Source organism: Diabrotica virgifera, chromosome 3, assembly GCF_917563875.1.
Source record: "Diabrotica virgifera virgifera chromosome 3, PGI_DIABVI_V3a".
In the NCBI taxonomy this organism is placed as follows: domain Eukaryota; kingdom Metazoa; phylum Arthropoda; class Insecta; order Coleoptera; family Chrysomelidae; genus Diabrotica; species Diabrotica virgifera.
Genome location: NC_065445.1, coordinates 105,069,237 through 105,141,325, shown reverse-complemented (window position 1 = coordinate 105,141,325; position 72,089 = coordinate 105,069,237).

Genomic DNA, 72,089 nt, shown 5'->3' with positions numbered 1-72,089 from the left:
AAAGAAGAAGAAGAAGAAGATATAAATAATAATTCACTCTCTCCAAGTTGAACCACAAAATTTATTAAAAACATTATAAAATTAAAATACTTTGGACGCGTCTCCGTCCAATACGAGCCATCATCAGCAATTACAGGAACAAAGAGGAAGGAGAAGAATCAGTTGGCTCGGTCCAGTTAAAATACAATATGAATACAATATGAAAATTAACAATTTTTTATTATATTTGTGTTTTATTGTACTACCATTGTACTACTTAACATTTTGTGGTTTTGGAATTTAGTCTATTGAAATGTTACATTTAGGGTTGCATTTCTTAGAGGAGTCAATTTTATTTTTTTAATGTGCAGGAGGTTTCAGTAGAAGCTTAAGTTCAAGTTTTTGGGGTCACGACCCTTGTCCCCCGGCCGCCATCTTGGAAAAAGGGGTGCAAAGGGCTTTCGCGCTGTATCTCCTAAACTAGCAACCATACTAGTCCAGTAAGGATATGCGAAAAAACGTCTATTTTTGGATGTGAGAGGTGGCATTCGGATTTTTGCAGATAAAGTTAGGTGACACCTTCAGTAATAATAATTGACTTATGCTCCTTCTCAAATATGCCCGGAACATTAATAAAAAAATTAAAATATTTAAAAATTTCGAAAAACATCGATTTTTTTCTGCTTTCTTTGCTTATAACTTTAAAACGATTCGTTTTGGACCAAAGTCGTACAGAAATAAAATAAAGATAATTGAATTTTGTATGATATACGACTGGTCAAAAATGTCTTAAGGTATTACCTTTTCTGCAATATAGCAATAAATACAGAATAAGGGGGCAAAATAAGTCTGTTGTTATTCAATATTTTTTAACCACTTTGGTGGCACTTAGAACCTTAGTAATTCGCTTAGGAAATTCTTTGTAACATACTTAAATCATGTACCAAATTTCATTAAAATCGAACTAATAAATTTTGCATAATAAATTTGCAATCTAAATGTTTTTAAAAAAGTTCAAATTTTTTAAAATCTTTCTGAACAAAAAGGAAACCATTTAGAACTTGGCTAATTTTTTTACATATAAAGAGGTGCTCTACCTATCTAATACACTTTACAGAATTAAAATCGGATTATTTAACGGACCTCAGCAATGTTTTAAATTTATAAACAATTTTTTGGCTTATAAACAAATAGCTTTGTTTAATAATAAAAAAATTAATTTTTAGCAATGCAAATAATCAAAACCGGTATAATTTGACTTAAACTTTCAAATGCTGTCAGCAGAATTGCTATTTTATTTTTTAATCAAACGTTATTCGCGTTCAAAAATTGCAATTTCTCGATTTTTTGAAAGTTCCACCGCGTTTATCTCGAAAACTATGCATCCTACGAAAAAACTTGTAAGAACATTTTTTGCTTCGAATTACCCAAGAAATACAAAAAAATGTTTTATTTTGCGAAAAATCGATGTTATGTAATTCCTCAAGTTCTTTGTTTATAACAATCTTATCGACATCCGGATTAACTGTTACCCAAAAAATTCGTGTTCTACGGGTCAAAATACATAAAAAAACTTGGGTAAGTCCATCTAAATAAAGGAGCCCGTAGCACCCCCTCCTGGCCACAGCACTAATTTATTTATAAGCCAAAACATTGTTTATAACTTTAAAACATTGCTGAGGCTGCTTAAATAATCAGATTTCAATTCTGTAAAGTGCATTAGATAGCTGGAGTACTTCTTTATATGTAAAAAAATTGATAAATCTTTGTATGTCTTAGTTTTTGTTGTGCAAGATTTTAAAAAATTTTAATTTTTTAAAAAAAGTTTAGATTGCAAAATTATTATGCAAAATCTAATAAGTCAATTTTAATGAAATTTGGTGTACGATTTTAGCACATTACAAACATTTTCTAAGCGAATTAGGAAGGTTCCAAGTGTAACCTAAGTGATGGAAAATTATTGAATAAGGACAGGCTTGTTTTGCCCCCTTATTTTATATTGATTGCTATTTTGAAGCAAGGGTGATAAATTAAGACATTTTTAACCAATCGCATCTGATAGAAAATTTAATTATCTTTGTTTTATTCCTATACGACTTTGTTCTAAAGTGAATATTTTTTAAGTTATAAGCAAAAAAAGTAGAAAAAAAAACGAATTTTTTGAAATTTTTAAATATTTTAATTTTTTTATTAATGTTCCGGGCATATTTGAGATGGAACATAAATCAATTATTATTAAAGAAGTTATCGCCTAACTTTATCCGCAAAAATCTGAATGCCACCTCTCACATCCACCTAAAAACAGATCCTTACTGGTCTATACAGAAAATTTAATTACACATAAAATGTAGCAAATTCAATTTTCTACAATTTTATATCTATTACTTTTTATCGTCAACTGGACCAACAAAAAAGTTATAGGTAAACAAAAATAAGACAAAATTTTGTAAGAAGTTTTCTTTTGGAGGTTATAACTTTTTTTCCGTTCATTTCACAATAAAATAACATCATAGCGATTTTGTAGAGGATTTTTCAATGAACAATTTCCACTATACAGTTGTTTAATTTTACTTATTTATTTAGGTTTTACAGCGCTCCAAACTTAACCAGATTCTCGAATTCTCGTAGGAATACAATAAAAACAAAAGCTTAAGCTTACTTTTCTATCTATATATTTATTTATTATGATTTTGACATTACTACGCTATTATTGCTATTTTTGGCCCTTTTTCCGCCACCTATGAGGTAGAGTCTGGAGGCGCGTTTCTTTTTGTGGTATCCCCAATAGGCCTAATCCACGGACAATTTCTAGACAAAATAATATTATTTATTATTATATGTTGAAAAAGATCTATCATAGTTATTATTTTTTCATTTTTTTCGATGGTTCAGGCTGCGAGTCAAGATCTTAATCAGTATCCGAGGTGAGTTTTTGTGGTATAATGAGAGTTAGAGTTGGCGTCATTGTCGGTCATTTATCTTCCAATTCATTTTCTTCAATATTTAATGTTGATATGTCCACGATGTTGCTGCAACTTTCACCACCACAATGGAGGCACACTGCTGAACATTTGAGGTCTGCTTTTTGGCAACTACATGCAGAGCATATTTTACTTTAAATCAGGCCCGAGGCACTACACAATTTTCGGGCCCCTAAATATAATTTAATAATAATAATAACTTTTTTAAAATGTATTAATTATTTAATAGAAATATAGTTGCACAAGAAAATAAAATTTTTATTAACAATAAATAAAATTTATATTTAAACAATTAAACATTGTTTAAACTTATCAGGCGCAAACTTTCGGCTTCAATGCTATCTAAATTCGTTTTTTTTCGAAGCCTGAGAAAACTAGTAGGTACGTATTTTTGAAAAATTTAAACGCAGAATGAAAGATTACGTCCGTTCGATATTGTTTATTTTAATAAGTTACAGGGGTGAAAAAAAAGAGAAAATTGAGTGATTTTTAATTTTAAATATGTATCTTATTCAAAAGAAACTTTTTATTTATTTTAAGGGACATTAGGCCCTCGGTAATAATGTAATCTTTCATTCTGCGTCTAAATTTCTTTAAAATATTTATTAGTTTTTTGAGAATTCGAAAAAATGAATGCATTTAAAGAGTATTGAAGCCGAAAGTTTGCGCCTATCCACTTAATTATAACTCTTATGGTTATCTTTTATCATTGCGTATTCGTAAAATGAAAGAATTTTGAAAATTTGTTTTGTTATTGTAATAAACATGTTTTGTTTGGTGATATTTCCGGGCCCCATTCAAATACGGGCCCGATGCAGGTGCCTCACGGGCCTAGTGGTAAAATAGGACCTGACCACATGCACTTCCAGTTTCCATTGCATCTGCAAAAGATGAATTTAATAAGATCGGGGGTACTGCAGGTTTGGAAGTTTGGATTGGCATTCAAAATTTTCCATGCTTTTTCCAGCTCCCAATCATCTGGATCACAATGTTTACCGAGCCATGACTGAATCTGGTGATACACTCGGAGTTTGTGGAACGAGCTGCATCTTGTGTTGGAGGAAGATTGTTTCATATAGTCAATGGACCTCTAAATATGAAAAAACGGCGGAGTGCTACCATTTAAAGGTGTGCATTTTTGAGAAAGGGGTGAATTAGTCCCTGGGAGCAGGGTGCATTAGGGTTAGTTCTATGCACTTTTGGTACAAACACGTCTACAGAAAAATTGTTCCAGGTTAAATTTACTATCGAAATATCACCTTTTAAAGTAAAAAATATTTTTTTTTACAAAAATATATTAAAAAAAGTAAAAAAAACTCGAATGAAAGCAATTTTGTTTTTTTTGTCCCATAACTTTTTTTCACGGGGATATAGGTATAGTCATTTTTTTTTACAGAAAGAAAAACTTGTATGCTTCATCTTTAAAATGACGTTTGGTAGAAGTTTTTTGAATTTATAATTTCCGAAATATGATTTTTCAAAATTCGCCACTAACAGCATTTTGGGTCATTTTCCCTATTATTTCGCAAACATTGTTCTGTAACTTTGTTCTACGCAGTTTTAGGTAAATGCAATGGTACATTTAGTAGGAAGAGAAGTAAATTGCCTTTAAATTGGTCTATTATAGAAGGTCGCATGACTAGTTTTAAGCAAGATATGGTTTTTCAAAATTTTTACTTTTAACGATTTTTGATATGTTTTACGATTATTTTTAAATTTCTCATTATAACTTTTTGTTCTTCTAAATTTTTTCTTTTTTCTGAAAAAATTGTAGGACTAATTTTATGAAAAAAATTGTAAAATTATAAAATACTCTGCATAGCCTAAAACCTAAGAGCAATCATCAGATATCAAATTTTATCAATAGTATACGAGGTATGTTAAAAAATATGAATTTCGCTCAAGAGTAAAAGTTCATTTATATTTTACAATATGGAAAAGTGTTATTAAGAAATGTCAATCTGAATTAAAAATGATGTTCTAATATGCAATTATATTCTTCCAATTGAAAAAAAATTCAAAATTTTTCTCAAATCACGGATACTCTTGGATATCCTACGGATATCTTGTTTAAAAATAGTCCTAGATTTTTTACCATTTTAAAGTAAAGAAAATAAACTTTTTTTTATTCCACAGTGTATATACCTAAATCTACAAGACTAAAAGTTATAATGAGAAATTTAAAAATAATCGTAAAAAAATCAAAAATCGTTAAAACTTTGAAAAACCATAACTTGTTTAAAAATAGTCGTACAACCCTATACAATAGATCATTTTAATGGTAATTGACTTTTATTCCTGCTAAATGTACCATTGCATATACCTAGAAATGCGAAGAAAAAAGTTACAGAATCATGTTTGCGAAATAATGGGGAAAATGGCCCAAAAATGCTGTTCGCGGCGAATTTTGAAAAATCATATTTCGAAAACTATACATCATAGAGACGTCTACCAAACGTCATTGTAAAGAGGAAAGATGGAAGTTTTTTTCAGTGAAGCAATACCTATACCTATATCCCCGTGAAAAAAAGTTTTAGAACAAAAAACAAAATTGCTTTCTTTCGTGTTTTTTTTTAATATATATTTGTTAAAAATAATATTTTTGACTTTAAAAGGTGATATTTCGATAGTAAAGTAATCTGGAATAATTTTTCTGTAGGCGGGTTTGTACCAAAAGGGCTTAGAACTCACCCTAATGCACCCTGTGCCTAGGGACTAATTCATTCCTTTCTCAAAAACGCACCCCTTTAAATGGTAACACTCCGCGGTTTTTTCATATTTAGAGGTCCATTGACCATATGAAACAATAAAACCCCGTTAACGTTATAGTTCCTTTCTAAAGTGCATAATCGATAGCCTGTGGTGGTCATTTTAAACAACTACTTTAGTTTAATAAGCTTTGTCAGTAATTTGTCAGCACTTTTTTTATTTTTAAGATACTTCTTTAGATTCTTTATTATTTATTTATTAATATACCACTAAAATTAGTTAAGTGCAGAATCCATCTAAAAAAAATAATGTACAGGGTGTTGTTTTTGGGCCGGGGAGCATTTTTCCAATATTTTTTAATCCGGGCCTGGATTTTTATAATTATAAATAAATTAATTGATTGGACACCTTAAGGAATATTCGCGGGCCAAATATAAAATAAATATACAGTATGGTTAAAAAGTTGTAAGTCATATTTCAATTTTTTTTTACTTCGAGCTCTCGCCATTCACATAATTTCAGAATTCAAATTCAAAATTTTACCAGAAAAAACATTTTCCCGAAAATTCAAAGTATTGTGACACTATTTATAACAGTCTGCTCACAGATTGGCCTATCCTGACTGAACATTCTAGTCGTTGCTGGAGAACGCGCGAAACAGCCATTCCTTTTCCACGGCGTTCGGGGCGAGCGCTGCCGAAGTATATATAGAACCGAGATTCGAGCACAGGCCAGTCATTCATTGATCGAAGCGCGTCGCGTAATTTAATGTATTCGAATCGTATGTATTGAAATGTATTTATTAGTTATCGGAATTATTATGTTTAGTTATAGACCGGACAGTATCGTCGTCCCCGCTAGCGCAATTATTCCGATTCGATTTTTTTGCACAAACTTACTCAAAAAGAGGTCCTTATAACATATCCACAGGGTGCCGGGCGGTGCCGCGGTCGAAACATTTTTTAAAGATTTTTTTTAAACAAATTCACAAAAATAATTTTTGTTTCCAAAATTTTTTTTTAGATAATTTGGGTCATTCTGAGCAAAAAAGGTCTCTTGTCATTTTTCTCTAAAATTGACTTTTGTCGAGTTATACGCGATTAAAAATTTGAAAAATGCGAAATTGGCCATTTTTAAGGCTCCATAACTCGATCAAAAATGATTATTATGAAATTCAAAAAGTGACAAAATCAAGGTTCAAATACCTTCTTCAGCGTCCTAAAGAGATTTTTGTCATTAATTTATTACAAAGCTGCTATTTTTAGATATTAACAATTAGCGCTATAGTCCAACTGTATCGTCGCCCCCGTTAACGGAACTATTTCGATTAGATTTTTTTGCACAAACTTATTCAAAAAGAGGTCTTTATAACATATCCACAGGGTGCCGGGTGGTGCCGTGGTCGAAAAATTTAAAAAAAAAATGTTTTTAAATAAATTCACAAAAATAATTTTTTATTTTTAACAATTTTTTTTAGATAATTTGGGTCATTCTGAGCAAAAAAGGTCTCTTGTCATTTTTCTCTAAAATTGACTGTTGTCGAGTTATACGCGATTAAAAATTTGAAAAATGCGAAAATGGCCATTTTCAAGGCTTCTTAACTCCATTAAAAATGATTATTAGGAAATTCAAAAAGTGACAAAATCAAGATTCAAATACCTTCTTCAACGTCCTGAAGAGATTTTTGTCACTATTTGATTACAAAGCTGTTATTTTTAGTTATTAACAATTAGCGGGATAGTCCAACTGTATCGTCGCCCCCGTTAGCGAAACTATTTCGATTCGATTTTTTTGCACAAACTTACTCAAAAAGAGGTCCTTATAACATATCCACAGGGTGCCGGGCGGTGCCGTGGTTGAAAAATTGTTTAAACATTTTTTTTAAACAAATTCACAAAAATAATTTTTTCATTTCCCACAATTTTTTTTAGATAATTTGGATCATTGTGAGTAAAAAAGGTCTTTGGTCATTTTTCTCTAAACTTGACTGTTGTCGAGTTATACGCGATTAACAATTTGAAAAATGCGAAAATGGCCATTTTCGCATTTTTCAAATTTTAAATCGCGTATAACTCGACAACAATCAATTTGAGACGAAAACTACAAGAGACCTTTTTTGCTTAGAATTATCTAAAAAAAATTGTGGGAAATAAAAAAATTATTTTTGTGAATTTGTTTAAAAAAAATGTTTAAAAAATTTTTCGACCACGGCACCGCCCGGCACCCTGAGGATATGTTATAAGGACCTCTTTTTGAGTAAGTTTGTGCAAAAAAATCTAATCGAAATAGTTCCGTTAATGGGGGCGACGATACAGTTGGACTATAGCGCTAATTGTTAATAACTAAAAATAACAGCTTTGTAATAAATTAATGACAAAAATCTCTTCAGGACGCTGAAGAAGGTATTTGAATCTTGATTTTGTCATTTGGCCATTTTCGCATCAAAATGGCCATTTTCGCATTTTTCAAATTTTTAATCGGGTATAACTCGACAACAGTAAATTTTAGAGAAAAATGACAAGAGACCTTTTTAGCTCAGAATGACCCAAATTATCTAAAAAAAATTTGTGGAAATAAAAAATTACTTTTGTGAATTTGTTTAAAAAAAAGGTATAAAAAATTTTTCGACCACGGCACCGCCCGGCACCCTGTGGATATGTTATAAGGACCTCTTTTTGAGTAAGTTTGTGCAAAAAAATCGAATCGGAATAATTGCGCTGGAGGGGGCGACGATACTGCCCGGTCTATTAATTAAATCATAAATTTGAGTTTGTAAATAAATTAGATGTGTTAGTTGGTGTTATTTGTAATTATTAAATAAATAAGCGATGTAAATAAAATAATATAAGTAAGTCTTCCTTTATTTAAATTAAAATTAGTGCCTAAAAATATAAATAAATAAAATAGTAGAGTCAACCGCGTAAAAAGACAGTTTTATAACAAATGGGTCAGAAGTGGATAAAAAATAAATAAGTAATATAAGCTCGGTTTAATACAGTGTGGAATCTTTAATAATAACTAAATATAAATCGTAATAAATAAAGTGTGTGATCATGCCTTCCTTGTGTAAGCTAACAATTGCAGACCTGAGACTTGAATTGGAAGAAAGGGACCTGAGTTCTACTGGGAAAAAGGCTGATCTAGTTGAACGTCTGAAGAACGCACTAAAAGAAGAGGGTCATGATCCAGAAATCTACGTGTTTGAGGACAAGCATGCTGCTTTAATTTCGTCAGTAATTTCTAAAGAGATTTCTTAAGTTTCTGGTGAGATCTCCCAAGTTTCTGGCGAGATTTCGAAAGTCTCAACAGAGATTACATCGTTAGAGACCAAAGTTTCTAGTGAAATCTCCCAAGTTTCTATAGACATTACATAATTAGAGAAAAAGGTTTCTGGTGAAATCTCCCAAGTTTCCTCGGATGTTTTGAAAGTTTCCGGAGACATTACATCGTTAGAGAAAAAGGTTTCTAGTGACATTTCCAAAGTTTCGGGTGATATTTCATCCCTTGAAAGCAAGATGACTAACGAGATCTCTGCTAGCATCTCTAAAGTCACCTCCGATTTTGATGACAAGATATCATCCCTAAAATCTACTTTTGAAGAAAAGATCAAGGAAATAGAAAAGAAAATGGAGGTAACGGAAAAAGTAGACAAAGGGATGGAACCCATCTTAACAGACATTACAGATGATGAAACCAAATACAAACTGGAGCCACGGTCGATAGTTGAAGGGAGTGTAGGTCATGCCCGTGTTAAGGTGCCAAATTTCGACGGAAAGTCATCATGGAACAACTACATGAAACAGTTCGAATCGGCGGCCAGAGCGAACGGATGGTCCGAAAAAGAAAAAGCTGTAAACCTCACTATTGCTCTTCGAGGCGACGCTTTGGATGTCCTCCAGACCATAGCCGTAGAGGAGACAGATGACTTCGAGCAGCTTAAAAAGAGACTGTATATGCGATATGGGCACGAACATTTAGAGCATGTCTATCAGTCGCAGTTTAAAAATCGAAGACAAAAGAAAGATGAAGCTCTTCAAGAATACGAGGTCGATATTGCCAGGTTAGTACGGTATGCATATCCAACAGCTCCCGAAGACATGATGGAAAAGTTGGCTGTTCAAACATTCATTGATGGCCTTCGTTATCATGAAATGCAAAGAACACTGCGATTAGCTCGTCACAAGACGCTGGTTGATGTCTTGTCTGCCGCCCTCGAATACGAATCAGCTACCCAGGCCTCGGGCGGGTACAGTAAAGTTAGGACTGTGAAAGAGGAAGAGGATGAAGACAAACTGGACCAGATTGTCAATATGATAAAGGGCATTTCATACAAGAAAACAAATACCATAAGGTGCTGGAATTGTGGTGAAATGGGGCACGTACGGAGTTCATGTAAGTACCCTAGATACAATAACAGTCAAGAGACTCACCAGCAGGAAAACTAGAACGGGTCGGCCTTAGGGGGGCAGCTTCGACCCGCAACTTTTCCAAAGACCCTCTCATACTAACAGCTTCTTTGAAATGTCGTGAAGATAGTGTATATATAGATGGAGAAATAAATGGTAAAAAGTATACATTGTTGGTGGATACCGGAGCGACCAGGAACATTATACGACCGTCAGTTTTAAACAGCCGTAAGAAACTCGTACCAACGAGGTTGCGACTACGGACTGCCACAGGTGAAAATGCCAACACCCACGGAGAAATCCAGATACAATTAGGAATTGGAGCAGAAAAATTCGTCCATACTGTCATAGTTGCAGACATCGAAGAAGATGTTATATTAGGAATGGACGTAATGAATTTGCATGGATTTCAATTGGATTTTAAGAACAGGGTAATCAAAGTTGGCAACGAGGAGGTATTCCTTCATCCACATGATGACAGCACTATGCTAGCAGCTATTAGAGAAGATACGGTTGTGCCTGCGAGGAGTGAAACGATCATCGTAGCGCGGCTACAGGGAATTGTAGAAGAAGGAACACCTGTTATGATGGAGCCATGGAACCACGACGAGGAGGTTGGCCGAGGAATCATAATTGAAAGGAATTGGTTACTTCTGCTAAAGAAATTCCCGTGAGATTGATTAATGTCAATGACTACCCGGTGACCATCAAGAAGGAGACAAAAGTAGGAACTTGTATACCCGTGACGTCCATAATCCGGCAGACGACAACATCAGATAATTCCAAACACAAATTCGACCAAATGGTTGCAGTTGCAGGCCAATCTCTAAATCAAATGGAAAAAAGGAAATTAAGGGAATTTCTTAGGCAATATCGTGACATATTCGTACCGAAAGGAGGAAAGACAGGAAGAACGACAGTTGTCAAACATAAAATTGACACTGGTACCGCTAGGCCAATTCGGCAAACAGCTCGACGATTACCACAGGCGAAGAGAGAGGAAGCTGAAGGGATTGTTCAAGAAATGAAGAAAGACGGGGTGATAGAAACTTCTACGAGCCCATGGGTCTCTCCAGTGGTCCTGGTCAAGAAGAAAGATGGAACTACGAGGTTTTTGTGTGGGCTACCGTTTGTTGAACAATGTTACTAAGAAAGATAGTTATCCTCTGCCTCGGATCGACGACACGTTGGACACATTGGCTGGAAGTAAATTGTTTTCTACGTTGGACTTGAAGTCTGGATATTGGCAGGTAGAAATGGATCCAGTGGACAAGGAGAAGACGGCCTTCACGATAGGATCTGGATTATGGGAATTCAACGTTATGCCGTTTGGAAAATGTGTTGAGAGGGTTATCTTGGAGAACTTGCCTGGTGTATCTAGACGACATAATCGTTTTGGGAAAGACGTTTGAAGACCACCTGAAGAATTTAGAAGACGTTTTTAATCGACTTAAAGCTGCCCAGTTAATGTTAAACCCCAAGAAACCCCTATTTTAAAGTAAAGTCAATTATCTAGGCCATATAGTCAGCAAAGAAGGAGTGGCCGTGGACAAAGGAAAAATCGATTCCATTAAGGAATGGCCTGAACCAACTGATAAACATCAAGTGAGAAGTTTTCTGGGACTATGTACTTACTACCGGAGATTCATTAAGAAGTTTGCAGATATCGTTAAGCCATTAACGCGACTTACAGAGGAAGCAAGGGATTATTGCTGGGATGGAGACTGCCAAACGGCCTTTGAAACTTTGAAGAGGCATTTAATTACAGCGCCAATATTAGGGTATCCACTGCCAGAAAGAGAGTTCATCTTAGATACGGATGCAAGTAATGTGGGAATTGGAGGAGTGCTGACGCAGATCCAAGGAAGACATGAACGAGTCCTTGGATATTTTAGTAAAGTGCTTTCAAAACCTGAACGAAATTATTGCGTCACGAGAAGAGAACTTCTAGCAGTAGTAAAATCAGTGGAACACTTCTATCAATACCTCTACGGAAGGAAGTTTCTAATCCGAACCGACCATGCCGCCCTTAAATGGTTAATGCAGTTTAAGAATCCAGAGGGTCAGATAGCCAGATGGATTGAACGACTTCAAGAATATGATTTCAAGATCGAGCATCGGGCCGGAGTTAGCCACAGGAACGCTGATTCTCTATCTAGAAGACCGTGTCCAGCAGAATGTTCCCATTGCAACAAAACAGAGTCAAAGGAAGCAGCAGTACTAAGAACAACAGTGGTCAACGACGAGTGGACGCCTACCAAGATCAAGGAAGAACAAGAAAAAGATCCAGTTTTACAGAAGATTCGAAAATGGAAAGAAGAAAATCGTCGACCATCTTGGCAAGAAATATCAAGCCTAGGCTCAGTAGTTAATACGTATTGGGCCCAGTGGGACTCATTTATCTTGGAAGACAGCTTGCTTAAACGAGTAATAGAAAATGATGATGGTTCAGTGAGGAGAACACAGTTGGTGATTCCAAAGAGCAGAGTAGCCGAAGTACTTCGTCAGTTACACGACAGTCCATCAGGAGGGCATTTTGGTGTAAAGAAGACCCTTCAGAGAATTCGGGAACGATTTTATTGGATGAATAGTTCCGACGATGTGAAGGACTGGTGTAAGAAATGTACTACCTGTGCTACAAGTAACGGACCCTACCGGAAAAGAAAGGCTCCTATGAGACAGTACAATGTTGGAAGTCCGTTTGAAAGAATAGCTTTGGATATTGCCGGGCCATTTCCAGAAAGTGACAATGGATGCAAATACATGTTGGTGGTAATGGATTACTTCACGAAGTGGGTGGAGATCTACGCAATTCCAGACCAGAAGGCCGCCACTATTGCAGATGTGTTAATCAAAGACTGCATCAGCCGATTTGGAGTACCTCTGGAGATCCATAGTGACCAAGGAAGGAACTTTGAGAGCGATCTATTTCAAGGAATCTGTGATAAACTAGGCATGAAGAAGACAAAAACCACGGCCTATCACCCGCAATCGGATGGAATGGTGGAGCGTATGAATAGGACAGTCGGCAAGTATTTGACAAAGATGGTGTCCAATCATCAACGAGACTGGGACCAGTACCTTCCGTTCTTCGCAATGGCCTATAGATCTGCTGTTAATGAATCAACTGGCCAAACACCAGCAAAAGTCCTATTTGGACGTGAGATGCGTCTACCCTGTGATCTAGAGTTTGGATGTCGACCTGGAGAAGATGTTGCTGGTGAGGATTACGTGAATGAATTACGAAGAAGAATGGACGATATACATGAGTTGGTCCGGTCTAACCTTCAGATCGCTAGCGACCGCATGAAGAAACGATACGATACCCAAGCCGAGAAGGGATGTTTTAAGGAGAACGACAAAGTCTGGCTTTATAATCCAAAGAAGCGAACAGGTTGTTCTCCCAAGTTGCAGCAGTTCTGGGAGGGTCCGTACCTCATTGTCAAGAAAATCAATGACGTTATCTACCGAATAAGCAAGATTCCTAGGGGAAAGCCGATGATAGTCCACCATAACCGGTTGGCGCCGTACGAGGGAGACCACGACGTAGATGAAGAAGTGGAAGTCAACCAAATTCGAGGAATACCTGACCTTACCTTTGAAGAGTTCATGGGTGCCTACGGAGGTACCGGTAAAGCAAGACATGGTGTTACCACTGAAGAAAAGCGAGATCTTCTCGCACTTCCCGATGACTATTCGCTGGCCCATACCATCCCGGCCAGTATCAAAGACGCACGAGGGTTGGCATCCGCCTTCCGAAGGAAGTTTGGTCGAGTTGCAGAACTTCAATGCCAACTGCCAGCTCCTGGCAAAGCATTGAATCTCCAAGATGCATCACGTTACCTATTCTATCTGGTAACAAAAGACACTGTCCATGGCCAACCTACCTACCAAGATGTATGGGATGCATTGTTTCAATTGAGAGAGCACGTGTTGGAGTCCTACGTGCAAAAGTTAGCCATGCCAAAGTTAGAATGCCGCCAATTAGACTGGAGAGTTATCCGAAATATGGTAGAAGAAATTTTTAAAGACACCGAGGTCCAGGTGTTAGTCTGTTGCAATCCGCATAGTTACTGGTGTGGAGCGAAGACCGTCCCCTGCCACTTTTATACAACTGGGAGTTGTAAAAGAGGGTCCAGTTGCAGATACCAGCATCCAGTTTCAGTCCCGACAAGGTTCCAGGAGGAACCATATTTTAAGGAGGGGGCAATGTGACACTATTTATAACAGTCTGCTCACAGATTGGCCTATCCTGACTGAACATTCTAGTCGTTGCTGGAGAACGCGCGAAACAGCCATTCCTTTTCCACGGCGTTCGGGGCGAGCGCTGCCGAAGTATATATAGAACCGAGATTCGAGCACAGGCCAGTCATTCATTGATCGAAGGGCGTCGCGTAATTTAATGTATTCGAATCGTATGTATTGAAATGTATTTATTAGTTATCGGAATTATTATGTTTAGTTAATTAAATCATAAATTTGAGTTTGTAAATAAATTAGATGTGTTAGTTAGTGTTATTTGTAATTATTAAATAAATAAACGATGTAAATAAAATAATATAAGTAAGTCTTCCTTTATTTAAATTAAAATTAGTGCCTAAAAATATAAATAAATAAAATAGTAGAGTCAACCGCGTAAAAAGACAGTTTTATAATAGTATACCACTAAATTTAGTTTTATCCTCTTTTTAAGTGCAGAATCTATTTTTTAAACATTTTATGTACAGGGTGTTGTTGTTGAGGTAGGAGTATTTTTCCAATATGTTTTATTCCGAAACTGGACTTTTTATAATAATAAATTAATCAGGGGCGGCTGGTCAGAAGAGGCAAGGGAGGCTTAGCCTCCCCATAAATTTTTTACACATGCTACACTGTTTTGTTTACTGTGCTATTTTGCTTCGCGTTAGAGATATCGGAAAAAGTTATTTGAACAAGTTATTCCAAATAATATTCTAACCCCACATACCAAATTTTAACACAAAATTTGCACTTTTAGTTTTTTCATTATTTGTAGTCAGGATCCTAAAATCGCAGAGGAGGCTGCTGGCCGGAAAATCTCACTTGCTAATGCTCAGCAGCGTTTTAAACCTTGATTACACGTAACGAGTATTATAGCGAGACAGTGTTCTCGGCCGAGTGCTCGTTGATATAAACATACTAACGAGTACTTGGCCGAACACTCGACCCAGTCATATGGCGAGACAGTCACTCGGATCTTGGTCTATTTACTAGGCCGAGTCTTCGACCTCCCACCCTTCAATCGTATACTCGCCAATCCACTCGGTATGTATAAACAACACTCGCTGTGTAACTGTGCATATTACCTACCACTTCATCAGAGGAGACGACTTGTGTTAATCAATGTGATTTGTGATTGTTGTGTCCAACAAATGGAACTCAGATAGGACAAAAAAGTTTAGTTCAATTGTATAGATGTCACACCCGTGCTTATGAAATTTGAAATCTTTGGAGTATAAAAATAAACAAAAACGTGATGCAGCATATATCGATTGTAGAAGAAATAAATATTGTTGGTTTTAAAATTCAAGAAGTCAAATAAAAAAAATTAAATTCGACATTTAAGAAATTAGACATTAGACAAGAAATAAAACAATCAATGAATCGAAGAAATCAGGAGCAGCGAGATTTGGTCTAATCCATTGTCTATAGTCCAAAGACACTTATCTCCTTCTCATAATATATCCGTCAATTCTTCTATAAGCAGTGGTATAAGTCGTTTGATATATTTTTAATGGTAGCTTTATCATCCATAAGTACACTACTACTTGTTATTGTGAATTGAAAATGAACTGTCTCGCCTCCAAATTAAAAAATTGCCAAATACGTATAAAGCATCTCTCGCCCTCACCACTGTCTCGGCCTAGTAACAGTTTGTTGTCTCGCCACTGTACTCGTTACGTGTAATCAAGCCATAAGGATGGTTACCGGTCTCCTTAGAGCTGCATTATTGCTTAACGCACACGCTGCCCGGAGATTGGGCAAGGGCGGCTAATCGGCCAGCAGCCTCCTCTGCGATTTTAGGATCCTGACTACAAATAATGAAAAAACTAAAAGTGCGAATTTTGTGAAGAAATTTGGTATGTGGGATTAGAATAATATTCGGAACAACTTATTTAAATAACTTTTTGCGATATCTGTAATGCACAGCAAAATATCGGTAATTTTGCTGTGTTTTTGGATTCGCAGTAGGCCGCTTTTAGAATTAAAAAAATTCAGTTGAGTATCTTAAAAAATGTGAACCTTCAACCTGTATGGACTGAAAACTTCAAATCTGTATTTATTTTGATATCCATATCTACTTACAGAGATAGAATTTGTTAACAAATAAGCGACACAAACTTTGGTAATACACTTTTACAATTAGACTAACTATTTTTAAAATGATATGATATTATGAAATAATTGTGAATTATGATGATATTATAAAATGTAAATAAAAAATGGTCAAAAAAATGGGGCCTTAAATTAGATTTTTTTGGCGGATTTTTTTTGCTAGTGGAAATTTGTCTAGATATTTTACAGTTAGGTATAGCCTCCCCTATTGTAAAAATCACGAGCCGCCACTGAAATTAATTAATTGACTGAGAACGTATGGTATTTTTGGTACCGCCCAAGTGACCCCTTTCTACAGTTAAAATATTTTACTTTGCCAATGACACACCCTGTACCTATTAAGTAAATATTTTTAGTTCGTTTTGACTTTATTTTATTCACTTTATTTACTTATTTAGAGTGAAAAAAATACAGCTAGTGTTTTTAGAACCAAATATTATTGGTATATATGTAATACATTCACGATGTAGTGAAATCATCACGCCCCACGCATTCCAATATATGTTATATTCCGATCAAAGCAATAAAACTGTATGCCACATCATAGGGTGCTCTTTTAGCATGCGAATTGGTGTTTCTTTCTTTGATTTCTGAAGATACAAACCCCACCCCTCCTTCCGTTTCACTCCCCTTAGAGCCTTTTGCTGACCTTCTACCAGATACGACCCGTCTCAGCTATGAATTATGCAACACCTATTTCGGCAGCAAAATGTAATCATCAGTTTTCATATGGAGATACGGATATTCGGCTCAATTATTCAGGATACTGTTTTTATGGTTTTTGTCTGTTACATTTTAAAAGAAGTGGATAGAAATATGGCAGGAATTATAGCCACGATAGGGAGAGTGAATCCAATAAATATAATACTGGATCGATATTAATAATCATTAAGTTTTATTGTAGCACTTTTCAAAAGTATTTTCTAACGTTTTCTGTATATACATAAAAGAGTTAAGATTTTAAACTTTAAGTCGAAATTAAGTAAGTACCACAACAGTGAATTCTCAGCATTCACAAGGTGCTGCTCAAAATTAGCTCCCTTTTTTATAACTGGAAAAATTTATTAAATGACTATTAATAGGGAAATTGCACATTTTTTTTATTACATAATAATGTTAAGTTCAGTTTAAAAATAAGATTTGAAAATTTCACGCCTCAAAACCTCATAATAACTTAGAAGTACAAATTTAGAATCTTCTATGTGTTTAAATCATTTCAAACGATCTAAAAAGTACGCGAACCTTTGTGACGTCACATGATAATATTTTGTATGACATTTCTAACGTCTTATTTAAAATTACATACAATTTTGTTTACTTTGGAGTCTAACACAGTTTTTGAAGATATTGTATTGAATTATGTGTGTTTTTACTATGGAAAATAAAAGTAAATACATACAATATCAGATCCATGGCAAATAACGATAAAGTAGCAGGATTAGAGGAAGAACTAGGTAAGATTAAATGGGACATAGTCGGGCGATTTGAAGTAAAAAGAAGAGGAGAAAGGTGCATAAATTGAAACCTGGTAATCGATTATATTACATAGGAAAAGAGGACCAAACATACGGAGGAGTAGGTTTTATAATAAATACGAATTTAAAGCCTACCTTTTTCTGGAAATAAATGAAAGATTCAAAATAAAACTTGTACAAACATATTATGCGCCTACCACACAGCACGAAGACGAAGGAGTAGAAACATTCTACGATGAAATAAAAAACCCATAGAGGATCAAAAAGTGATTTACATTATCATACTAGGTGATTTTAATGCAAAACTAGGTCAAAAAATGGATGAAATGGAAACAAAAATCGGAGACTATGGATTTGGTTTAAGAAATGAACAAGGTCGTAAACTAGCTGAATATCTAGAAGAACAAAATTTGTATGCCATAAACTCTTTTTTTTTTTAAGAAAAAGGCAAACCAGAAATGGAGCTGGGCATCACCGGATGGTAGAACAAAAAAAGAATGTGTGTGTACTTTGTACGCACGTAAGAAGTTATACTTCTATTATATAATTTTAACGAAGTAATTGTATTCTATTTAAATATTAAACTAACTTTCTTATCTACCACTTTCAAAAATTTTTTATTAAAACAACTAAAAAAAAAAATGAATCGTAGAGGATTGGAACCCGGGACGTTTCGAACTCTGACCGAACGCTCAACAACTAGACCACCGAGGTCATGTGATTGACACGTACGTTTCGGATATAATTATGAGTGCAGCTGATCTCACTACTACCAACTTTGTTAAATTTCTAAACAGTAATTTCACTTTTATTTAATAATGGTACGGTAAACAATCCTCATTTTTTAATATGTTATTCCTTACAAAAATACCTTTAATTTAAGCACAAATAATTAAAAATCGTAAATTTGGGTCAAAAGTTATTAACTTTTTAAGAATTCCCATAAGAGCCCATGTTAAAACTTTACTTTGACCCTTAATAGTAATTAAACGGCACGGTAAAACATTTTTTAAAAAATCAAGTCTTAGTTTTTTGAAGTAAACTATAACATACTAAAATTTCATGCAAATCCTTAATTTTTTGCCGAAGGTGTAGAACGTCATTAAACTTGTGATATTTTGAAAATTGATCAAATTATTTTAATTTTGAATTGAAATGATTTAAGTGCACTTTACATCAACAATAAATTGAACAAGAAATTGACAAAGTTATTCAAGGCCAAATTTGACGAGTACAAAATGTATGGTTTGTAAAAGAAAATGAAGGAATTTGATGAAATAGAACAATTGGATATGTTTTATTTTGTCAAATTTCTTTATTTTCTTTTTATTCACGGCAAAATTGGATGTAGAATTGTGTTTTGTATAAGGCAAATTTGACCTTGAATAACTTGTTGTCAATTTCTTATTCAATTATTGTTGATGTAAAGTGGACTTTAGAATTGAAAAAAAATACAACAAAACATATAGTAAGAAAACAATATATTAGGTGAATATTGATGGTAATCAAATTATATAAATAAAAGTATTACATTATTACATACTATGTATTTTGGCAGATCAAACAGGTAGGTTTATACCCATGATACATTAACAATTATTACCTACCTGTTGCTTTTAAAAACTATTTAAAAGTCACTACAATATTATAAACTGTTTTGTTTCTGTCCTCACAACAATAAAACTAATATATTATACATTTGTTTACCTTTACCTTTTCCTCCAAACCACAGATGTCCTACAGCTGCCATATTGGATAATTTTTGACATGTCATTTGAACATCCAATCAGAACAAAGTTATAATGCGCGTATGCGCCTGGGTGATGCGTATGCGCCTGGTTTTAACATATAAAAATTCACCCTCATCGCGCGTAAAGAAGTATAACTTCAAAAATGAAATAGACTACTTCCTATCAAATAAAAAACATATCTTCGAAGACATCACAGCGTTGAACTCTTTCACCGACTTTTAAGCTTAAGAGCACGAATATGCATTGACCAGAAAAGAGAAAGAGGTAGAAGATTTAAGAAACAACCTATAATAGACCAACAAAAATTAAAATAAAATGACGAATCGTTCAGAGAAATTATTAAGGAAAACCCATATTAAATGATACAACAGACATTAATGCGATTAACACTACATTCAAGAATAACCTTATACAAGCAGGAATAAAGGTTGCTACGAAAACGAAACAAAGCGACAACAAAATTCAACAGAGAAATGAGAAAACTTATGGAAAAAAGACAACAACTTCTAGCAACAAACAGTAGATACAGCACAGAATATAAAGAATTAAACAAAACCATTGTCCTGGAATAAGATTATGAGATTAAGATTTTTATCAGTATCAGAAGATGAATTAGGTATATTAAATAATATCCAATATTGAACCGGGTCAAGATTGTGTAATATCGACTAACATTTACCTTGATTGTTTATTTAAATATTGAGTGTCGAATCCTTGAGCCACGGGCGCTGAATAAGCACCCGTGTATTTGTAACAATAACACACTTTGATTATTGAAAATAACATAATTAAAAGATCAGAATAAACTTGGTGTTCGTCGAGGTAAGATGTTTCATTCTCCCTTAACTACTTAACATTGAAAAGAACCTGAAGACTACCGCCCTTAGCTCACAGGGTGGCAGTAAATACCAGTTATATTAGATGGCGTTCCACGTACCACTATATGGCGATCCGGAACGTCTTTGTTAAGTAGTTATTGTAATTAGTTAAGTGTAAATTTTAAGAAGAAGTTAATTAAGAAATGAGAAGTTAAAAAAAAAGAAATTAGAATAAGGGAAACTTAAGTTAGAAAAAGTAAATCTAAAGTAAAACAATGGGAGCGACGAGAAACTGGAAGAAGAAAAGAAAATTGGGGTAAAGTATCTATCCCCCATAGATATTATGCATTAGCTGATAGATGGAATTTGCGATGCCCACCAGACTAGACATTGGAGACACGTCGACATGGACGAAAATTGGGAATTCTGGAACCATGGAACCAGCCGGCGCGGCGTCAGGAGGACGCACATCCACGAAATGGACAGTGGTGGACAAGGACAAAAGTATGTGATGTGAGTAATTTGACTATATTGTATTTATTGTTTTAACATTTCTCATATTGCATATAGCCTAACATAAGAATTAATTTTTCTAATTGAATACAATTAATATCAAATTAGGTCAACTTTCCGTAGATATGTTAGTACAATTCCGTAAGTACAATTAAAGACAATCTAGACAATAAAAACCAACTCTTGTCAAGGAAAAGGTACAAAATGAAAATTAGAAGATATTAGCATACCTATTTCGTGTTTTGAAACTAACTGGATCTCACCTAGACTGAGTATATCAGATCAGACAGGAATTTAGGGATGCAAGATGTAGAAGATTTTTTTAAGCGCACAACTATCCATTTTGTCTTTTTGGGACAAACCTTCTCACGACTAAGGACGTGCAAAAGGACCGGAAGCAAAGTCAAGGGTATAAGGTTGCGGAATAAGGGTTAGAAAATGAAGAATTTTTAAAGTAAATGATATTATAAATGAGTAATTATGGAAAATGATATGAATATGTAGGAAGGAAGATATTATATAAAATATGAAGTAAATGATATAAAGAAGAAATATGAATAAGAAGAAGATTTATGTTTAATAGTACACTGTGAAGAAAGTACTAAGTATAAAGAAAATGAAAAATATGTATTAGTAAAGTACCGGACAAGAGGAAGAGGAAGAAAAAGAGAGAATATTTAAAAGAAGAATATGTAAAAATTTGAGAACATCAAAAGAATTGTCTTATAAAAGTCTAGTAACAGAATAAGAATTAAGAGAGTAAATTAAATTTTAAGAGTTTAAGCTGTAATTTCTTTTTAAATATTTGAGTTAAAGTATAAAATATAATTTCTGAGTGTAGAATTTCGCGAGTAATACGAACAGAAATAAGTAAGAATAGACAATATTTTACATTATTGAAGTTTGTATTTGTAAATTATGTATATGTATATATGTTTAGGTTTAATGTTTTCAAGGTAATGTTTTTGTTTTATTGGCGTATAAAAGTGAAAGTGTAAAATAAGCAAGCTTGTACAAATTGTACATAGTTTCATTTTCATTTGGATAGGTCAGTATTAATATGACACAATTTTGACCGAAGTATAAAAAAAAATAGTATTTGTTAGTGAACACACCGTAAAATTTATCCTAATACCGATTAAGATTTTTTTCATTTCGTAAATCAGATAATAAAAAAAAATCTTAAAGAGAGGAAGGATGGTGTCCTGGAATAAGATTATGAGATTAAGATTTTTATCAGTATCAGAAGATGAATTAGGTATATTAAATAATATCCAATATTGAACTGGGTCAAGATTGTGTAATATCGACTAACATTTACCTTGATTGTTTATTTAAATAATGAGTGTCGAATCCTTGAGCCATGGGCGCTGAATAAGCACCCGTGTATTTGTAACAATAACACACTTTGATTATTGAAAATAATATAATTAAAAGATCAGAATAAACTTGGTGTTCGTCGAGGTAAGATGTTTCATTCTCCCTTAACTACTTAACATTGAAAAGAACCTGAAGACTACCGCCCTTAGCTCACAGGGTGGCAGTAAATACCAGTTATATTAGATGGCGTTCCACATACCACTATACCATTAAAAGAAAGGTAAGCAAAGATATCAGAAAGTATAATGAAACAGAAGTAGAGAAAGTAATAGAGCGGCATCGCGGAGTAAAATGTCTAAAACCGTCACTAGGAAAAAACGTCATAATATCACTTAAAAACAAAAATGGACAGGAGCAAAACGACTCAAGGAAAATAACAAATATAGTGTATTCCTTCTATAGCGAATTATAAATATGACAAAACAGGAGCCTGATAATAACTCGAAAATCTAAAAAAGAAAATTCAAAATGTCAACTCTGAAATTCTACCCGATATAGGGGTCCATGAAATCAAAACAGCCCTATCTCAAATGAAAAATAACAAAGCTGCAGGTCCAGATGGTATCCTCGCTGAAATGCTTAAAGAAGGTAACCAAGCTATTATGGAAGAGCTAAAACTCCTATTTAATCGATGTCTGCACAAGGCAGAAATACCTCACTATTGCAATGAGAGTATTACAATACTGTTAATCAAAAAAGGAGACAAAAGAGACTTAAAAACTACATACCTATCTCACTACTCTCACAAATGTACAAACTCTTTATTAGAATCATAACCAATAGACTAACAAATAAAATGGACAGTTTTCAGCCAGTTGAACAAGCAGGTTGCAGAAAAGGGTTTAATATCATAGATCATCTCCTCACTATGAAAGTATTGATAGAGAAGGCAAACCAATACAACCTAGATTTATGTTTAGCGTTTGTAGACTAAAAGCGTTCGATAGTGTTATGAAAGTGTTCGATAGTGAAAGATATGGGCGATAGAAAAAGCTCTAAATACCAGCAGAATAGACTCCAGGTACAGGCAACTCTTACGTAACATCTATAAAAAAATCTATAAATCTATAAAAAAAGCAACTATGACAGTCGAATTGGAAAATAAAACAAACAAAACTAATCCCATAGCAATCCGTAGAGGCGTAAGACAAGGAGATGTAATATCCCCAAAAACTCTTCATCTTAGCTGTGGAAGACGTCCATAAAGAACTGGAATGGGAAGACACGGGTATCAACATAAAAGGGAAGAAACTCAATCACCTCAGATATTGCGATGATAACGGGAACTCACTGGAAAAGCACAGCCAAGGACAGACATATATGGAAAGATTTGGGGAAGGCCTATGTCCAAAGTTGGATAGAAATGGGCTAAAGAAGAATTTGCAAAAAGACGCTATAGCGACATCTAACAAAAGATAGATAGATAGATCGATAGATCTCTCATTTTTGTTTTCAGGCTTATTTCCTTCTTCCTAATAAAATGTGGTTTTATTAGGGGCTTTTATTATAAGATTAAATGTACCGGGTGTCCCAATAAGAATGGCTCTCGGCTATATCTCAGGAACCGTTTATAGTAGAGCTTTGAAATAAAAAATTTTGTAACAAAAGTTGCCTCAGGAAAAGCCTGGAAATTATTTTCATAATTGTGGGACCACCGCTAGAGGGCGTAATTGAATATCAAAAATTAAAAAATCTAAATTTTACAAAATTTTCCTAATGAAGGGGCACTGGAAATCCGATCGTCGTATTCTTCATAAAATTCTACGCATATTTGATTTGACGAGTTTAGGTCTACCTTTGGAAATAAGAGGTGGGGGTGAGTGGGAACCTTGTTATGAAAAACTGGCTGTGAGTCCGGTTCTGCTTAATCAAATTTTGCAAACTTGGTCTTGTTGATTTTGCAATCTTTTTCATCAATGTAAAAGTTATGATTTCGAACCAACTTACTGAGTAATATGCCAGCTAGAAGGCGTTATTTAATTTTTTTCAGAAATCTAGTGTTCCTTGGAAAATATTAAATACAAACATGCATTTTTAATACCATATTACAGAATTAGACAAAATTAGCAAGAGAATAGTGAAAACCGCATGTTAATACCTTTTTTCTATCTCGAGATATCTTACAAAACGTGTAAATTTAAAAACATAACTGTTACTGTTACCGGTAAACGAAATAATTCATTAAAGGTAGTGTGCTATGGACACAACAAAGAAACATTTTCCAGCTGTCAACGTATATTAGGTCTTTTCAACGCTTCTCATTTGTTTCGAGCCTCGTTGATATCTCGTATATTAATATTATACACGGATTATACGGCATATGACAGAGGCTAGAAACAAATGAGAAGCGTTGAAAAGCCCTATTACAAAGAAATAAAAACAACTATTTAGTGATGACATAAACGTTCAAATTTTTGCCCATCATTTTCGTTGCAAACATTTACTCTTTCAAGAGTAGATTGAACAGCAGTCTCAATTTCTGCTCTCGATATGCTTTGAATGGCGTTTAGTATTCTCTGGATAATGTATTCTAGAGTAGTGTATGATGGGCAACAATTTGAATATTTAGGTCGTCACTAAGTAGTTCTTTTTGTTCTGTGTTATATTTAATTTTAATAGTATTGTTTCTCTTTATATTGTTGTTTTAATTAATTATATTTTTATACGTTGACATCTGGAAAATGTTATTTTGTTTTTTTCCACAGCACACTACTTTTCATTAACTTAGTTTACCGGTGATAGTAACAGTTATGTATAAAATTTACACGTTTCTCGAGATATCTTGAGATAGAAAAAAGGTATCGACATGCGGTTTTCGCTGTTCTATTGCTAATTTAATCTAATTTTATAAAGTATGATTAAAAATGCATACTTGTATTTAATATTTTCCAAAGAAAACTAGATTTCTGAAAAAAATTAAATAACGCCTCCCAGCTGGCTTATTACTTATTATAGGATGGTTCAAAATGATCACGCTTACATTGAAGAAAAAGATCTGTCTTCAACAAGTCCCAGTTTTCAAAATTTGATTTAGCAGAACCGGACTTACAGCCATTTTTTCATAACAAGGTTCCCACTCACCCCCACCTCTTATTTGCAAAGGTAGAGTTAAACTTGTTAAATCAAATATGCGCAGAATTTGATTAAGAATACAATAATCGGATTTCCAGTGCCCCTTCATTAGGAAAATTTTGTAAAATTTAGATTTTTTTATTTTTGATATTCAATTACGCCCTCTAGCGGTGGACCCACAATTATGAAAATAATTTCCAGGCTTTTCCTGAGGCAAATTTTGTTAAAAAATTTTTATTTCAAAGCTCTACTATAAACGGTTCCTGAGATATGGCCGAGAGCCATTCTTATTGGGACACCCGGTACCTAAAGAGAAATTTGAAACGAACATGTCATAACATGTATAAAAAAATATTTTGTTTATATTTTCTCTATTACATTTATGTGTTTAAATTTAAATTTTTTATGTGCTTCAAAGATAATATAATTCTCTTTCCATCTCATACATACGACCTTACAATGTCTGCCCACTGTTATGACACATTCTCTTTTTGCTTTTTCTTGATTTTCATTTGATAACAATATACAGAATTGAAATATGACATATATTATTACGAGATAAGCTCGTAGCGCTTCTGGAAAAGGTCTCAAAGTGTCATTTCGGGTGAAATTGTTTCTGAAATAGGTTTATAACTCCGCTGTTTATTGGAACGGATTTATAATACATTCTACTGTGTAATTCAACTTTAAGTGTATATAGTAGAATTTCATAAATTTGAAAATACGATTTTTTTTGTAGATCTTTTTATAAAGTCTTTTGTTTTGTAGTGTAACAAAACCAATTAAATAGTTATTTTTCTACGGCCGTGCTAAAAGAGCCACTTTCCCGCACGCATTTCGTTTCCGAAAGTTGCACTTTCCGCACGGCGTGCGTGAAAGTAAATTTTCCCGCACGGCGTGCGGGAAAGTAAAATACCTTGTAATATGACATTATATTATATTATATTACATGCAATAAACTAATATTTAGATATTATTTACTATTTTATTTCAAATTTATCTTATTGTGTTCATATTTTAATGAAATTAGAGTGATTATTTCATTCATAGGAGATTCTGACCAATAGAAAGCTACAGAAATCTAAATTAAATCGATAATTTTTGATAATTTCCCGTCGTCAAGTATATTACGTCAGATGCCCTTCGTTGCTACGAAAAAATACATTCAGTGACATTGATGACAATTAATGTTTTAAAAATTATAAAAGTGATGACTTTCAACCGTCAAATTAATATTTATAACAACTGTTTGTTTAATTGTATTAATTTCTACTTACCTAAATAAATTACAATAAAATTTTGGTTTTGGACAGTTTTATTCATGAAATAATCGCAACAACTTGCACTTGATCTCTAAGATTAATATAGAATTTTAGAGCTCTTGTGCAATTACTACTGATTATTTCATTCATAGGAGATTCTGACCAATAGAAAGCTACAGAAATCTGAATTAAATCGATAATTTTTGATAATCTCCCGTCGTTAAGTATATTACGTCAGATGCCCTTCGTTGCTACGAAAAAATTACATTCAGTGACATTAATGACAATTAATGTTTTAAAAATTATAAAAGTGATGACTTTCAATCGTCAAATATTTATAAAAACTGTGTGTTTAATGGTACTTACATAAATAAATTAAAATAAAATTTTGGTTTTGAACAGTTTTATTCATGAAATAATCGCAACAAATTGCACTCGACCTCTGAAATTAATATAGAATTTTTGCTCTCGTGACACTTTTAAAACTGTCAAAGTGTCACTCGGGAAAAATTCAATAATTTCAGAGCTCTTGTGCAATTACTACTGATAATTCGATGAAATAAAATTATTTTGACATAATATTTAAAAGTTAGATCAGTAGACAATTACAATGGTTTTGAATCGTCGTCATGGAAACCCATATATTCGTCGTGGTAACCCATTATATTGAAAGTTTGATTTTGACAACCATGTCAAAGAATTAATTTGTGTATTTTCACTCCTAAATAAAAATTTATTTTATTTATTTTTTTATTTATTGACGGGATTACCCCATTAAAAGTTATACAATTAACAATAATAAGTTTACGAGCTAAATATGTACTAATAATACTTTAACAACATTATAATTAGATAACAAATATTAGAGTAAGAATAGGTAGGTACTTGTAACCTTAGAACTAACAAAAAAATTAAATAAATACTCTATTTAAATTATTTTTAAACATATTCAGAGATATATCAAAAATTTCAATGTGTTTGTTATTTATAAGTTTACAGTAACGATCTATTATAGATCATCTATAGATCATCTATAGGTGAATTTTGGCCATAACTTGTGCGATGGAAAGGAATATAAAATGTTATAAAATCACCTCTTCGATTTCTAGTTTGTATATCAACATTAATACACTGTAGTAGATCACAGCAATCTAAATTTCCATTTATTAAATTATACAAAAATACTAATCCTACTTGATTACGTCTATTTTCTAGTGTATTAAGTTTTTTAGTGGCGACTAAATGGTCGGGAGGGCCTCGGAGCGGGTAGAGGATGTCCAGGCCTCTACCCCATTAAAACTCTGAGAAATGCCCACAGTGTAGCAAACACTAACCGATAAACCCTACCCCCACGTCCAAGAAGGCATGAGCCGCGTGGTCGCTGGGCAATGCACGGCATGCAATGGATGTATGTCGTGTAGCTGACGGGGGAGGGTGAAAGGCGAGTCTCCGGCGCCTAAAAACAGGAGCAGCTGGACTAAGGGAGAAAACCCTGACAGAAAATCCCGTTCCTACAGGATGGAGGTTGAGGCGTTAGACTAGCTCTCTAACACTCTTAAAAAGTTTTATTGCTAAAAAACCTAACGAGAAGCCTCGGAATCGATCTGATGTTAATGGTAATCGACACACGCAACGACAAAGGACATTGAGAATTGGAACCTGGAATGTCCAGGGAATATCCACAAAATACAAGGAAGTAGTGACTGAAGCGAAACGATATAAGATGGACTGCATTTGCCTAACGGAAACTAAAAAGAAGGGACAAGGAAATCAAAATCTTGAAGATTACGTACATATTTGGTCAGGTGTTCCCAAGTCAGAAAGAGCAAGCTCTGGAGTAGCTATTCTAATTAGGAAGACTTTGTTTCGGCACATTATTGACATACAACATGTAAATGAACGAATTTTACGAATCGTGTTACAGAAATTTGGAAGGCAAATTGTAATCTTCTCAATATACGCGCCTACCGATGACGCTTCAATACAAGTAAAAAACGATTTCTTCCAGGAATTATGCGACCAATTGGATACTGTAAAAAATGAACAGTCTTTATATCTAGCGGGAGACTTTAACGGGAGAGTAGGTATACGAGATAACGACGATGTTGTGGGACAATATGGAGACCCAGCATTCAATGATAATGGTGAACGAATAATAAATGTATGTAAGCAGTACAATTTAAAGGTTAGCAATACATTCTTCCCACATAAGCGTATACATCAATATACGTGGACACGGCCATCACTTAATCAGAAGTCTATAATTGACTTTGTTATTACGAGACAAGTATCGAAGGAAGTGGTCAAAGACACAGTGGTAAGAAGAGGGGCTAATTGCGGGTCTGATCATCTCTTAGTACGGTCAGAAATAGCTTTTCCCTTCTTTAGGCAACTACACCCCTGCAATGCTCAAGGAAAAAGTAATGATATAAATATCCCACAATACAATATACACCTCACTAGAGACGAGACTACTAAAAAGCTATATGAAAATAGACTTCAACAGCAGCTGGAGAATCGTGAAGTGGTGGACGACGTGGAAGAAGAATATAATAATTTGTTAACAGCGTTACATCAAGCCGCCAATGAAGCCTTTGGACAAAAAAGTAAAACGAAATACAATCCGCTCTGGATGTGTCCTGAAATAGAAGATAAAATAAAAGAAAAGAACAAGCTTTATAATACTTGGCTATCAAATAGTACACAAGAAAATCGAATAAAATACAAAACCATCCAAAGGCAAGTTCGAAATGAAATAAAGAAATGCAAGAATGAAATGTGGTCTAGGAAGTGTGCTGAAGTAGAAAGCAAATTAGGTGGCACCCAATCGACAGAAGCCTGGAGACTATTACGAACGATGAAAACTAATAAAACAGATAGACGCCCATCCACAATCCGAACTCAAGACTGGAAAGAATACTATCAGGCCTTATTTAGTGAAGATCGACAAGAATTTATAAAGCAGGCGACACAGGTTGTACGTAGAGAAGAAGATAGCCTTATAATAACTGAGGCAGAACTAGTTAAAGCACTTAATTCGATGAAAAACGGCAGGGCTCCAGGCCCAGGAGGAATCATGATAGAGATGATTAAATATGGAGGGAAAATGCTTATAGAACGCTTAACTAAGTTAATGAATAGATGTGTTGCAACTAATTATTTTCCTCGAGAATGGAAAATATCCTACATTTCGAGCATCTACAAAAAGGGGAAACATAGTAATCCGTCTAATTACAGAGGCCTTAGTGTTAACAGTACTATTAGTAGACTATTTAGCAGAATAATAAAGAACAGATTAGACGTAGAGACAAGAGGGAGAATAAGTGAAGATCAAAGTGGTTTTACTGCGGGACGCTCATGTGTGGACAACCTTTTCGTCATCCAACAACTTATAGAGAAAAGGACGAGCGTAAATGAAGAAACTCACATTGCCTTCATAGACTTGGAAAAGGCATATGACTCCGTCCCTAGAAACAAGTTGTGGCATGCCCTTGTTGAAATGAAAGTTAGTCCGGCTATTATACATATTATCAAATCATTGTACAGCGATAATGTGGGATATGTCAAGATTGGCACACAACTATCTGAAGGAATAAAAATAGAAAAAGGACTGAAGCAAGGGTGTAGCTTATCACCGTTGCTATTTAACATATACTTGGAAGTCGCTTTAAAAGAATGGAAAAGAAGTTGTGGACTAATGGGAATCATGATCAGAGATGACTGCCTGTTTAACATCCACTTTGCTGACGATCAAGCAGTACTGGCACAAGATTCGTATGACATGGAATTCATCTTAACCCGCCTGTATTCAACCTACAAAAAATGGGGATTAAATATAAATATAGAAAAAACAGAATATCTAGTCGTGAATTCTGACGCCCACTTTGAAATCCTAATTACAGAGAACACATCAATTAAACAGGTTGAAGAATTCAAATATCTGGGAGCTGTAATAAACAGAGAAGGCCTAGGCAACAAAGAAATTCAAAGGCGAGTTGAACAAAGTAGGAAGGTAGTAGGTTGCTTGAATTCCGTGTGGTGGGATAAAAATATATCCAGAACTACAAAATTAAGAATAGGGAAGACATTTGTGGAATCGGTACTCATGTATGGAAGCGAAGTCTGGACATTAACAGCAGAGTCCAGAAGAAGGATCAATGCTGTGGAAATGGACTACATACGTAGAAGCGCTGGAATCTCCCGATTGGACAGAATACGTAACGAAGAAATAAGAAGAAGGATGCAGGCACACGATACAGCGGTAGACCGGCTCGAGAGAAGAAGCCTAAAATGGTTCGGTCACTTACTTAGAATGGACGACCAACGATGGCCAAAGAAACTCCTGAAATGGAAACCCCCAGGTAGGAAGAAAAGGGGAAGACCAAGACTATCCTGGAATGACACGATAAGGAAGGCCATGGAACACCGAGATTTGGAAGAGGAAGATGCCCAGGATAGAAATAGATGGCGGTTAGGTGTGGGGATGCGGCGTCAGCCGATATGACACCCCGGATATATATATTAAGTTTTAAACTGTTTTCTGTTAATGAATAATCGTGATCTACAATAGTTTCACATAATTTAAATGCACAGAACCTTAAAAATTTGTGTTGAATTTTTTCAACAGTCATATTATGAACTGCATAGTATGGAGACCATACTATAGAGCCATATTCAAGTTTAGATCGCACCAAAGAACAATAAACTCCTCTTACAGTGTCAACTGAAAAATTACTACAGTGTCTCAAAATAAATCCTAACATTTTTGAAGACTGAACTGTTATGTAATTAATGTGTTCAACAAAACTCAAACTTTCGTCAAAAATCACTCCTAAATCTTTAACTTTTGAAACATATTTCAGATCTTCATTATTTATTTTATATGAAGTATTGATCTTCTTATTACCTTTAAAAAAACTAATGTAACAGCATTTTGAGACATTTAGGTTGAGTTTGTTTACTGTACACCAATGTGTCAACCTATCCAGGTCTTCCTGCAGAAGGTGTTGGTCTATAGGAATAGAAATTATCTTTGATATTTTAAAATCGTCAGCAAAAGCTAAACCATCACTGTTTTCAAAGCAGTCGAAAATAGAATTCACAAACAGATCAAAGAAAATCGGTGAGCAGTGCCCGCCCTGAGGAACGCCCGATGTAACTGCAATAGAGTTTGACAGAAAGGATCCAACCTTAACCTTCTGCTGGTGGCCAGACAGAAAACTCTTGACCCAGGTGACTGTGGTTATGCCAAAACCAATATCGATGAGCCTCTTAAGGAAAATGCTATGGCCAACTCGATCAAAAGCTTTAGAAAAGTCTGTATACACTGTATCAATTTGTTTAAAATCTTCCATAGCATTTATTAATCTATTCTGATATAAAACTAAATTGGTAATAGTAAATCGACCCGAAAAAAACCCATGCTGATTCTTATTTATTAAATTTCGACATAACCAACTTAACTGACCACAAACCAAGCTGTCAAAAAGTTTGGGAATAGATGACTGTATGCAAACACTTCTATAGTTCTTAACATTTCTTTTATCTCCGTTCTTGTAAATAGGCATAATATAACTATTTTTCCAGTAATCAGGAAAAACAGATGTTGTTAGGGACAAATTATATAAAACATGCAATGGTTTTGTAAGAGTACAGATACACCTTTTAAGTAGAATATTGGGTATTCCATCAGGACCTAATGTAGTTTTACTAGGTAAACGCAAAATTTTATTATAAATTTCTTGTATAGAAATGTCTGCAAAGTCAATATTTTGTGAACAATTTACAGGTAAAACTAAATTATCCACAGAACTATTTTGGTCTCCAGGAGTGTAGACTGTCTGAAAGTATTCCTTAAAAAAGTTCACAATGTCTTGGCCATTTTCTGCCAACTCTTCATTATACTGCATTGAGTGTGGTAGTGAGTAATTAGACTTTAGGTCGCGCACATACTTCCAAAAGTACCTAGGATTAGTTTTGAACTCATTATTTACATGAGATATATACTGAGATCAACATACTTCTCTGACTCGTTTGCATTCTGTACGTAGTTGACAAAATCTTAGGTAATCTGAATGTAATTGTGATTTACTGTAAGTTTTATGCATTTTTCTCTTTTGAGATGTTATGTATCGCAATTCTGGTGAAAACCATTTAGAAAAACTGCTAGATATATATTTTTTCAAAGGTACAAAAAGAGCAATTCCCATAGCCAAGATTTCATAAAAATTGTTAACTGAATCATTAATATTATTTGAGAAACATTGTTCCCACTGTACACTTGCTAAAAAATTATTAAGACCAAAATAGTTTGCATTCTTAAAATCATAGTAAAAATCATGTAGATATAAGGTACTAGAGTCTTGATTGTTAGAAAATAGGTTTAAAGTACATTCGTAACTAAAATGGTGCAAACTATCAGCAAAAATAAAATCCTTAGATTTACTAAGTTGTACATTTTTGTCATTTGTAAACAACAGATCCAAATATATATTCCTACTATTGGGTATTTCATTTAATTGATACAGTTGCAAAAAACCAAATTGTTGAGCAAGTCCTACTGCATTCGATGTACCAGGACACTACTCGAACTCCATAATCGTCATTAAACCACCTAGCATCTGGTAAGTTATAGTCACCAAATAAATATATTTTATTCAACGGAAACCTTTGCAACATATTTTCAACTGCTTCACAATGTTTATTGTAATATATTTCAGGCATCTGAGGTGGAATATACAGACCTCCAATTATGGAGGTCTTTTTATACTTTTATACTTTTTAAATTACAAGAAATAAATAATTGCTCCACAGTTACCTGTTCTATATGGATTCTAGCAGAAGATATAGTTTTACCACAGTATAAAGAGGTTCCTCTTTATACTGTGGAACCTCTTTGTACTGTGGCTTTACGTACATAAACAAGAATGCCACCACCTCGTGATTTTTGACTAGTTAAACTTGATCTATCATTACGGTATATATTGTAATTTTGACATTTCAATTCACTATCGAAATAGTCACAGCACAGGTTGCTCTCAACTAATACTAAAATATCATAGGAGGAACTATTGACAGCCATTTTTAGAGCATCTAACTTAGTACGAAGTCCTCCCACATTTTGGTAGTAAGCTATCAATGGGGTATTGATTAGTTTTCCTGATTTCTATGATTAATTATTTTAGCTATAACCTTTGGTATCCCATTTAATATTTAATCTGAAGATAAGATTCACCATTGCTTATTCTGCGTTGCAGTTCCTCCTTAGCTGACTTAAAAGCATTTTGTTGTAGCTTTGTTGAGTCATGATATTTTAAATGATTCTAGACGTCTTTTAGAACGAAAAATGTGCTTGACAGTTTCATAATTATTGCAAATTATCTTGATTGGTCTAGGTTTGTTGTTTCTTCCTTTCTGACCTCGTACCTTAACAATATCGGTACCTTGGTTTGATGCCCTACTTTCTCAAAAATCTGATGCACAATCTGAGTATCATGTCTAATCTTATCCTGAAAATCAATAGCAGAAGACTCGGGAACATCATATACCATAAGGTTGTTTGCCCTAATGGAGCGTTCATGGGCTTCACTTAAAATCAACTCGATGTTCGATGATACTGGAGAAGATTTGAGTTCCTGCAGTTCCCTTTTAAGACTGTTAACTTCATCTTGTAACTCACTCATTTTTCTTACTACCATTGGAGCCGATTTGAAGGCATCTCGGCACTCCAAGCATAGAAACATTAAAGTTATTTTTTGAAGCACTACAGCCCTCATTTCAGATGCTGACATTCCAGAACATTCCTCTGTCAGATGAAAAGTCGTCCTACAGCAATCACAATATATATGCTTGTCTTGGGATTTTATTTCCAAGTTGCACTGTTTACAATCTGCAGGCATGGTTAACCTTACTTTTCTGCTTTATGATTTTTTCCACTTAAACTGCTTAAAAACTAAGAATCCAATGTAACAACAACATAATTTATCGCTGGATCAACTACTGGACATCAACTCAGGTATTTAAAAACCTCTAATTTAATGTTTTTTTTTTGAAAAACTGTTCAAAAAAAAAATAAACAAACAACTCGCAAACATAACCTTATATATCCTCTAATTGATATAACTCTATTTTTTGTGGCTTTTTTCCAAACGTACGGCCCTAGAAAAAATATTGTTCCTAACTCATGCGGAAAGTGTCTTCCCCGCACTCGAAAAATTCGCGAAAATAGACCCGGTTTGCAGAAGAAACAAATCCTTCTTCATCAGGACAATGCACCGTGTCTATGGCAATGGTTAAAATTCATGAATTCAAGTTCGAATTCTTGAAGCATCCACCGTATTTATCAGATTTGGCTCTTAGCGACTTCTATCTGTTTTAATCTTCCTATTCAAGTGCCATCTCCGCGACGGAGGTCGGCAATCATCATAGCTATTCGGAGTTTGGAGACGGCTGCTCTGAAAAGTTCGTTTTATGTACATCCGTACCATTCTCTCAGGTTGCGCAGCCACGATATTCTGCGTCTTCCTATGCTTCTTTTTCCTTAAATCTTTCCTTGCATAATGAGTTGGAGGAAGTTGTATCTCTCTCCACGTGTAATATGTCCGAGATATTCTAATTTTCTGGTTTTGATTGTATTTAAGACTTCCATTTCTTTATTCATCTTTCTCAGAACCTCTTTTTTTGTGACGTGTACTGTCCATGATATTTTCAGAATTCTTCTGTATACCCCATCTCGAATGATTCCAGTTTTTTCATTGATGCCGCATTCAAGGTCCAAGCTTCCATTTCGTAAAACAGAGTCGAGAAAACGTAGCACCTAGCCAAACTTACTCTTAGCTCTAACCTTAGATTTCTTGTGCAGAGCACTTTTCTCATTTTGTTAAAATTCGCTCTAGCCTTTTCTATTCTAATTTTAATCTCCTGGAAGTAATCATTTGTGGAGTTGATCATTGTTCCAATATATGCATATTGGTCTACTTGTTCGACATTGGTTCCGTTTATGAGGAGATTCTCGTTTTTTCTTTGAATTTTAGATATTCTCATAAATTTTGTCTTCTTGATGTTCATTGTTAGACCGTATTCTTGGCTATATATCGCTATTCTGTTAACCAGTCTCTGAAGATCTTCAATATTTTCGGCTAAGACGACAGTGTCATCCGCATATCTAATTTTGTTAATGGGAACTCCGTTAACCTTTATTCCAGCTGTTTCACCCTCAAGAGCTCTTTTTAGGGTCTCTTCCGAGTAGGCATTAAAGAGAACTGGCGACAATACGCATCCCTGTCTCACCCCAAGTCTAATTTCAATTTCCTCTGACAACTGTTCGTTAACACGTACTTTTGTTCACTGCTTATAGTAATCTGTTTCAATACTTAAGCACTAAAAAGCCCAAAACCTAGGAATTTTGTGCAGTAACATGATTCCAACGATTTCTCTTGAACTTGCCTCATTATAAATACAGTAGGACCGGGGCTCTATTAACCGGGTTTCCAATTAACCGGGGTGACAAAAAGCAAATTTTTTATGTTATTTTTTATTTATGTATTTATTTTTTTAAGTGTTTTATACAATATACATACATACCATAATTTAATATACACATGTAAGTACATACATATTATGTGAAAAAACGTTTGTTTTTTAATATAAGTGATTTTTCGGATACATTTTTTTAATTATCCTTCTTATCTATCACATTAAGATAACGGAGGTTCTACTGTATAGCGTCAGTGCATGACCTTCCCGACCTAAAACCTTGTTGTTCTTCTGCTAATGATATAATTTCATTCAATTTGTTTGTTATCACTACTATCTTCTGGGATGGAATTTATAAATTGGAATCTCGTTGGAACAAGTGTATTGATGTTCAGGGAACTGAATAATAAAGTTTATTTCAAACCATAAAATTTTCCTTTTCTTATCGAACCGCAAAACTTATTGGACAGCCTAGTATTTAAACAATTAAATAATATTTACAAAGCTTTCTAATGTATGTTTCTGTCATGGGCATTTCTAGATCTGTTTCTTTTACCGGATGTCGTAGCGATAACCATTGGTGTCGGATCCGTTGCAGCCGTAGTTTTGTTACGTGGACATTTTCAGGCAATATCTATGACATTTTTCAAATGGAAAATATTAAATTGAAATGTCGGAAAGTGTACGTCGCGCATTTATCGAATGAAGGTATATTTTCTGAGTGATATGTATTTATATTTACGAATACTGGGAAGGTAAATAAATACTTTTGAATTAAACAATATACAAATGTAGACAGAGAAATCAATATCTACAAGTAAAGACAGTCTGGGCATTGAAACTAGTTTGAATTTTAGAATAGAAATATGCTTTAATGTCACTGAAAATTTTACAATTTTATGGACAAAGCCTACACCGAGTCAGAGAAAAAACAATAACATAGACAATTTACTGAAATTACATAGATCGTCGACGAAGATATAGACTTTATCGAAGAAGTCGAAGAAACAGAACTAGAAACGCCCGAAGAACAAGAAGAAATAATAAATCCCACATCACCAAGAGAAATAAGTGAAGTGATTCGAAAAAGTTCACCAAAGAAAGCACCTGGTCCAGACGAAATCACTAACAGAGCTCTGAAGTATCTTCCCTCGAAAGCAGTTGTGTATTTGACAAATATAACAAACGCAATACTAAGATACAGGCTCTTCCCAAATCGATGGAAGGAAGCCCATGTAATTATGATACCTAAGACAGGAAAGAACCATATATTTCCTCAAAATTACAGGCCGATTAGCTTAGTTCCAGCAGTCAGTAAGATAGTGGAGCGGGTCATCCAAACCAGGCTCCAGTCAGAGACAGACAGGCTAGGCATAATCCCAGAATCACAGTTTGGATTCAGAGCTCAACATTCCAGCGAACTTCAAATATTAAGACTTACCGAATATATAGTAGCTGGATTCAATGACCAACAATATACGGGAGCAGCCTTTCTGGATGTAAGCAAAGCCTTTGATAGAGTGTGGCATGAAGGACTGACATACAAAATGATAGATTATGGATACAGCGGGGCCATGACGAAACTCATCTCCTCGTACCTAAGCGACCGGAAGTTCAGGGTCCGGATAGGACCAGTTCTATCAGAACACGGAATGCCGGAAGCTGGAGTACCACAGGGGGCAGTTTTATCACCCCTTCTGTATAGCATATATACAGCAGATGTTCCAAGAACACCCGGAACATTGATCAGCCTTTATGCAGACGACACTGCAATTGCTGCAAAACACATGAACCTAGATATAGCTGTAAGAAATCTACAGACGGCATTGGATACAATAGAAGAATGGAGTATCCAATGGAAAATAGCAATAAATCCAGATAAGACCCAAGCGGTTATCTTCAAAAAGAGAAGAGATAACCCAGAAGAACAGCTAACATTGCAAGACAGACCCATCGAATGGCAAAACGAAGTTAAATATTTAGGAGTCACAATGGACCAAGGTCTTATAATAAGAGGACTCACAGGAAGAAGAAGCAAATTAGCTATGAAAACAAAATTAAGACTGATAAATAGCATTATACTGCCAATAATTACATACGCATCTCTTGCATGGGGTCACATAAGTCAAAGTAACAAAAAGAAGATACAAGCGGCACACAACAACTGCCTCAGAGAAGCTGCAAACGTGCCCAGATACGTCGCCGAACGGTTCTTATTTAGAGACCTAAAACAAATAATAGTACTGGATATTATGGAAGAAAAAGCCAGAACAAAATTTGCTGAGCTAGAAGACCACCCAAACCGAATCTTGCAAGAGATATTAACGTATGATGTGTACCATAGATGGAAACATAGGAGACCCAAACAACAAATATTAGTAAATATATAATAAAGGCTAGATAATCGTAGCTCTATCAAAAGAAGACAACTTGCTCACCTTTGGCATCTCATTATATTTATTAATGTTGATTTTTATAATTTTCAGACATCCCTCAAAAAAATATACAAAAAACTTCAAAACGGCTTCAGCCACTAAACAAATCAATAAAATATTAACAATAGGCGAAAGCCACAAAAAAATATTAGTAACAAAACCAAAAAAAAACGGGCATGAGGGGCCCACATCCTCGAGCGCCGAGTCGCCGAACTGGACATAGCCCAGAGCGGGGACTCGGCGCCCGAGCAAGCAAAACAGATCGAAGATAAGTCACTAGAGATAGCGGGAATAGAGCGCCTCACGCTGGCCTTCATTGATCGGGGTAGGATTTCATATGGGAGTCCGTGTACCCAAGACTCCCATATGATAAGCACTTTGCTGATTGAGAGCCCCTATAGCGCATCAGAGTGCTATCGGGGGGTAAGTGGATGGTCTGGAGCATTGAAGCGGGGTGGAGTAATTCCTGCTTACGGGAGTTAATCCTCCTCGCCCCAATGAATTGTATCACCCGAATGTCATTCTCTAGGGGTGAGCAAGTCTCTCAGGCTGGGTTAAATCACTATGCTTGCTTGCTTGCATAGATCGTCAATGTTACAAAATAAAAGGTATAGGTCTTGATCCCGCGTACCAAAAAAAGTTGATTAATAGCAAGCTGAAAATTTGTTAATAGCTTAACGGTGTCTAGACGGACAAACTTTGATGTACGGGAACACTGGAACAGGGCAAGGTTAATTGTGGAACAGTTTAAAAATTTGGAACGTCAGATTACGAAAACGTCCCATGTATTTTGTAGGACAGAACATCCAATTGCTTTGTTATCCTTTCATTAAACTCTCATGCAAAAATCAGACTGCTATTACTAACCAACACGATTCCTGTCATTTGACATGTTCTTCGTGTTCCACTCATTAAAATGTCCAGTTGGTGATAAACACGGTCCGATTTTGGCAACGAAAGACAACAAAAAACTCCATGCAGAAAGCACAAGATAGAACACTTTGGAGACAAACAGGGGAGGCCTTTGTCCAGCAGTGGATTGAGAGAGACTGATGATGATGATGATGTTTGCATGAGAGTTTAATGAAATGGTAACAAATCAATTGGAAGTTCTGTCCGACAAAATACATGGAACGTTTTCGTAGTCTGACGTTCCAAATTTTTAACCTGTTCCACAATTAAAACTTCCCCTGTTCCAGTGTTCATACATCAAAGTTTGTTCGACTAGACACCGTTAAGCTATTAACAAATTTTCAGCTTGCTATTAATCAACATTTGTTTGGAACGCGGGATCCAGGTCTAGTATTGAAATAAAATAAAAAATATCCATTGCAAAAATTTAAATATATTGCAAATTCCATAATACAACCTTAGGAACTAATAAGTATAAGTTGCTGGAAATATAACATCCAAATATAGATAAAAATACTTTATGCCCGGTTGCACCAACAGATCTTAAGCTTAAGTCGAGAATATTAATAAGAATTAATATAATATAATTATAATAAATATATTACAATAAGAATACGATAATATAATAATCGATATAATTGATAATAACGTAAGAATCTAAAATTATCGTTCAACGTAAGTGATACTCAAGGAGGCCCTATCTATAAGTAGAGCTTAGCTAAGCTGGAGCTTAAGATCTGTTGGTGCAACCAGGCATTATTAAAGACCATATCTTCACTATTAAACAGATCATTGATAAAACGAAACTCAGAAGAGGAAAAGCATATTTTGCGTTTATAGACTTACAAAAAGCGTTTGACCTTGTTCTTCGGCAAAAAGTATGGTCCCTCCTGGAACAAGGAGGAATAATAACCAAATTAAGAAAGAATATCGAATCTCTATATAAAAATACGACGAATTGTGTTATAACTAGAAACCTCAAGTCAGAAAATATTATAACAAAAGATGGTCTAAGACAGGGAGGGGGACTAAGTCCAACATTGTTTACGTTATTTACGGACGAAATAATTAAAAAGCGCACGAAATACGCACATTTCAAATTATTGAATTGCAATTTCCTTTCTATAGTGCAGTTACTGAAGGTAAAAATCAACTATTACCTTCAATTTCGGTGAAGCTTTATCGATTTTCACGAAAATTGGTGAGTGGTTAGAGGATACCTCAAGAAATAAAGGTGACATGGTGCCACCTTGCGCATTTACCCTGAGGGTGGATACCACCTCTTCTCGGGGGTGAAAATTATTTTATTAAAAATAACTTCACAAATAGATAGAAGGACAAATTATAAGCAAAATTATATAAAGTTATTAAAATAAATCAATACTTTTTGAGTTATTAAAGATCAAAGATTTTAATTTTTCGTGAAAAAAATGCATGTTTTAGAGCGGTTTTTCGTAAATCACTCAAACACTGTAATTTTTTACAAAAAAGTTTTCATTACCAAAATTGAAGCGAATAGCTGACTCAGCCCTCCCCCCACTAAAATATTAAATTCCTGCCCAGTGTAACGAGCTCAAAATTTTTAATTTGTGGAATATGAAAGCTCATAAACAGCTCATAAATCAGTACTATTTGTTTTTTAATTTTTGCAAGTGGGGGGTGGGGGCAGCTCAACACGGGTAAAATGTATAGACAGTCTGGGCATTGAAGTTAATTTGAATTTTATTTGGAGAAGTAAGAGTGAAAACAAATTTGCAACTAATTAAATATATCTGGTACAATGTTAAAGAAGGTATACCTATTATAGCCCAAGCTTGATCTATCGAAAATCAGACCATAATGGACAATTTCCATAGGAGTCTATTTTTTTGCTGGAATCACTTCAGGATGTACCTTGTACCAGCCTCGACAAGGCAAGTTGTTGGAGGGGAAGATCATGAACGTGTGGGAGGAAAAATGGGAATCGGGTGACAGCAGGACATCAGGAGAGATGTTAAGCGCCTTCATGCTGATCTCTGGAGTGGCAGAAGAGAAGTTTGTAGTTGAACGTGAACGCCGACCGTCTTGAATTGCTGACGGGACGAAATCTCAAAGGGCTAATCTCCTAGGGCATCTCATCCTGGCACCACTTCGTTAGAACATTAAGAACCCAATACTACCTGGGTCACAGGTGTCAGTATGCAGATTTACCTTCTTCTCTTTAAAGATGTAAAAAAATATCAATTGACGAAATTAGAAAATATAAATACAAGGTAGTGTTAATTTGTTTAAGTAACTTATAGGTAACATATTAGCCCTGACCTGCAACTTACTTCTTAGATCTCTCAAACTGTAGACCCGTGCTTGAGCTTGCTTACTTAGCATCAGCTCTATTTATTTAACGAGATATATGCGAATATTCTTTTATTTTTTAGCGTTTAAAGCTTTGTTGACAATATATGTGATCTTGCATCTTTCTATGTAGTGTAACAGAGGTACAGGAATACTGCTTCTTGATTGGCTTTACAACTCGAGGTGAGTCTTCGCCGCATCCACTATAATAGCCCTCCATCTTCTACGATTTTGCGCTTCCATTTCCCATTGTTGTACTAAAATTCTAGATAAATCGGCTGAACATCATCCTTTCATCTTTTTCTGGGACGGACTACTGATCTTCTACCGTCTGGTCTCTCAAAAGTTTTTAACACTCTGTCTTCTTCTGATCTTACCACATGACATACTTTATAATATCTGACGATGTTTTCAGTACCATACAGAGTCACCAATTCAGCTCTTACGACACCTTCTCCACTCTCCTGTCAATTCATTTCTTTGAGGGCCAAATCTTTCTGAGAACCTTCGTTTCAAATACCAGCAGCTTATTTATTTCTCTCTGATAAAGAGTCCATGTTTCACTCCCATATATAACAACTGTGCGAATAATTGGCATATACAGTCTTAATCTAGATTTTGTTTTTAGCAACTTAGATCTTAATAATGATGATAGGCAGCCCCGGATTAAGAATCATGAGGCCCCTAGGCAACCCAAGTTATGAGGCACCTTAAGAAGCCCTTGCATTCTCCCTCCAAAACCACATATAACCCCTCGTCCATCACCGAGCGGTATTCGATAGATATAAGATATACCTAACGGTGACAGTTTTTAAAAATTTCAATCTTTGAAAATGACCGTTCGCCTGTTTATTTGTAATTATTAGCTTAAGATAAGTCTTAAAAGCTACAGCACGACCAAAACTCACTTTGTATTTAATATTTGGATGCGCACTGTTCTTGACGTTGATTTTTTCCACATTTTCTGAGTTTTATTTTGATACCTTGCAGGTATTTTACTTGGCGAAACGTTACCAAAGTACAATTCAAAAAATTTGGAAAAACCGAACGTCAATAGGAACGTCAAGCAGGAATAAATTGTTTTCCCTGCAAGTCATGGAGCTGGGCTATAAAATATATGAATTGCACTAGTGGGAGCCCAAGCGGGGATTTTTGCAGTTACTCGAGTGCGTCAGATTATCATATGGGGAGAAACCTGGTGCCCTGCAGATGTACATCTACCGTAGATTAAGGATACTTTGAACTCGGGGGTTTCAAAACTTTAAAAATTAATTATATGCCTCAGGCGTGTGCGCTTAGCCACTGCCGATAACCGAATTTTGCCTAGTCGGCACTGTCGGCAGCAATGTTACTGTTATTTAGTATTTATGACCATTCGATACCGATACACACGCGTGTGCTAGAAGTACAAGCATTTTTTTGGAGTATTGAGTTTAACACAGGGGCGTGCGGTGAAATTTGAAACAGGGGAAGCAATTTATAAAAAAATTGTAAAAACACCTATTTATAATGTAATTCAATTCTTCTACCATTTTTCGAAAACTTGTCTATAACTTCCTTGTACAAACGTGGATATTGTGACGTTTCTTTAATCAGATTATATTTAATTGGAAAATAAAACAAGTAAAATCCTTTATAAAACGTATACATACTACTAGGTATACTCCCTAGGGAGTAAAAGTACCTTGTCTCCCTAGGGACGAAAAGTAGGTACGCCTTTCCTCCCTACAATCAGGTCAGGAAATGTATACTTTCGGTAGAGGTAGGTGGAAAAAATATTAGTAACTCACTGGCAATATTTTTTGTGTCAATACTCAATATCCTCAGTCTCATATAAAGCTGTTAGTTCTGAACTTAATGAAATCAAGTCAAAATATTGTCCATAAAGACGCATCAAAGATTTTGTTTGTTTTTCAGGAAAATGTGTTTTTTTAATGTATTAAAATTGCACAGCTAAAAAAGTCTCGGTCATCAAAATTCTTAAAACCTATTTTCCATTCGTTGACATATTTGATCGAAAATCTGGTAAATTGTATAGTTGGCGGTAGCACGATTCGACATCTCCAACATTATCAGTGCGTACCTATTCGTTTCCTTTTAGGCTTAAAAATTCTTGCCATCATATTATTCGAGCATTTTTCAAAGTCATCTCTCTCTTTTTGTTAATAATATCTTTAAATACGCTAATTTTTTTACACAGAAACCAATCGTTTATCTTGCATTGCAATACAGTAATTAAATTATCTGAGAATGGAAATATTTCTGAAAAAAGCTAAGTTATAAAGTAAATTTCAAATAATCTTTTAAACTATCCAAAAATCCTCTCGAGCTATTTATGGTTTCTGTATCCCACATTTCACATTTTCACCATTTTCCAAAACACTAATACATATTTTATAATATATTTATATAAATAATATTTATATTTAGTATTTATAATATAAATAATTCTATGTATTTATTTATATAAATAATTCAATAAAATCCATCTTCATACTTTCAAAAAATCAGTCAACGAAGCCCGTCATTGTCAAATGCTGGTAAATCCCATTTAAATTCACCAAAAACATCTTCGTATGCAATTGACAAAACTGCTTATAAGCTAAAGATATGCCCCAAATTTGAACTCACCGCTCACCATCTAACCCCGATGATTTTTACATAGGGTCGAGTCGCTGGAGAGAAGCAACTTAAAAATCAGATTATTATGCCGATATAACTCCGAATACCACCGTAGAAATACGATCATGGTCCGAGTACGGAAGGATGCAGCATACAGCGCTGCTTATACTAGTATGGGTACTTATTTCATTGCTTAGTTATTTACTGTATGACAAAAATAGAGTAAAATACGTTTGTCTTTTCTTATTAGGTAGGTACTTGCTGCTTGTACTACATAATTAAATATTCTCGTACGCAACTTAAAATCCTGCTTATTATGTGTTTGTTCAATTTTTTTAAAATTATCTCAGTTACTTAGTTGGTACGGCATTACTACGGAAACCAAGGGAAGCAATGCTTCCCTTGCTTATATGGACTGCACGCCCCTGGTTTAACATCAATTTTGTTAAGTGAAAAACTTCGTACATATCACGGTAAGTATATTGTTTATAAAACGTATTCTTTCATGTAGTGATTAGAAGTACTTTGATCATGAATCTCACTGAAAATAACGTAAGCAGGTTATGGGAGTGATTAAGAGTACGGCGTGAAATTACTGGGGGAAACATTGATCAATACAATGGGCAACATTGATCGTGTGATCAATGTTACCCCAGACGATCCGTATAATCGTTTTTTCGAACAGATGAAAATATTAATCAAATAAATATTATTTAAACGTATTCTTTCTTGCAGGAAAATGCCCCGTAAGCATAAAAGATTACTTGGCAGCAAAAGTTACGCTGATTACCCTCCAGCAAATTTAGAAAGAGCCATTGAACGGGTAGTTGAAGGTACACTATCTATTAGAGAAGCATCAAGACAATATAAAATTCCCTTTGGTACCCTGTATAACAGATATAAAGGAAAACATATTGGCACCCCCGGACGTCCTACTATTTTCACCAAAGGAGAGGAGGTAGCAATTTTAAAAGCAGCCGCTAAATGTGCTGACTGGGGCTTTCCTTTATCTATTCAGGACCTACGAATGATGGCAAAATGGTATTTGGATCAACAAGGAAAAAACGTGGCTATATTTCAAAATAATCTGCCTGGTATTGACTGGGCATACAGCCTACTTAATAGGCATAAGGATTCGTTTGGGCAACGACTAGCAACAAATATTAAACGTGCTAGAGCTGCTGTTTCAAGAGTTACACTAGAAGAGTTTTATAATAACTTGGAGCCAGTAATTAAAGATTTGCCCAGTTCCAACATTTTCAACTATGACGAATCTAATTTGTCAGACGATCCAGGGAAAAACGTTGCATATACAAAAGAGGCATTAAGTACCCCGAAAAAGTGATGAATCACTCCAAAAGTTGTACCACTATTATGGTATGTGCTGCTGCAGACGGAACTCTTCTCCCTCCCTACGTCATTTATAAAAGCATTCACCTGTATGATACGTGGAAGGAAAATGGACCGCGTGGTTTATCTTGCTGCGATAAACCATGCTGCAACCAAGGGACGAGGTATAATCGTACTCAAAGTGGATGGATAGATGGCGTAACTTTTAGAGACTGGTTCACAACTTGATTTTTACCCCATGCACGACGTTTAGAAGGAAGAAAAGCTTTGATAGGAGATAATTTGTCGTCACACATGGATGTTGAAGTTCTTAAGATGTGTGCTGAACATGAAATTGACTTCATATGCTTAGTTCCAAATTCTACCTATTTGTGCCAACCACTGGACGTGGGCTTTTTCAGGCCAATGAAACAGGCTTGGAGGACGACGTTAACGGATTGGAAATTACAAAATTTGCGACTAAGTACAGTTCCAAAAGATATGTTTTCATCTCTTTTAAGGAAAACATTAAAAACTCTTGACAAAGTCACTCCTCGAGTTTCGAAAGGTGGTCCATCCCAACAAACGGATAAAATTGCGTCAGCAGTAAAGCGAAACTTAATTAGCTCCTTTCGTTCTACTGGTATTTATCCGTTTTGCCCGGGTGAAGTTTATAAGAAATTGCCAACAGATGACGCTCCACAAGATCCCACGGACGCCGTTGAAAATGCATTAACTGCACTTCTAAAGGAGCAAAGATTTGGAGGACCAGAGAGACCAAAAACAAGAAAAAAGAAACTAGATGTAGCTCCCGGAGCTAGTGTGTCAACAGCAATAATTGAGCAGCAATCAGAAGATAGTTCAGATAAAGAAAGCCACATATCACAGTCAGATGAATCCGAGTCCGAAAATGAATCAGACTTGTTAGAAAATGAAGAAAACTACGAAGTGCAGTCTGAAGTAGATAAGGTTCAAGCAGGTAGATATATTTTAGCAAAATTCTTATCTCAGAGAGGAAAAAAAACTTATATCTATGTCTGTAAAATTTTGGAGGTAGAGCCGGAAGTAATAGTCATAGGCTATAAATCCATAAAACCCAGCAAGACAGAATTTAAGATGATTGATGCCGACATATCCCAAATTAGTAAGGAGGATATAGTTGAATTTTTACCAAATCCCGCATCTAGAGAGTGTTTAGATGGAAGCACCAAATGCATTTTTAAAAAAGAAATTAAAGTAGTTGAAGTTTAGTTTAATTTGAAACACGTTAACATACCTTATTTTTCTGTAAAATTCGTAGTTTTTAAGTTGTTGAAGTGCAGTTTCATTTCATTATCATCAAATACATTATTCTCTGTAAGTTTCATAATTTTTTTTTACCCTAAAAAGTCATAATAAAATAAGATTTGTCAAAATATGTTTTCAAAGTGAATAACATTGGGGATACTTTCATATTAAACTAAAATTACATGTGTGATCAAAATATCCCCATCTACAGTATATCTTTGATCAGGTCCTTTAAATTTTTTTTCTTGAAAAGTATCAAACATTTAGTGTTAATATTTATTGTGTGTCTTGATAAACGAAACCCGATTATTACTGATTTTTTGTGTTTGTTTTTTGTGAAAAATGATCAATGTATCCCCATTCTACGGTACCATATATTGGCTCTTAACACTGGGGAGTTCGTTATGGGGGGCCCGAAAAAAAATCTATCCTTAAAAATACTCGAAATTGTCAGATTAAGATAAGGTAAGTTAATGACATGTAAAACAATGTAAGGAAATGGACGAGTTAAAAAGTTTCACAAAAAAGCGAATAATTCGCGAAATGAACGTTGGATCGAAAAACTAAAAAATACGTGTTCAATATTTTTCAAAAATCTATCGAATGATACCAAACATGACCCCCCACAGAGAGGGGTGGGTGGTAAATTTAAAATTTTAAATACAAATCCCGCGATATTTCGCAAAATAAACATTAGATCGAAAAACTGCAAAATACACTTAATCAATATTTTTGAAAAATCTATCGAATGGTACCAAACACGACCCCCACGGAGGTGGTGTGGGGGGTTACTTTAAAATCTTAAATAGGAGCCCCAAATTTTTATTCCAGATTTGGATTCTTTACGTAATTATAAGCAACTTTTATTCGAAACATCTTTTCACGTTATGGATAGATGGCGCTATAATCGAAAAAAACGATTATTGGAAATGGAAAATTAACTTAAAAATGGAAAGACCCCACTAAAATGAAAAACTTTACTTAACTTTTTTTGGTTTTAGGACCTACTCTTCACAACCCAATAGTCCCCAAAGCGCTCGAGTGACTGCACATTTGGCATACTTCGCTCCCTTATAGTTCATCTTCCATTTCAGGATGAGTATCATCAAGATAGTTGTCATGTAGATTTGAAGCACACTCCTTTACTTGAGTATCACTCATTTTTGGAAAAACACACAAAACACCAAAACACTGAGTTCACTGTCAACGTCACTGTCAAATACGCTGTCAACCGACAACTCAGCTCAGTAATTAGATTATAGGTCTGGATCCCGCGTATGAAAAAAAAGTTGATTAATAGCAAGCTGAAAATTTGTTAATAGCTTAAGGGTGTCTAGTCGGATAAATTTTGATACATGGGAACACTGTAACAGGGGCAGTTTTAATTGTGGAACAGGTTAAAAATTTGGAACGGCCATACCACGAAAACGGCACATTTATTTTGTCCGACAAAACAGACTTAAACTCTCCGAACAGAGATTAAACTCTCATGCAAAAATCAGACTGCTAGTTATCACCTGTCATAATTCCTGTCATTTGACATATTCTACATGTTCCACCCATTAAAACTCCCATTTGGTGATAAATAGCAGTCTGATTTTTGCATGAGAGTTTAATCTCTGTTCGGAGAGTTTAAGTCTGTTCTGTCGGACAAAATACATGTGCCGTTTTCGTGGTCTGACCGTTCCAAATTTTTAACCTGTTCCACAATTAAAACTTCCCCTGTTCCAGTGTTCCCATATATCAAAGTTTATCCGACTAGACACCCTTAAGCTATTAACAAATTTTCAGCTTGCTATTAATCAACTTTTTTTTCATACGCGGGATCCAGACCTATTATCAAAAATTGGTAGATACGTCTCAACATTTAACTTTTCTGCATCCTGTAGAAAAACTTCATTAGAATTAGCATAATCAAAATGTAGTTTTCTTGCTGATTTTCGTTTATTCTCGTCGGAATATTAAGAATATTATAGATTGCAGGCGTTCTGCTCACAGTAAGCAAAAATTATTTCTTTGGGATTTTGAGAACTCTAAAAGTGAATATAAAAGCTGAACTACAGTTTGAAGTCCAGTCTTTTCTCTATGTCTGTAATGATTAATTGACAGCGTTCTAAAATCTGTTGCTCAAAACTCATTTAATACGAATGTTTCTCTTTTTGACATTTACTTTAACAAATACTTATAGTATGATAAAATTGATCCAAATAATGGCATAACCTAGACATCCAAAGTGAAAGTTATCCTCCAACCCCAAATTGTTCTATATGGTCCACATAATGTTCAGAAAAAAGTCACACCATTTTGAGCGTCGGGTTTGGGGGGGGGGGGGGAGAGGGTGGAGAAATCGGTAAATTCGTAGTTTTTTAAGTTTTTCGTAAATATTTCTAAAACTATACGATTTAGCATAAACAACCTTCTATACAAAAATGTTCTACATTAAATTTAAAATAAAAAAAGCCCTATGCATAATCCTTCTAAAATGATCGGTTTTAAAGTTACGGAGGTAGTGTCGTATAATTGGTCCAAAAAAGGCCTAACCCAGACATCCAAAGTAAAAGTTTTCCTTCAACACCAAATTGTTCTATATGGTCCACATATTGTTTAGTAAAAAGTTACACCATTTTGAGCGTCCGGTTTGGGGGGGGGAGATGGGGGAGAAGTCGGTAAATTAGTAATTTTTTTAAGTTTTTCGTCAATATTTCTAAAACTATGCTTAAGCGTAAACAATGTTCTATAAAAAAATGTTCTACATAAAATTTAAAACAAAAAAGGTCCTATACATAATTGTTATAAAATCAACGGTTTCAGAGTTACGGAGGGTGAAAAGTGGAGGTTTTCGATACATTTTATATTATTTGGGCAATTAATGATGATTTTGGGTGGGGAGTAGGGTGGTCCAAAAAACTCAAGTTTTTTTTAGAGACCTAGGGACCCTCCCTTTTTGTTATATCTAATAAAAGAATAATCTATGCCAAATCTTAGCACTCTAGAACATATGGAAGGTAGTGCTCAACAACATTTAGTTTTCCTAAATTTCCGTAAAACACTTAAGTTTAGAGAATGTTTGTTTGTTTGTTTTTCAGGATGCAGAAGTTAACAAAGCTGTTGATCTCTTTATTACTGTTGGTATTAAACATTTTCAGCAGTTTCAACATGAGGGTACTGGAGTGGAAAGGAGTTATAAAACATCAAATATTTGCTACTTTCGGGAATTTACGCCCTTGTTTTTGTTTCAGGTTTGAAATATATTTAAATCAAAATGACTGCACTTAAGACGCGTCAGGCAGACAGTGTTTACTTAATCGGTGTTAAGGACTTAGAACCTTTAACAAAGAAGAACCAACTTCCTACAACAAAAGAAGTTTTGTTATGATTTCACTTTTTTTAAGTGAAAAAAAAAAAAATTGTCACGAACGCTAGTCATAGCACAATTGAAGAATTGAATGAAGTTTGGAGCAAAGCTCTAATCCCGACTAAATATACCAATGACTCAATTGAAAAACTGGAATGTGTGCACTCACAGTGGTTACTTTTAAAGAAAAATAAAGGAAGAAACAGGGAAAAACAAACGAGCAATCATATTTAGACAATATCGAAAAGCTTTTCGACATTGCCCATAGGATGCTCTAATTCTCATGACAATACAACAAGACAAAGATTTTTTTAATTGACAAAAGAACTGAGAGAAACATGATCATTTCATCTCAAGACAAAGAGTATGTTAAAAAGCAAGAAAGAGCACTAGAAATATTTGTAAAAGAAAAGGAGAGAACGCTGTTTCTTATGAAAAATTCACGTCTTCCTCTATTAATCCACACGATGATGTCTTAAATGATAGTTCAAGTGCCGAAAGCAGTTCTGAAAAAGAACTTCTATGGTTGCCGTGTCGCCATCACATAATGGAAATCATTTTGAGCAAAGTATTTTTTGCATTATGTTTGGGACCTGCAAGCTCTCCTGAAATTCCCATATTTAAAAGGTTGAAGGAATCATGGAACGCAGTTGATCGATCAGATTACACACCATTAATTTTCCCCCCTGGAGAAGCTGAGTTAAAAAACAGTGCCATCGAGTCCTTGCTACATCATCTTAGTAAGAAAGACCAACGTTGAGATGGCTACTTCGAACTTATTGAACTGACGCTGTTGGTGTTGGGACAACCAATAGAAAAAATTCACTGGAGAGCACCTGGACCTATACACCACGCTCGGTGGATGGCTAAGCTTATTTATGCATATAAGTTGTACCTTTTCCTAGGTCAAGGAGTTTACCATCTCACAAACAAGGAGAAAGAAAACAGATACATTTATCCGTTTCGGTGCACTTTTGTATGTGAAAAACTGGGTTGAGGCTCCAATCAGCGCCAATGCAGCTTTCAACGACCTAATTTTTTGAAAGAGGCTGGGAAATACTGCGTCATTGATTAAGATATAGCCAAAGCTATCAAAAAAGCCTTGCAGCCACAATTGTGGTAGGTATCTATCTGACGAAATGGTCGGGTTATCACTTTTTTCCAATAAAGTGAGCCTTGAAAACAAAGTGAGCATGCTGAATAAGATGTCTGTGGCGGCACCCCCAAGGATGATTAGAGAAAATGCCGATTTCCTAAGTGATGACTGTGAATTGGCAGATTTTGCTAATAGTTGAACAATGTTGTTTTCTACTAATCTAAACATTATGCAAAGCTTTTTAAATAAGCACCCAAGTAAATGGGAACAGGACCCACAGTTTAAAGAGGCAAAAAATACAGTAGATAAATAAAATCGAAGTGGTCAATGACATCGCAGAAAGAGGTGTAAAATTATTTTAAAGATTTTAACAAACTCATAACAAATGATGAGGACGAAAAACAGCTGTTACTGCAGATTGTAGAGGCTAATCGAAAACAAGTCTCGATTGAGCCAACAAAGAAGGCAAATCTAGAAAACCTACAGAAACCATCAATTTCCAAAGACAAAATTTAAAGAGTTCATTTTTATTATGGTCTTCACTATAAAATGTACTTATTTTAAACAAGGGTTCCAATATAAAATAAACAAATAAATTAAGTTTTTGCATCTTAACATGTCTTGTAACTTTTTTAAAAATCGATAAAAATATTTAATTTTTAATTATTTAAACAGTATTGAGCATTGCCTACCAAGTGACTTACGGCTTTCATATTTTGGCTCCTTACTTCTTTTATTAATTAGAAAAGAATTGGGGGGTCCCTTGGCTTTTACACTCAACTTGAGTTTTTCACATAAGATCTTGAACCACCCTAGTGGGGAGGTTCAAGGGCTTATCACTAAAATACCATCGGCCACTGAAATAGCAAATTTTGTTTATAAAACCCAATTCTGTTAAGAAAATTTCTATAAATTGCCCAAAGAATATAAAAAGTATCGAAAAGCTCCACTTTTCACGCTTCGTAAGTCTGGAACCGTTGATTTTATAACAATTATGTATAGGATATTTTTTGTTTTAAATTCCATGTAGAACATTTTTGTATAGAACATTGTTTACGCTAAAGTATAGTTTTAGAAATATTGACGAAAAACGTAAAAAAACTACTAATTTTCCGACTTTTCCCCCATCTTCCCCCCAAACCGGACGCTCAAAATGGTGTAACTTTTTACTGAACAATATGTGGACCATATAGAACAATTTGGTGTTGAAGGAAAACTTTTACTTTGGATGTCTGGGTTAGCCCTTTTTTTGGACCAATTATACTATACTACCTCCGTAACTTTAGAACCGTTCATTTTAGAAGGATTATGCATAGGGCCTTTTTTATTTGAAATTTAATGTAGAACATTTTTGTATACAAGGTTGTTCATGCTAAACCTCATAGTTTTAGAAATATTGACGAAAAACCTAGAAAACTACGAATATACCGATTTCTCCCCCCTCTCCTCCCCAAACTCGACGCTCAAAATGGTGTGACTTTCTTCTGAACATTATGTGGACCAAATAGAACAATTTGGTGTTGGAGGATAACTTTCACTTTGGATGTCTGGGTTTGGGTCTAGTTATACTATACTATTAGTTTCATGAATTGTTTCAGCTTTCTGATTAGTATCTGATGAGTATGAAGAGCAGATTTGAAGGCGTTGTAACCTTTAGATAAAGCTCTTGTTGCATCAGCCCTTGCACTTCGTCTAGTGCTGCTTGTTCTTTTAAGTTCTTTTAAGACTAGATCGTGGCGAATGGTATCGCTTAGTGAAGTTTAATTTAAACATTTGATCATAACTTCCCAACGGTGGGTACCTTACATACTATTTGATCAACTACTGCTCCTAACTATGCAACAGTCATTTTCTTTCAAAAAACAAAACCAAACTAAGAAGAAATGAGAGGCTGAATGATAAATTCCGAGGGAAACTAGGGCCAAAGACATGGGTAGTGGAGGAGAGGGTAGGGAGGGAAACCGTGCAGCCTGACAGGCAGTACTGTTCCTTCTACCAAACGGCTTCTACATTAGTGACTTCTTCTCACAGCATAGGCTTTCTATGTGAACAAAAGTCATTGTAATGTAGTTTTATACGTCCACCATCACTTTTATGGTATTGCATGATATTTGAAATTCTTAACATAATATTATAATTTATTTTTTTGTTTTTATTTAATTCTAATTATTATTTTCTCGTTTTGGGTTCTGCGAGGCCCCCTTTGGGACCGAGGCCCCTGGGCAACTGCCTACCTTGCCTAATGGTTAATCCGGCACTGATGATAGGGAATATAATGCTCTATTTCCCGCAGCTATCCTTGATGAGAGCTCTTTTTCTATGTGGTTGTCATCTGTGATTACCGCCCCGTGATATTTAAACTCTTTTACTACTTCGAGGTTGTGGTCATTAATAGTTATGTTCTGCCTTACTCTTGATCTTGATTTTTTTATTACGAGCATGTATTTCGTCCTCTCTTCATTTATTCGAAGGCCCAGACTACATGTTTCGTTCTCGAGTTCTGAAAACAGCTCTCTCACGTCTCTTGTAGAATGAGCGACTGCACCTAGTTCATCAGCAAAGGCCAACAATAGTTTTGATCCTCAATTCCCAAATCCCCCTGTAAGCTCAGATGATATTTGACTTAACTTCATGAGAGTTACTACAGTTTAGATATGTTGAATAAGAAGTTCAATATTCATTATTGGTAGTCTTTTCCATGTCAATTTGTGTTAGCAGTTCGTAAAAACCTACGAATTTATTATTCTTATTTTATTTCCGACGTTAGTAAATTTGGTGGTATTGGATTGCTGTGATATTTATGCATATTTACGCAGAGGGCAGCTTAAACCCCTCCAGTCTCCCTTCACCCGACGGTAGAACATCGCATTGTGGCGTCAGAAGCTATCATTCGTCTCCAAGGCCCTCCTGATTTAAATAAGCCCGGACTAGGGCCGACTTCGGGGAATGGGATTTGGTTTTTGTCGCCAGCCGAACTTTATATGTCACTGTCGGTTACAACCACCTAACTCAACTCGATATATTCGGGCCAAATCCCTAAAAATCAGAGACATTCGTTGTCGTGAAAAATAACACCAATCAAATGTGAATCATGCTATGCTTATTCGTACGGCCGTCGAGAATACTTCCATTTTCTAAAACAGATGTCATTTTTCAGACAATTCTGATACAAAAAGCACAAGCTTTATTTTACTTGCCGTTAATTATTTTTAAAGTGTTAACAAATAATATTCCATCTCTTTGATTTTTACACCATTCAAGAACGACCATACCGATTTTAATTTGCTTGAAAATGATATTAATTGGGTCATGACAATTACTGAAGTAATCACAAACTATACATACTCTAGACCTTTCACGTAAATGGACAAGGTCAAGACAGAAAATTAGTTACCATTCGAATCCAGAGATTTCCAGAGTCGCCTTCGGTCAATTTTCTTGTCACATTTAACAATTGACAGTTGAAAATCAAATTAATGGGTTATTTTTGTTTACTTTTTACTTTACAATTTGTGGTTTAATTATTATAGTAGTGTTACGTTTTTAATCAGATTTAATCACAATTTTAATTAATTTTATTGACCTCCTCTCCGTTTTTATGAGTAGGATGTGGGATTTTTAGTTTACATTAAGCGTTTAATCATCCCGTGCTGTGTTTTTCCACATTTAAAAAACAATATAATGGATCCTGAAACAGTTCATTGCAATAGACGAGTGTGTCAACATTTCGGGCTTATTATAGTTTCGGAAGCTTGTAAAACATTATAAAGTATTTATCTAAACAATCATTCCTTCAAAGATTTTCATTCAACTAAATATTAAACATGATTGATTACAAAAACAATGCTTTCACATGACACACGTTTAGCATTTGGAACAAATGGAATCCAAACAAATTGGAATATTTTTGAAGTTTTCAGTAAAACTATGATTTTCGTTTAAATTGGTATTTCAGCATTGACATATTAAGCGTAGACTCGGCATACTCACCAAAAAAGCGTAACGCGGAAACAGCATGGAAACAGTCGATCGGTGGTCTATCTATCTCTTTTAACCAAACGATCCATGTGACTGACAGGACCGCGCATGTGACTGACAAAGATGGCTAAGTGACTTGGTCTAGCCTAGACCACTCAATCCTATGTCGACGTTACACCCCGATGCATTGAGTGGCATATCCCTAGCCAAGTCTATCCTTAACATGTTTCTGTATTTCAGTCCCGATTACCTACTACCATAACTTTAGTCGAAACTTTTAGACCAGACTTTTAGTATTTTTTACGCAGATGGAACTTTTAAGGAAATTTTAAGTTATGTATTGTATAATTATTAAATAAAACATTGAATTGTCTTTCTGTTGTTTTAATTTCCTGCGAAATTTCATCAAAAATCCCGCAATACTTATAGTTTGAAATACCCACGTAACTATAATTTGTCAATTTAGTTCCCATTCCAATCAAGAGATGGCGTTAATTCGATCCGATAGATTAACATGGCCGTGGACCATCTCAAGTAATTGTTTCTGTAACTTAAGTCAGTTGCGCTCATTGTTTACGATCATTATTTCATGTGGAACAACTAAAACCTGTCGGTTCGTTCAGAATAACCAGGCTTTCCTTTTGAACGAAGACATGTATTGCTTCATGAGAGTCAAGTTAGAAATGCCATCGCCAAATTGTGAATTAAGCGACACTTTCAATCTACCAATGTACTAGAATTTTCTTCTTCTTCTTCCTTAGCTTGTTCATTTTTAAGGGTCTCTGTTCCTTACGCCTTCGCCAATTATTTTAGTTAATCGTGTCTTTTTCACAACATATTATTATCTTCAGATCAGAGTCTACGGAGTCGTCAGACTGCTTTTCACTGCATCTACTTTTACTTCCTTTTAGAGGACTTATAATCATAAATTAGAATATCTAGGACCTGTAATGAGAAATCAAGAACGTTACGCCCTTCTACAACTAATTCTTCAAGGGAAGGTAAACGGTAAAAGAGGACCGGGAAGAAGACGCATTTCCTGGCTTCAAAATTTACGAAAGTGGTATAACACGACTACCACTAAACTGTTCCGCGCTACGGTAAACAAAGTCAAGATAGTCATGATGATCGCCAACATCCGGAACGGATAGGCACTTTATGAAGAAGATAATCATAGATATATTAACAATAGATCAGGCTAGTTATAGGCCGCTCAATGCATCGAGGTGTAACGCCAATATCAAGTACAGTGGTCTAGCTATCTTTGTCTTTCGTACGAGTGTGAGCGTATCTACCAAGATAATAATACCAATAAGAGGTGGGAGTAATAGAACGACACAAACACAGTGGCAGCGGCCATCATATGCTAGAGAGAGAAAGCTAAGCGCCGGTAGAGAGATAGATAGACCACTGACCCGAACTGCTCCGCGTTACGCTATTTTTCTTACCTTGCCTAATCTACGTATTATTATATCTATGCTGACAATGCCCTTTAAAAAAATTTGTCACACACTTCGCTGGACCACCAGACTTATTCTTAAATTTCTTTCCTCAAGATTTTTGAAGTACAGTAGACTCCGTCAGTCAGTAGCCATGGCAGGAGAAGCACGTTCAAACAACACTGCCGATATCAGTAGTAATATAGTTTGCAGAAAATGTAAATCTAAAGTTGTTTCACCGGTTAAGTGTATAATATGTGATAGCTGTTATCATCCCAGTTGTGCCAAAAAACTGGAGTTACAAATTTTTGACAAAGTTTTTACTAAATGTTGTGAAAAAACCGAAGATAAAGCAAACGGCGACTGTGATGACAAATTTTTCGATGCCATCGAAAACTTAGCTGCGTCGACAGAAAATAAGGTAGATATACACATCTTTAAATATATTATCAAACAAAAAGATCTCTTAATATCAGAACTAAAGGAAAAATATTCCTATTAAATCCACAAATTGACTCATTGAAACAATTAGAAACAAAACAAGTTCCGGAAAAAACTAACTATTTTTTATTTGAAAAATCTAAACACAAAGCTGATAACAATAAACAAGTCTTCAATTCACCATAGTCAACAATAGGCCAGGAGAAATATAAGGAAAACAATTCAATTAGCGCTAAAGATGTCAGCGAAGCCATAAACCGAGCGCAAAATATAATACCTGCATCTAGTCGATCCGAAAAGACTGGAGATGCCAACATGCAAATAAGCAGTAACATTCCTACGGATTGGCAGAAAGTGACTTACAAAAAAAGAACATCCAAAAAAAACTTATTAGTGGGTAACTATTCTGGAAATTCTAATGTAGAAGGAGTGGATCAAACAGTTGCTTTACACGTATTTAATCTGAAACCGCAAACATCTGCAGAAGACCTTCAATAATTTTTATCAAAAAACCTGCCAGAAGTCAGCTGCTCAGCTCTTCCATCTCGTCGTCCTGATATATATTCTTCTTTCAAAGTGGAAATCTCGAAAGCAAACTACAATAAGGCGTGGGATGCCTCGATTTGGCCAAACAAAGCCTGTATACGAAATTTTTTTTAATTGAGGAAAAAGAAAGAGCAAATCGAGTAGAAGTATCTATCGACAATGAAACAAAACATATGGCAATTTTTAAAATTATACAGTTAAATACAGCGTCTATTAGAAACAAACTTGAAAGGTTGGAAATTCTGCTTGACCAAGAAAATCCCATTGTCGTCAGTATTGCGGAGCACTGGTGTAAGCAGGATGAAATATCTCTAATGGTAACTCCGGGTTACGATCTTGTAACCAGTTATTGTCGACCTATCCATGAGCATGGCGGATCGGTTCTATATGTGAAATGTGGGTATGAATATCAGATCATCAATGTGTGCCAGTTCGCTGTGGAGATGCATTATGAGTGCAGTGCGGTAAAAATAATGTTCTGTGAAAGAAAAGTTGCAGTCATCAGTATCTACAGGCCTCCCAGTGGAGACTTTTATTTGTTTTTAAAACAGTTTTCCTATACGATTGAACTCTGTAATACGTATGTTGACGATATTTTTATTTGTGGTGACTTAAACATTGATTATTTAGAAAATAGTTTATTTAAAATTCTTTTTAACGATGTTCTAATGAGCTACAATCTTAGCATAACCTCTATGGTTCCCACAAGGGTAGCGACAAATTGTTTAAACCAAACTTCTATCAGTAAGATTGATTATATTATAACCAATACAGCTAATATACTTCAATCCAAGTCTAATGTTTTTGAAGCGCATTTAAGTGACCATAGAGCAATTAGTTTGGAATTTGTAGTAGACATTAATAGTAGCTGTACTAAATCCAATGACCAGCCTAATTATAAATATTTTAGAAACTTGTCTGACAACAACCTTAAACAAATTTCTTCTGTGCTATCTGTAACTGACTTTGACGATATTTATTTAACCGATAACGTTGATAAATCCTTTGAAAATCTTATAGGTAGTTTAATATATGTGTTAGATTATTGCTGTCCAGTAAAACGATATAATATCAGTAAGCAGACTTGCAATAAAAAATGGATTACTCCGGAAGTTAAGCAGTCTAGTGTTCATTTAAAAAATGCTTACTGGCTTAATAAAGAACTAAAAGATGCCAATTCTCTTACAAATTATAACAAAATTAAGAAAGACCACGCGGAACTATTACAAAAATCTAAATTAAAATTCCATGATCAATTGATAAATAGTTCAAGTAATAAAAATAAAACTGTGTGGAATCTTGTTAACAAGGAAACTGGCAGGAAGTCTATCCAAAAAAACATAGCATTAAATATAGATGGTGAAAGTTGTACTGATTCTAAGCAGTTGTCTGAAGTTTTTTGTGATTATTTTGCTACAGTAACCGAAGAGAAACTGTCAAATCATTTTGGGAATTCTCGATCTAATAGTTGCACATCTTCTACTATTCTTAAAAAACAGTTTTTTCTTTAGACCTGTTGTTGGTAATGAGGTAATGAATGTGATCAATAATTTAAAAAATAAAAAAAAGCACTGGACTTGATTCTATCTCGATAAGAGTACTAAAGGCTATGTCATCCAATATAATATACCACATTGCATATTTGATAAATTTATCAATAGGTAAAGGAGTCTTTCCAAGTATTCTAAAAAAAGCAATCGTTATTCCTATTTACAAAAAAGACGATCCGGAAGACATTTCAAATTATAGACCTATTTCCTTATTGTGTGTACTTTCCAAAGTATTTGAGAGAATTGTGTATAACCGTATGTCTGAGTTTTTGGGTAGATTTAAAATTGTAAGTGATTGCCAACATGGCTTCCGTACCGGTAGATCCACTCAGTCTGCTGCCTGCAGATTTTGTGAAAGGGTCTACAGATCTTTGGATGCAGGTGAATATGTGGCAGGTCCCTTTTTTGATCTAACCCGTGCCTTTGATTGTCTTGATAGCCGTTTTGTTAGCAATAAACTGTATAATATTGGTTTTAGAGCCATATTTTTAGATTGGCTAATCAATTATCTATCAGATAGGATAATTTGCGTTAAAATCAATGAAGCTATTTCGGAGGAACGTTTTATTAATCTGGGAGTTCCACAGGGCTCTGTATTAGGACCGCTGAATTTTTTGTTGTTTATTAACGATGCATCTAACGAGTTTGATGTTTTGGACCTGACGTTATTTGCAGATGATCCTTCTCTTGTGGTCTCAGCACAGACCTATGAGAAATTGGCATCTACTTGCAATAGTTTTTTTAGCTCGATTTAATGACTGGTGTCGATCTAATAACCTAATTTTAAATGTAGACAAAACAAAAGTAATATATTTTAATAACTTAAATTCTGTAAATCCTGTACTACACCTAAGTTTTAACAATGTACTACTGGATTCCTCAAATCATACAAAATTTTTAGGTATCCATCTCGACTCAAAATTAAAATGGTCAGTTCACATAGACATGCTCAGTAAGTCCCTTAATAAGTCGTACTATGCATTATCCCGTATTAAAAATATTATGCCCATCTCTGCGCTGTTAAATGTATACTATAGCCTTGTTTATACTAGACTTTGTTACAACATAGTTTTATGGGGGAATGCAGTCAAGAGTGACAGAATATTTATAACACAAAAACGTATAATACGAAAAATGTTTGGAATTAGACCTCTTGAGAGCTGTAAGCCCATATTTATTAAGAATAATATTTTAAGTTTTCCATGTACAGTGGAACCCCGATAAGTCGGCCCCCGCTAACCCGGAAGTCCGGCTAACCCGGACCGATTTTCATCAGATAAACATTTTGATTTTCAATATTTTGTATTTTGACAACGACCCGATTTGGGCGTCGCGAAACGTTAATAAAATTATTTTTAAATTTAATTGTGGCTTATTTCCCATCAAAATAGTTAATTATCAGACAAACCTTTCAACAATAAAAATGTATGTAATATAATATTTGATAGATAATGTGTATGTGTGTAATTTGAACTATACGATATTAAAAATGACTCATAGCACACGCCGCAGAAACAACAGCCACCTGTCTGTAGTACCTATTCCTTTTTATTTCAAACTGTCTTAGCATTGTTTAGGAAAGACTATTTAAAAAATTCTTTTATAAACAATGGTCTTTAGTTTTCACTGTTCTTAAATAACATTACATCGTTGTGACTGTATTGTGTGTCTTGTATTGTTCGCTTCCGTTTGTGTTTGGTGTTTTTTTTAGTAATTTTAATGAGTAGGTACTGTGCATATTTATAAATATATTTCATGTTATTTCAATTCTAACGGAGTTTATCTGTAAGTATACCGTATTTTATTAATTTTTACCATATTCTCCGGCTATCTCGGATTTTCGATAACCCGGATCGGCCGCGGTCCCGATTAATCCGAGTTATCGAGGTTCTACTGTATTTATATCTTCAGAATGTTACTATATGCTGTTGATAATATTCACACGTATGACAGAAATTCTAGTTTCCACAATTGAGGCGCTCAGAGCAACAGTGGCCTAACCCGAAAAACGAAGTTTTGAGATAAATGCAATCTTTGCATTCGTATTTACATTGTGCTTATGGGGTGGCGCTACAAATTATATAGCGCAATTTAGCCAAATATAGAGGTATGTTGTGTAGACCCTTGTTAGTAGGAAGATTTAATGTTGCTATTTTTATTGACATATTAATCTAAAAATGCTTAATTTGTGAGTTAGGCCAGTGTTGCTCTGAGCGCCTCAATTATTCGACGCGAGGTGACGACTTGCTGAGTGTACCTGGTCATAGATCGAGTAAATTTGAAATGTCAGTAAAGTATATGAGCATTAGATTGTTTAACGTTTTACCAAAAAAATATAGAACAATGAATAAATATTTCTTTAAGAAATCCATTAAAAACTTATTGCTTACCAAATGTTATTATACCGTGGAAGAGTTTGTTTCGGACAGAAATATTACCTAAATGTTATCAATTCTATCTACATACCTTAAAGTGTTTGTAAAATTTATAAATGTGTTAATTTTATTGTTTGTTTGTTTGTAAAACTAATGACATGTCCTATATGTACATTGTATGTCTTAAAGAATGAATAAATATTATTATTATTAAAAGTTAAGGATATTTGATTATATGAAAGTGTGTCAAAAACAGTGCAAAAAGGTAAGTCCCATTTAAAATACATTGTTACTTCACGCACACTTTAAACACTTCACGCACTGCTATCTATAATGACAGTTTTCACAAACTAAAAACTTATACATAATATGACATAGAGTAGATAAAGTATGTTTTAGTTAATATATAAAAAAAGTTAATTATATTAAATAAAGTAAAAGCATATTTGATTTTTGTGTATTTTATTCGAAATTGTTTGGTTCAAATTATTACTACCAAAAAAGCAAGACCAGCAAGACTCTTGCAGCAAGACCAAGACCAAGACTGCCTTTTAGGTGCAAGACCAAGACCAAGACCATATTTTCAGTTTTTCAAATAGTTTTTGAGGGTTAAAAATGAAAAATTTCGCAATTTTTCAATTTTTAATCGCTTATATGTCAAAAATTATCAACTGTAGAGAAAAGTCACTAAAGACCGTTTCTGTTTGGAATGATCCAAAAAACCGCAAAAAACTTTGTTCCATGCAAAAAAAAAATAATTTAAGGAAAAAAAAACAAAAAAAAAACGTTTAAAAATTTTTTGACCCACTTTTGGTCCTGGCAACATGCAAATTTGTTAAAAGGGGTCCTTTTTGAGTAAGATTGTGCAAAAAATCCGAATCGGAATATTTTTCCTAGCGGTTGCGCATTGCGCAGTGGCTTTCTGGGTTAACATAATGCATATTGCATATGTCTCCGTAGCCAAAATCTAAACATACTTGAATTTCAAAACTAACCGCGCCCATGTAGTGCAGTCACTGAAGGTGTATATGAGCTATTACCTCCGATTTCGTTGAACCTCCATAGATTTGCATGAAAATTGGTGAGTGGTTAGAGGATATCTCAAGGAACAAAGGTGACATGGAGCCAACTTGCGCTTTTACCGTGGGGGTGGATGCCACCCCTCCTCGGGAGTGAAAATTATTTTATTAAAAATAACCCCACAATTCGATAGAGGGACAAATTATAAGCAAAATTTGTTATATAAAGTTATTAAAATAAATCAAAAGTTTTTGAGTTATTAAAGATCAAAAATTTTAATTTTTCGTGAGAAAAATGCATGTTTTTAACCGATTTTTCATAAATAACTCAAAAACTATAAGTTTTTACAAAAAAGTTATTATTATCAAAATTGAGGCTAATAAAAAATCAAATAAACTCCTTACTACAAAAACCTTTCTATGTTAATTAAAAGTATGTTATAGGTAATTGAATGTATATTTCTTTCGTCGAGTACCCAAATCTAAGTATTCAAGCTTAAATAGCGGCAAAATAATGCATTTATAACATAAGCTTATTAAACATTTGTCAAAATTCATAGAAATATCTATCAAATAAGCCTTCTAACAAGTTGATAGCATTAAAATTTATGCACCAAAAATGTTTCAAAATGTATCTTTTAAAAATTTTTCCAAAAAATGTTATTTTGTATTTGTAAATAACTACGTTAATTTTTAAGGTATCAGGTTTACCTAAAAATTGGTTAAAGTTGATTTCAAGAGCTATTAAAAACTGTTGAAATTAGTGTTTTAAACCTCTCACTTTTTTAACAATAAAAGGTTAAATGGCCTCGGTTACGTGGTTCTCGCAGCTAAATTGAAAGTTTAAACGTTTCTATCTCGGTTATTTTTTACTCTACGGAAACAATAAAATGGGTAAAGTATTTGGAACAGAAAAAACTAAAATTTAGTTATATATCATTTTTTACGTTTATTGAGTATTTTTGGAGTTATTATCAAAACAAAAAGAAAAGTACGATAATTTTAAAAATTCTGATTTTCTTAAATTGTATCTTTTTTTAAAAAATATGCATTTTTAACCGGTGAAAATTGTTGAAATCATTAAATATGTTAACCTAAAGAAATTTTTGTGAGGATTACTACAAATTTTAATTTCTGTGGAAATGGCGTATGTTTTATTTTTCAATTTTTCCTAAAAAAAATCGAAAGGGTTCTCTTATTTTCATCATAACTTGCTTAATTTTGATGCTATTAACTTTTACTGGAGCTCATTTGATAGGTACTCCGAAGTACTTTGACAAGTATTTAACAAGTATGTTCTATAAAATGCATCGTTTTCCCGTTATGTAAGCTTGAATACTTAGATTTGAGTACTTGTCGAAAAAAATATACATTCAATTACCCATAACTCACTTTGAACTGACATTAGTTTAGTTCTTTAAGTGGGTAGTGTATTCAATTTTGTATTATCTTTAATTTTGGTAATAATAGGTTTTTTAAGAAAGCTTACAGTTTTTGAGTAATACGTGAAAACAGCTTTAAAACATGCATTTTTTTAAGAAAAAATAAAATTTTTAATATTTAATAACTCAAAAAGTATTGATTTATGTTAATAACTTTATATAACAAATTTTGCTTAGAAGTTGCCCCTCTATCGATTTCTAGTATTTTTTTATTAAAAAAAATTTCACCCATGAGAAGGGGTGGCATGCACCCCCAGGGTAAAAGCGCAAGTTGGCATCATGTCACCTTTGTCCCTTGAAGTATCTTCTAACTTCTCACCAATTTCCATGAAAATCGATGGAGGTTCAACGAAATCGGAGGTGAAAACCTTCAGTGACTCCACTAATGGTCCGCGGGTTCAATCCCTAATACAAACTTTTATTTTTTTTATACATTTTATGATTGTAAGTATATTATTAGATAATTTTTTTTTCAGAAAAGACGTATTTAGGTAAACTTTTTCCAACAATTATTGTTCAGAAATCATTTGTGGCATTTTTCAATGTGTTTGTGTGCTTAGATGCTGCTGCTCTGAATAGTTCGGTTGATGTGCATCCATACCATTCCCTCAAATTACGCAACCATGAGATTCTTCTCCTTCCGAACACTTCTCCTGCCCTAGATTTTCCCTTGTATAATTAATTGAAGTATGTTGTATCTCTCATTACGCATAACATGCCCCAGGTAGGGGAAGGACGGGGAAGATGACGCAGCGTCTAAGATGACGCACCTCTGTATTTTATCAAGTACTTCACTAAATTCAGTTTTTATACCCGTGGCGCCCTCCTTTAGAAACTACTATTACTTTAAAACTTCATCGGTCAGCTTTCGTACTGTTTAGTATCTGTGAGGCAGAGTAACGCGATACACGTTGATTCTTGTTATTTTTGACACTGCGAATATTAATGGTAAGTTGTTTAAAAATGGTTCCATTGGATTTTCTTCATATTCATGGGAGTAGGTGATATTTATTTTCAGTTAGCGAGGATTTATCTGTTAAATATTTGATGATGGATAATTTTGATAACCATTTTTTGTAGGTTATGTTGAACAGGCTAAGTTGACGCAGACTGCGTCATCTTTGCTGTTATAGTGCGTCATCTTTGCCTTTTCAGTTCATTACCTTAAATAACAATGGAGTATAGAATATTTATTATTTAGTGTCTATTTTGCATTTTGAGGCATCTTTTTCTTTTTTAGAAACGGGAAAATATATACGAAAAACACAGAGAGGATCATTTTCTGCAGCAGCTCTTAATGCAGCATTGAATGCAATTTGTAGAGATGGTCGTAAAATTCGGGAAGTGGCAAGGGCATTTTCAATACCAGAAGCTACATTGAGGAGAAAACTTAAGGTTAAAAATTTATTAAAGGAAGTCAAATCAGAGTCTCTTGGTAGAGCCCCATTGTTTTCGGCACATCATGAAAAGGAGATACTAGATCATGTTCTCAAGCTGGCCAATTTATTTTTTGGTATCACTTGCATAGAGCTGAGAACCATGGCATTTGCTTATGCAGAACGCAATGAAATTAAACACAATTTTAATAAGATTAAACAAATGGCTGGAAAAGACTGGTATCTAGGATTTATAAAACGAAATCCTCAAATTTCCTTGAGAAAGCCAGAAGCTACAAGCATTAATAGAATAACAGCCTTCAATAAAATAGAAGTAGACCGCTTTTTTAAAAATTTGGAAACAGTGCAAGAAAAATATAAATTTCTGCCAGATCGCATTTACAATGTTGATGAAACCGGTATATCTACGGTTCCTAAAGAATCATGTAAAAGACTTGGACCCAAAGGAGTAAAGCAGTTTGGAATCATTTCTTCGTGGGAACGAGGGAAGAATATCACGGTAATAATGGCGTTCAGTGCCTCCGGTAACTACATACCTCCATTATTTATATTTCCCAGGAAGAGGATGAGCCCACAGCTTCAGAAAAATGGACCAAGGGGTGCGATTTACAACTGCACGGATAATGGATGGAGTAATACGTCTATGTTTTTATTATGGCTGAAGCATTTCCAAAAAAAATGTCCTGTCTAGTCCAGATAATCCCGTGCTGTTAGTATTAGATAATCACTCGAGCCATATTTCACTGGATATTTATAATTACTGCAAAGAGAATGGGATTATAATGGTTAGTATTCCACCCCACACATCCCACAAATTACAACCTCTTGATGTGTCATTTTTTTCTGCATTAAAATATGCGTATGGTCGCCATTGCAATTCCTTTCTAAAATCTAAGATCAGCAACTCAGAGTTTGAAGATAAAATTACTCCATATGATGTCGCCGAGATTTTTAAGTTAGCATATGATCAGGTGGCAAATATTGATAAGGCCGTTTCTGGTTTCGGAACGTGCGGAATTTTTCCGTTAAACTCTGATAAGTTCACAGAAGATGACTTTTTTCCTGCTGATAATTTAAACAATGATAGCTTGGATAGAGATGTTTCTCCTGAACCTGCACCTCAGGGAACACCTCCACTAATAACAACACCATCTATAAGACAACCAGAATTACCACGTCCATCAACCAGCCGACAGTCTCCTGAAAGTCGTCACACAACCCCCACAAAACAAAATGAAATAACCAAACGTCCACATATTTCTCTTTCACTTATTTCTCCAGTTCCTTTGCCCAATAAAAAAATTAAAAGAAAATATGGACGACAAAAGCAACATTCTGAAATTCTAACAAGCACCCCTTTAAAAGAATTCTTAGAAGAAAAAGAGAATAAAAAAAAGAAAAACTGGCGAAGTCGGAAGAAGGAAAGAAAAAAGTAACCAGACAAGTATTGGTTAATGATGCAGGATTAAAACTAAATAAAAATAAAGGGAAAGCCAAAGTACAAAAAATAATCAAACAAAAAATAAACAAAAAAATCTTGGAGGATAGCGATACTGAAGAAAGCGATTTTGATGAAGAAGGTCTTTGCAATGACGATGAGTTGGATGACATAATCAATGAGGGAGGTGAAACTGATATCTGCATATTATGTGGAGACTTCGGCAAAAAGACGGAAACATGGTTCAGATGCACAAGTTGTGGACAATGGGTGCATAAAGAATGCAGTGGAGCCAAAAGTCCCGAAAACTACATTTGTGACTTTTGTTAATATGTTAAAAAAGCTTTGTTTACATTTTCTTACTTTCAGTATTAAAAAATAAATTTTCTTTTCATATCACTTGCGCTTTTAATATAGATACCTACATGCGCCATCTTCACCATCACTGTGCGTCATCTTTCCCTCGGTGGAAGGTAAGATGGCGCAAAAGCGTTTTTTTTTTAAAGCCGCATAAAAATACTTCCTTTTATTGAATTTAAAAATAATCCTAGAAAGTGGTTATAGAAATGTCCAAATTACAGGCTCGTAGCATTCAAAGTTAGCTTAAATATTTTTTACCCTTAAATAAAATGTATTTTGCTTAGGTGCGTCATCTTCGACGTCCTTCCCCTATTGCAGCTTTCGTGTCTTGATGGTTTTCAATATTTCCATTCTTTTGTTGACTCTTTTCATGACTTCGTTGTTTGTTACATGCTCGGTCCATGATATTTTCAAGATTCTTCTATACACCCAGAATTCAAATGCTTCCAACTTTTTAGTATTGGACGCGTTAAGTGTCTATGCTTCTATCCCGTATAGTAGAGTCGAGAAAATATAACACCTTGCCAGCCCAACTCTCAAGTCTAATTTCAGTTCTCTTGCTCAAAGTACCTTTCTCATTTTATTGAAATTTGTTCTTGCTTTCTCTATTTGAACTTTGATTTCTTTGGAGTAATCGTTTGTGTGATTAATAATTATTGTGCCAAGATAGTTGTAGTTTTCAATATGTTCTAAAGTTTTACCTTTAATTGTCAGGCTTTCATCATTATTTTCGGTTTTTGATATTGTCATAAATTTAGTTTTCTTGATGTTTATTGATAGCCCATATTCTTATCCATACTCAACTATGTTGGTCATTACCTTTTGGAGTAGGGATGGGAAAAACCTACCGGTTTAAACCTAAAACCGGTTTTTTTACTTCGCAATAACCGGTTTTACCGGTTGTTTTTTGTCCCGGTTATAACCGGTTTTTTCCTTTTAAAGTAAAAACCGGTTATTAGGTTTTTACGGTGATTAGGATTAGGTTAGGTATTATTTTGGATCCCAATCATAATTATTATTCTCAAGTAATTATTCCAAACAAATCCATAATTCAAATTTTATTTTATTTTATAAAATACAGAAGCAAACTGAAACTGCAATCTCACATCAGCCAGAAACAATTATTAAGTTTTATTATAATATTTCCTTGAAAATGTATTTGTAATCATAATATTTACATAAGAAGTGATGTAGTTGAATTAGACGCAAACATCATCTATTTTTCACACTTAACTCTGGACATTGAAAGTGGGTGAATGACTTTTTCTGATTACCAAAAATAATGCTCTGACTATGAATTCGAATTACTGATTACGAATACGAATCTCCAAGAATTTCGCTACGTTTTCAAAACGATACACTCATACAGGAAGAAGTATTAAATGAGTTAAAATGTACCTATTCTACAAATATACAAACATGTTAAAAGTAATACATGTTCTTTCGATAGTACTAATTTTGATCATATTGATATCGAGTCGAATGTAGTATCGTAAACTAAAGTGTATTGTAAATGTAACTTTGTAACCTATTGGATTAAAAAAACCGAAAAACGGTTTTTCCAAAAACCGGTTTTTTTGGCCGGTTATAACCGCCAGATTAAACCGTAAGAAAAAAACCGGTATAACCGAAAACCGGTGTTTTGTCAAAAACCGCCATCCCTATTTTGGAGGTTTTCGAAGTTGTCCGCTATTATGATAGTATCGTCTGCATATCTTATGTTGTTAATTGGCGTTCCATTAACCTTTTTTCCTGCTGTTTCTCCTTTAACAGCTCTTTTCATAATTTATTCAGAGTATGCATTGAATAGTAGTAGTGACAATACACACCTCTGTCGCACTCCTCTTTTAATTTCGAACTTTTCTGATGTGTGTTCGTTAATGCGTATGTGTACCTGCTGTTTATAATAGAGATTTGTTATAATTCGAAGGTCATTGTATTGTAATTGTTTTGCTTTGAGAACATCCATTAGCCCTTTGTGGCGGACTATATCGAAGGCATTGTTGTAATCTATGAACCAGACGTACATATCCTGGTTCACATCCAAGCATCTCTGGATTAGTACGTTTAATGCAAAGAGAGCTTCACGCTTCACGGGTAGATACCTACAGAATCCAAATTGGGTTTCTTCAATATCCATATCAACATTTTCAACATATTCAACATTTTAAGTATGCTTATGGTGCAGTGGTCGGTGCATTCTCTAGCATTTTTCTTTTTTGGGAGACAAATAAATGTTTGGGTCGACCATTCATTGGGTATGTCACCCGACTGATAAATTTCATTAAAGAGCTTTAAGAGGACATCCCTGTACTCATTATCTATTATTTCAAGGATATCAATAGACAGTTGATCTGGTCCCGGGCTTTTTCCGTTGCTGGTGTTCTTTAGTGCCAACAATATTTCTTCCTTTGTAATTTCTATACTTGTTTCTTTGTTTTCGAAAAGAATATCTTGTAGATTTTCTCTTTCGTCATCGAAGAGCTCTTTCATATATTCTTTTCATCGTTTTAGCTTTTCGTCAGCCGTTATAATAGAATTTCCATTTTTATCTAAAAGAGTTATGTTGTGGTTTCTTTTTTGCAGCCCGGCCATTTCTTTGACCTTTTTATGCAGATTGAATAGGTCGTCCTTGTTCTGAAGATCTTCTATCTCTGTACATTTTTCCTCATAGTAAGTTTAGTCGCCGATTTGCAAAAAAGGGCCAAGTAACATTTTTATATTTTTACTAAGTGTGACTTAGCTCCTTTTTATACAACCAGTTTAAAAAAAATGTCACTTGACACCAAAAAATTATGAGACTATCTGAACAACAATAAGTAATACACTTGACCCATTTTTACAGAATAGGTAGAACCTTCGTAGCTATCATTTTTTAACATAACCCCTTTTTTGAATAAAATGTCACTTGGCACCTTTTTGCAAATCAGCGACGGTTTGTTTTGTCTCTCTTATCTTTTTTCTGATTTTCTCATTGTTAATTATTCTGAAATTGTGACTGTCTTTCTTCTTGGCTTGTCTTCGTTGGTCCATCATGCCGAGTATCTCGTCGGTCATCCAGTTGTCTCTCTTTCTTATCGGTTCTTTTAATACCTCTTGGCATTGAACAAGGAGGCAGTTTTTTAGTGTTTACCATTGTTGGTTTATCTCGTAGGTGTTAGTATCTAATTTATCAAAGTTTTCGTATATTTTATGTTGAAGTTTGTTTTTTATATCAACTTCTTTCAGTTTCCTAACATATAATTTTGGAGTTCTTTGGGGTTTTCTAATACGTTTAAGCTTAAGCGTGTTTTAACTGATTTGATGGTGTTACGAAATCTCTATTTAATCATTATATAATCGATTTGGTTTCTTACTACTTTTTCCGGTTTATCTGCTGGTGAGCGCCATGTAGATAACCGTCTCATAGGTAATTTAAAGAACGTGTTTGTGATTATTAAACTTTGTTCTTGGTAGAATTGTATTCGACAATCTCCTCTATCGTTACGTTTCCCTAGTCCTTGATCTCCCATTATTGTTCCAGCACTTCCCTTGCCGACTTTTGCATTAAAATTGCCCATAACTACCGTGATTTCCCTGTTCTTTGTCATTTTCAGTGCATCTTCAATTTGTTGGTAGAATGTTTCTACTTCATCTTCTGTTGCATCCATCGTTGGCGCATATACTTGGATCAAATTTAGTTTTGTGTGTGATGTCCTTATTTGTAGTAGCATCACTGTTTCTAAAATTGGGACAAAACCCTCTATTGACTTCTGATGGAGTCAATAGGATTGTCAGAGTTGTCAGAGGTCAAGAGGACTTGACCTCTGTATAACAATAATTGCTACTCCACGTCTATGTTGGTTGTCAGTGTTTGCCGAGTAATTTTAGGTTTGTTCTAGCAAGCAGTCAAACTAGTCAGAAACCGTCAGCAAACAGTTGGTCAGTGAGAGAACATAATACAGTCACCAGTGCTATGCCCTCTACTTGCGCTAGTCCGCTATTCGCTGATGGTTTCAAACCGTTTGAAACTGATGCTAGAACAAACCTATTATAAGGTACCGGTTTCTGTCGAAACGCATCCTAAGTTAGGCCACCATGTTTCGCTTACTCCTAATATATTTATATTCAGTCTTCTCATTTTTTGAAGGATGCTATGCATTTTACCCGGTTGATACCTACATGTTTTTGACGTTCCACGTAACTATTTTTACTCTCGATAATTTGCAAAGACAAAGACGTCGACTTTGCAAAGTAACAAGACACTTACTCAACACACACACTACACATTACTCCCCTGAGTTAGTGATAAGTTATAGTCTAAAAAATAATTATGAAATTGACTGGCCAGTTGGTTGTGAAAACCAGTGCCAATAAAACACAAAACACACACACTTTTGATAATTTTAATTTGTCTTGTTTCGATATTTGACAAGGTTTTCGCCGGTCAACGATCTGGGAGTCCTTGTCTGTTCCTCCCCTGCCGGATCTTGGGCTCCGATTCTCATGATCAGTTTCTTTTTTCCTTTAGTACTCATTGCTATGATCACTGCTAGAGATATCCAATTGGAACTTTAATGCAGT